Below are 65,521 nucleotides of genomic sequence, written 5' to 3' on the forward strand. Positions count from 1 at the left end.
TTTTCCTCCAAATCTCAACTAGGAGATTTTTTAAAAGGTATTGTCAGCAAGTAACAAAAAAGCTCTAGAAATCTAGTTTACAGTATAATGAATATAGACAATTTTGTATTGGCAATCATCAAAGTTCCTAAGGGACAATTTAATTAGAACGAATTACATAAGCGAAGAGGTATTACTTGTTGCTACAACTGCAATCATTTCAGAATACGTAATTTAGTAAAATGTTGCACGGCTTAATTTTACACGTTATACGTCAAAGGTATTAAAAAATTTTTTTAATCTTTATTTCTATTTTCTTTATTTTCTCAGATCAAAAAGTTTTCTACTCAGGCAGAGACACTCATACTACCTAAACATTTTTGTATGTATCAATAGCCTATAACATTACGTACATATTTTTCGTTCTCAGGGCATAAACACAACGGCAAGCCGAGTTCGCATTTCCTGCCCAAAGAATTAGGTTCCTTTTGAAACGGGTTGAATCGAAGGGGACGGAATCTGAAGCTTAGGTGGAGCAGCGGAAAGGGGTTGAGGCTCAAGAAACAGTGGAGGCTGCAGTAGTACTGCGTAGTAAGAGTGAACCAGCACTCGACAGACCATTTTCGCGTGTTGGCCACAAGACACCCACGACAGCATCAGAACAAGTGAAGTGCCTAGTACAGACATATTAACTCCAGAGTGTGGAAACAGCCGCACAGTAAACTTCCGGAAAGAAGCGGAAAGTGAACCGAGGGAAGAAGGCTTCAGACTTCCGCTTTTGCCTGCGCTTGCGCATGTTCGTTTCCGCCGTTAGGCCCGCCTCTCGGCTTAGAGGTGCGGACGGAGGGGCATGGAGAAGGTGGCGGCGCGGGAGCTGTTTCCCAAGACACAGAGGTAAGCTGACTGGGAGAAGTGATTGAAAAGAAACAAACAAACAAACCAGGAAGAGCCTAGGTTGCGCACGCAGCCTGGGACAAACAAGTCGGCACCTTCCTGGCACTATTACTGGCGTCCATGGGCTCAGGAAGGCGAGAATCAAAACTGCGAATGGAGACTTAATGGCTGAGGGTAGAAGGGCGAGACGGTTTTGTAACCAAAATATAAAAACCAAGATTTCATTACCTAGTACTAGAGAGACTTTCCTGCACTTGACGCAGTGGAAACGGGGCCTCCAGACCGTATTGCAGGTGTGACCAATGATGGTGTCTGTTTCGTTTTCTCAGCCACAAAAAATACAGAGCCTTCTTGAAGAAGGAAAAACGAAAGAAACGTCGCCGGGAACTGGCTAGACTGAGAGACTCAGGTAATGGACTCATCTTGTTTTCTTTGTATAAACTTGTTGCCCCTACTGCGGCCCAAAATTGAGGCCCCAGTGTCAAAAGAGAGGTGTGTATCTTATGACATGCAGGGTCTGGTTCTCTCGAAATTAAGTTATAACCATATTAGAGAAAATACTGACGTTTTAAATAAGACAGAGAAAGGTACGGTGAATCACTACTATTTGTAAATACTCGTAAAGAACTTGATGTCACAACTGTAAGAATTGTGAATTTCAGCAGCTACTGTGTTAACTACTTAGTCGATGTTTTCCCATATACTGGTTGAGTATATTAATTAGACATTGTTCAGATTTTTCTCAAACTGAAATAGAGTAAGGTACCTATATTGAGCCAAATGGTAACTGAAACTGTTGTTTTTCTTCAACTATTTACAAGCATAAAACTAGTCGTGGAATTTGACTGTAAACATACATACTTAAAACCAAATAAAATCACACAACCCATTCATGTTTACATAAATGTAATACTAGGGATTATATGGAACAAAGTCTTAAAAAAATACTTGTACAGATAGCTGTTCCTGGATTATGTGGTGTTTGTAGTGCTTTATTATTGTTGCCTTATAGTTCTTAAACACTTTTTTCCTGTTGGGAAAAATAGTGGAACCTTAATTTGTCCAGTGATAATACATATTTGGCTGAAAAATGGCAGAACCTAACATTTTCCCATAAACTTGTGTGTGTAATGCAGTAAACTTAGTACTGCTTAGCCAACATGCTTATAAATTCAGATGGATGCACTGCTATCACACAACAGTATCGGCTTTTAATGTTTGTCATCTACATTTTCCAGAACTTGCTTTTTAAGTTGTCCAAGACAGTTCTTGGACTGTAGAGACTGTGACCTCAAGTAAACAGGATTTTTGGACTTGAGAAATGGCCATAGAGGTTTTGTTTACCAATGATGTACCCAGGCAGTGATTCTGCTGCTGCTGCTGCTGCTAAGTCGCTTCAGTCATGTCCGACTCTGTGCGACCCCATAGATGGCAGCCCACCAGGCTCCCCTGTCCCTGGGATTCTCCAGGCAAGAACACTGGAGTGGGTTGCCATTTCCTTCTCCAGTGCTTGAAAGTGAAAAGTGAAAGTGAACTCTCTCAGTCCTGTCCGACTCTGTGCGACCCCATAGACAGCAGCCCACCAGGCTCCTCCGTCCATAAGCAATATGTGGCATATTTGGCATGGAAAAATCGTTGTAAACACACACAACAGGTGACTTCTTTATATTATTAATTAGAAATTAGTCCATTAGCGGCAGAAGAAAATGTCAGGAAAAGTAGGTAGGATAGGTTGGAGTTACTTACTCCTTTTCACACTCACAGCAAATCTTGGTAGGTAGTCATTTGAAATCTTCCTTTCCAAAAACAGATTTAGTATGTTTATAGGTAGGTCACTACTTTGCTTTTTATTATATAGCTAGTGCCATATCTAAAACTAAGCAGTTGTCTGTCAGTTAACAGCTTTGCTCCTAGTTCTGTATATTGTGATTCACAGTTCTTAATCTAGAGAGACTTAATGTATAGAATAAAAAATACTTCTGTTTATTCATTGTAGTACACATTGAATGAGCCAACATATTCCCTAAAATATAGAAAGTATTACTATAAGAGTGAATTGGCTAATGATTTGTAGAAATTTCTCTAACATTGATCTTGCAGTTGTAGGTAATCTTTTCAGCATCTAGTTTAATCTTGGATAGCATGAAATAAACTATCTTGTCACAAATTAAGGTAAAATGTAAAAACAAGCTACAAAACTGAAGTATGATTCTGTTTTTGTTTGAAAGAATTACATGTATAATACAATGAAATACTTGCTACTTTAATGTATGCTGGCAAATATTTGATTATACTTGTAGAGAAAATACCTCACTTGAATTGTTCATAATTATTTTTTTGGACTGTGTGAACTTGATTTTGAAGGGGTTAAAGGTTTAAATGAGTCAGCAGGTATTTTTGAGTATTAGCAGGTGCAAGCAATGTCTACTTAGTGGAAATACCTCTGTAAGTAATTCAGAATTATATCCTCTGCCAGATAAGTGATTTATCTGATAATTGTATCAGAAGTTACTACCATTTGTGGGCCTATTCTCTTTTAATTTAGAAATCTGAAATAGTAAAGTTTATTTGGTTAGAAAGGCAGTTTAATATAGAACTGGGTAAGCCTTTGAAATGACAACCCACTCCAGTGTTCTTGCCTGGAGAATCCCAGGGATGGAGGAGCCTGGTGGGCTGCCGTCTGTGGGGTTGCACAGAGTCGGACACGACTGAAGCAACTTAACATAACATAATACATATGTCACTGTTAAAAATCTTTTTTCTTTTGACTTTGAATGTTGGAAAGCCTCTGTTCCATTTCCTTAAGTGGCTTCAGTTTTCCCTGTGTGTTCCCTTCTCTTGTTGCATTTTTCTCTCAAATATAAATTTTAAATTGGAGAGAATATAGTTTTTATTATAAAAAAATTATATTCTCCTATTTTTAATTTGAAAAGTATTCCAGTATACAGAAAATTGGAAAGAAATAGTTAAGTAACCATCTATGAACTGAGTATCTAATGAACATTTCTGTCTCCTCTCTCTTTTCTCTCTCTATATGTATATTTCTATGTATATTGATATGTGAAAAAATGTATATATACTGGAGAAGGAAATGGCATCCCACTCCAGTACTCCTGGATGGAGGAGCCTGGTAGGCTACAGTCCATGGGGTCCCAAAGAGTCAGACATGACTGAGCGACTTCACTTTCATTTTCATGCATTGGAGAAGGAAGTGGCAACCCATTCCAGTATTCTTGCCTGGAGAATCCCAGGGATGGAGGAGCCTGGTGGGCTGCCATCTCTGGGGTCATACAGAGTCGGACACAACTGAAGCGACATAGCAGCATATATATATGTGTGTGTGTGTCTGTATATATAGATAGATAGATAGATAGATAGAAGCGTATATGTATATGTGTGTATATATAGACAGATAGATAGATACACATTCATGTATAGAAGTTTTTTTACCCTGATAATTGACATGTAAGTTGCAGATATATGGTGCTTCACACCTAAATAATTCAGTTTGCATCTCTAAAGTATACAGACATTTTTCTACAGAATATAACAACTTTGTACTTACATAAATGAAAGGAATTCAGTTTTATGATACACAAATAGCTGTGTATATTATCCAGGATTGAGCTTTGTGTATAACCAGATGTACCTGTTAAATATACATCGTGTATGTATATACTACAGCTTGTATTGATTTTTAAAAAATGAGATCTTGTGGAATGTTCTGAAATGCCTTGCCTTATGGGTTTGTTAGTCCCATGTTAGTCTGTTTATTGCAAAATACTAGAAAGAAGATATTGTATGTTCTTACTACACATATTAGGGGATATGTAGCATCAGGTATAATCATAAGGGATTTGATTTTGGTCATACCTGAATGGTATAGTGGTTTTCCTTACGTTCAGTCTGAATTTGGCAATAAGGAGTTCATGATCTGAGCCACAGTCAACTCCTGGTCTTGTTTTTGCTGACTGTATAGAGCTACTCCATCTTTGACTGCAAAGAATGTAATCAGTCTGATTTTGGTGTTGACCATCTGGTGATGTCCATGTGTAGAGTCTTCTCTTGTGTTGGAAGACGGTGTTCGCTATGACCAGTGCATTCTCTTGGCAAAACTCTTTTAGCCTTTGCCCTGCTTCATTCCGTATTCCAAGGCCAAATTTGCCTGTTATTCCAGGTGTTTCTTGACTTCCTACTTTTGCATTCCAGTCCCCTGAAATGAAAAGAACATCTTTTTTGGGTGTTAGTTCTAAAAGGTCTTGTAGTTAGTTCTTCATAGAACCGTTCAACTGCAGCTTCTTCAGCATTACTGGTTGGGGCATAGACTTGGATTACTGTGATATTGAATGGTTTGCCTTAGAAACAGAGATCATTCTGTCGTTTTTGAGATTGCATCCAAGTACTGCATTTCGGACTCTTGTTGACCATGATGGCTACTCCATTTCTTCTAAGGGATTCCTGCCCACAGTAGTAGATATAATGGTCATCTGAGCTAAATTCACCCATTCCAGTCCATTTTAGTTCGCTGGTTCCTAGAATGTCAACGTCCACTCCTGCTATCTCCTGTTTGACCACTTCGAGTTTGCCTTGATTCATGGACCTAACATTCCAGGTTCCTATGCAATATTGCTCTTTACAGCATCGGACCTTGCTTCTGTCACTAGTCACATCCACAACTGGGTATTGTTTTTGCTTTGGCTCCATCCCTTCATTCTTTCTGGAGTTACTTCTCCTCCGATCTCCAGTAGCATATTGGGCACCTACCAACCTGGGGAGTTCCTCTTTTAGTATCCTATCATTTTGCCTGTTCATACTATTCATGGGGTTCTCAAGGCAAGAATACCAAAGTGGTTTGCCATTCCGTTCTCCAGCGGGCCACATTCTGTCAGACCTCTCCACCATGACCCGCCCATCTTGGGTGGCCCCACGGCTATGGCTTAGTTTCATTGAGTTAGACAAGGCTGTGGTCCTAGTGTGATTAGATTGACTAGTATTCTGTGATTATGGTTTCAGTTTGTCTGCCCTCTGATGCCCTCTTGCAACACCTACCATCTTATTTGGGTTTCTCTTAACCTTGGACGTGGGAAATCTCTTCACAGCTGCTCCAGCAAATCACAGCTGCTGCTGCTTATCTTGGACGAGGGCTATCTCCTCACTGCCTCCCCTCCTGACCTTGAACGTGGAGTAACTCCTCTTGGCCCTCCTGTGCCCAGGCAGCCACTGCTCTTTGGACATGGGGTTGTTCCTTGACCACTGCCCCTGGCCTCGGGTATGGGGTAGCTCCTCCTGGCCGCCGCCCCTGACTTCAGACGTAGGGTAGCTCCTCCCTGCCACTCCTTCGCCGTCGCAGCCTGGCACTCAACAGCCGCCGCGCCTGACCTCAGATGCGAGGTAGCTCCTCTCGGCCGCCGCCCCTGACCTCAGAAGTGGGGTAGCTCCTCCTGGCCACCGCCCCTGACCTCAGCCACAGGGATAGCTCCTCTCCGCCACTCCTGTGCCATCGCAGCCTGGCACTCATGGCATCTGACCTTGGACGTGGGGTAGCTCCTCTTGGCCATGGCCCCTGACCTCGGACGCGGGGTATAGATTTAAGGGACTAGATCTGATAGATAGAGTGCCTGATGAACTGTGGAATGGGGTTCGTGACATTGTATAGGAGACAGGGATCAAGACAATCCCCATGGAAAAGAAATGCAAAAAAGCAAAATGGCTGTCTGGGGAGGCCTTACAAAGAACTGTGAAAAGAAGTGAAAAGCAAAGGAGAAAAAAGATCTAAGCATCTGAATGCAGTTCCAAAGAATAGCAAGAAGATATAAGAAAGCCTTCCTCAGCAATCAGTGCAAAGAAATAGAGAAAAACCACAGAATGGAAAAGACTAGAGATCTCTTCAAGAAAATTAGAGATACCAAGGGAACATTTCATGCAAAGACGGGCTCGATAAAGGACAGAAATGGTTTGGACCTTGTTGGGGGCCAGAGTGAGATACTCCGCCCGTGACAAAGGTCATGAGGAAGGAGGCTCGACATACGCAAAGGCGGGATCGAGCCTCAGGAGTCCCCCTGGAACTCCTCGAGCATCTACCCCCATAACCAGAGCCTGCCTGCTTTACTACTTTGTGCTCACCTACACCTCTGACTTTACGGGGCTGTCCCCACCACCTCTTTTGGAGAAGGAGTTAACCCAGAGCTCAGTTTATAATAATTCCTGGGCGTGATAAGAGTGTTTTAACCTACAAACTCCTCTGAAGGTTCTCTGGCCTGCCTGACAGGCTTGTCCGGCCACATGTGATCGCTCACAGCCTCCCAACCGTGAGAGGCACAAGATGCTTTAAACCTTCTAAAAACAGGTTCCTTAGAAAAGTTAGAAAACTATTAGTATAAGTATAATGGGCGAATTAGAAATTGTGTTGGTGAAGGGTTTTTCATTTGTTGAGCCAGTGTTTGTTGCTAAGTCTCCATATCCCCTGCCCTTACATTAATGAATATATAGAATTAACCTTTGATATTAATCACGTTAGACCTTAGACTAAGTAAATTCTTTCCTTAACTAAAACCCACTACACCCTCACCCTGTAGGAATGTAACTTTATTTGGGTGGCGTCTGTTTTGAGAATAATCAGCCCTGGAGAAATAAGTGTCCTGGTTGATTGACCGCTGTCACAAGGGAGAGGGTCGTAAATTGTCAGCAGGCCCCCTGGCCAGAAGATGATGTAACACCCCTAAGACCTCTGTATACCTTTGTATGAAGCACCTGACTTTGATAAAAGTCAGGACTGCTGACCCCGCGTGACTTTTGCATAACATCTCAGTGTATAAAAGTAGACCATGGGAAATAAAGAATTGGGATCAGTTTCTCAAAATACTGGTCTCCCCATGTCGCTCTCTCTCTCACTCTGGCTGAGTCTCCATCTGGAGCGCGGAACCCACCATGCTTACTAATTATGCCTGGGCTTCTAAGATCCGACCGGGGCGGCCTCAGTGTCTCCTCTCCTTCGGGAGAATGGAAGGACGCCTGTGGCCTACGTAAGTGGTGCAAGCTTCTTGTCTTGAAGTTTTATTGGTCTCCCGCGTAAACCAAGCCACTCAGCCTCTTTTCTCCACTGAATTTTCCTACTGAGCTATCCTCATCCTATTACTCTTTATATCTTTAATTAATATCTAATTGAAGCTATTGTATCCTGATCCTCGCCTATGCCGTCTCTCCTTCGAATACCCTGGATCAGCCGGGGCTGGTCCCCGGCAAGACCTAACAGAAGCAGAAGATATTAAGAGGTGGCAAGAATACACAGAAGACCTGTACAGAAAAGATCTTCACGTCCAAGATAATCACGATGGTGTGATCACTCACCTAGAGCCAGACATCCTGGAATGTGAAGTCAAGTGGGGCTTAGAAAGCATCACTACAAACAAAGCTAGTGGAGGTGATGGTATTCCAGTTGAGCTATTTCAAATCCTGAAAAATGATGCTGTAAAAATGCTGCACTCAATATGCCAACAAACTTGGAAAACTCAGCAGTGGCCACAGGACTGGAAAAGATCAGTTTTCATTCCAATCCCAAAGAAAGGCAATGCCAAAGAATGCTCAAACTACCGCACAATTGCGCTCATCTCACACGCTAGTAAAGTGATGCTCAAAATTCTCCAAGCCAGGCTTCAGCAATATGTGAACTGTGCACTTCCAGACGTTCACGCTGGTTTCAGAAAAGGCAGAGGAATGAGAGACCAAATTGCCAACATCCACTGGATCATTGAAAAAGCAAGAGAGTTCCAGAAAAACATCTATTTCTGCTTTATTAACTATGTCAAAGCCTTTGACTGTGTGGATCACAATAAACCGTGGAAAATTCTTCAAGGGATGGGAATACCAGACCACCTGACCTGCTTCTTGAGAAATCTGTATGCAGGTCAGGAAGCAACAGTTGGAACTGGACATGGAACAACAGACTGGTTCCAAATCAGGAAAGGAGTATATCAAGGCTGTATATTGTCACTGTGCTTATTTAACTTATATGCAGAGTACATATGCAGAAACGCTGGGCTGTAAGAAGCACAAGCTGGAATCAAGATTGCCGGGAGAAATATCAAGAACCTTAGATATGCAGATGACACCACCCTTATGGCAGAAAGTGAAGAGGAACTAATAGGCCTCCTGAGGAAAGTGAAAGAGGACAGTGAAAATAACAGTGATGTTAATAATGATTTCTCTGTTCATCCCACTTTCTCCTTTCCCCACTGTGTCCACAAGTCCATTCTCATTTCTCTATGTCAGCATCTCTCTTCCTTCCATGAAATAGGTTCATCAGTACCATTCCTAGATTTCACATATATGTGTTAGTAAACAATTATTTTTTCAGACTTACTTCACTCTGTGTAAGAGGCTCTAGGTTCATCTCCTCACTGGAACTGACTGAAATTCATTCTTCTTTATGTCTGAGTAACGTTCCATTGTACATATGGACCACATCTTATTTATTCATTCCTCTGCTGATGGACGTTTAGGTTGCTTCCATGTCCTGGCTGTTGTGGATAGTGCTGCAGTTAACATTGGGGTACTTTGTCTTTTAGAATTGTGGTTTTTCTCAGGATATATGCCTAGTAGTGATTTTGCTGGGTCATGTGGCAGTTTTACTCCTAGTTTTTTAAGGAATCTCCATACTGACTGTATCAGTTTACATTCCCACCAGCAGTGCAAGAGAGTTCCCCTTTCTCCATGTCTTCTCCAGCATTTATTTGTAGACTTTTTGATGATGGTCATTCTGACCAGTGTGCGGTGATACCTCATTGTAATTTTGATTTGCATTTTTCTGATAATTAGTGATATTGAACATTTTTTCATGTGTTTGTTCACCATCTCTATTTTCTTTGGAGAGATATCTGCTTAGGTCTTTTGACCACTTTGATTGAGCGTCTTGTTTTCCTGATATTGACTTACGTGAGCTGCTTATGTATTTTGGAGATTAATCTTTTGTCAGTTGATTCATTTTCGATTATTTTCTCTCATTCTCACAGTTTTCACATTGTTTATAGTATCCTCTGCTGTGCAAAACTTTAAGTTTGATTAGGTCCTGCTTAATTTTTTTTTTTTTATTTATTTATTTTTTTAATTTTATGATCCGAAAGTCTACAGGCAATAAATGCTGGAGAGGGTATGGAGAAAAGGGAACCCTCTTACACTGTTGGTGGGAATGCAAACTAGTACAGCCACTATGGAGAACAGTGTGGAGATTCCCTAAAAAACTGGAAATAGAACTGCCTTTTGATCCAGCAGTCCCACTGCTGGGCATACATACTGAGGAAACCAGAATTGAAAGAGACACATGTACCCCAGTGTTCATCGCAGCACTGTTTATAATAGCCAGGACATGGAAGCAACCTAGATGTCCATCAACAGATGAATGGATAAGAAAGCTGTGGTACATATACACAATGGAGTATTATTCAGCCATTAAAAAGAATACATTTGAATCAGTTCTAATGAGGTGGATGAAACTGGAGCCTACTTATTTTTGTTGTTGTTGTTTTTATTCCTTTACACTAGGAAGTGGGTCATAGAGGATCTTGCTATAAATTATGTCAGGGAGTCTGCTGCCTGTGTTTTCCTCTGAGCATTTTATGGTGTCTGGCCTTAAATTTAGATCTTTAATCCATTTTGAGTTTATTTTTGTGTATGCTATTAGAAAGTGTTCTAGTTTTACTCTTTAACATGTAGCTGTCCAGTTTCCTCAGTAACAGTTACTGAAACGGCTTTCTTTTCTCCATTGTATATTCTTGCTTTTTTTGTCAAAGATAAGGTGCTCATAGATGTGTGGGTTTACCTCTGAACTCTCTATCATGCTTCATTGGCCTGTATTTCTGTTTTTGTGCCAGTATCAGACTGTCTTGATAACTCTAGCTTTATAGTCTGTAGTCTGGTAAGTTGATTCCTCCAGCTTAATTCTTTCTCAAGACTGCTTTGGCTATTTGGGACCTTTTGTTTTTCCATACGGATTGTGAAATTTTTTTGTTCTGGTTCTATGAAAACTACCATTGGTAGCTTGATAGGTATTGTGTTGAATCTGTAGGTTGCCTTGGGTAGTAGAGTCATTTTCATAGTACTGATTCTTCCAATCCAAGAACATGGTATATCTGTTCTTCTGTTTATATTGTTTTTTATTTCTTTGATCAGTGTCTTACAGTTTTATGCATACGGGCTTTTTGGCTCTTTAGTAGATTTATTCCTAGGCATTGTATTCTTTTTGTTGCAATGTTGAATGGGATGATTTCCTTAATTTCTCTTTCCAGTTTTCATTGTTGGTGTATTGAAAGGCAAGGCATTTCTATGTGTTTTTTATCATGTGAATTTACTGTATTCATTGATTAGATCTAGTAATTTCCTGATGGCATCTTTAGGCTTTTCTATATATAGTATCATGTCACATGCAAACAGTGAAAATTTTACTTCTTTTCCAATCTAGATTCCTTTTATTTCTGTTTCTTCTGATTGCTGTGACTAAGACTATGTTGAATAATAGTGAGATTGGGCACCCTTGTCTTTTTCTTGATAGATTTTTATCTTGCTTCTTCATCTATAACTTATTTTTTGTTATTTCTTGTTTTTTAGATGGGAGGGACTGTGTTCAGTTTACTGAACAAACTGTTTTACTAGTTGTTTGGCCTGAGGTTTCCAGCAGTGGAGTTTGTAGACTGTTGGTTAGAGCTGGGTCTTGGTGTTGAGACGTGGACCTCTGGGAGAGCTCACTTCAATTAATATTCCTTAAGGTCTGAGGTTTTTTGTATTCCAGCATTTCAGACTCAGCGCTTACACCTCAGGGGCTTGAGCCAGGTCTAAAGCTTGTGAAGCCGGATCTTACAAGCCATGGGATGCAAAAAAGGAAAAAAAAAAAAAAGAAAAATGAAGAGATAGGGGAAAAAAGGCAGAACAACTATAATAAATGAATAAAAGATAACAACCCTTGAAGGGTAATACCAGACTCAATAGCAAAGAGAGAAAAAGAAAAAATATAAATTAAAAATAAAAATGAGTTAAAGTTGCTCAGTTGTGTCTGACTCTTTGTAACCCCATGAACTATACAGTCCATGGAATTCTCCAGGTCAGAACACTGGAGTGGGTATTCTCTGGGGGATCTTCCCAACCCAGGGATTGAACCCAGGTCTCCCACACTGAATGTGGATTCTTTACCAGCTGAGCCACCAAGGAAGCCCGGGAATATTGGAAAGGGCAGCCAATCCCTTCTCCAGGGATCTTTCCAACCCAGGGCTCAAACTGGGGTCTCCTGCATTGCAGGTGGTTTCTTTACCAGCTGAGCTATGAGGGAGCAGAATAATAATGAAGATTTAAAAATAATAGAATAATTTTAGAAAACTAACAAATAGTACAAAAAATAAGAATATGTATGAAAAAACTTCTGGAGGGAAAATGGAACTCCATTAGTAGTAAAAACTCTGAAAGAAACCCCAAACACCAAAAGGCTGAAAAAATTAGGCTGTGAAAGGTGGGGTTTAAGTGGGGAATGACCTAGGTGCTAAGGGTGTTTAGGTACGTGTGGGTTTCTGACCCAGGACGCAGGCCTTCAGAGAGGGCCCTCGGTGGGGGTGGGGGTGAGCCAGGCTCCACACAGCTAAGAGGGTCTCTGCAGTGCCTCTGGCTTTGGGGTATGAGGATAAGGCCAGGCCCCCAGGAAGCTCCCCTGGGCCCTGGGTGGAAGAACACCAGAAGGATTCCCTACTCCTCCACATCTGGAGGAACTCCTCCCTGGACGGCCCTGCTCTGTCTCTCCTCCCTCCTGCATCTGCAGGACCTGCATGGGCTGAGGGTGCCCTCGGAGGTGGCTCTGGAGGACAGAGGAGGGCAGGGGGAGTTGCTGGAGGGTAGAGGGGGGCCCTTGGATGGAGGAGAGAAGGTAGAGGGGGCTCCTGAATCCCCGAGAGCCAGGTCCAGAGGTCAGAGCCCATGGAGGCTTGAGGGAGCATGTATAGGATGTGGACCCTGGAGGGAGGAGGAAATGAGAGAGTATAGAAGAATCCTGGAGGTTAGGAGGGGGCTTTGGAATGGCAGAGGCCTCAACTTGGAGGGAGGAGCAGGGAATGGGGCTTAGATGGGTGCCTTGGAGGGTGGAGGGGCCCCCAAAGGTAGGAAGTGTTCCTTAAGGGTGGAGGGCTTGGCCTGGGCACCTTAGGATGATCCCCAGAGCCGAGTGGGGATAAGAAGGGGACAGTAGGCAGTGCCTTGTTCAGGTGCCTTCTAAAGCTCAGCTGGTCTCTTTCTCTCCCAGCAGGAGCCTTCCCTCCCTCTCACATCCACAGGATTCTCTCATAGGGATCCCTGAAGAGCTATGGTCCCCCAGAGGGAAGAAGACTCCATCGGAGGGAAAAGAGGCCCCAAAGAGCAGAGGCCAGGGGCCCTGGGGCCCAGAAAGCACCCCAGGATCAAGTGAAGGGGGTTACCTAGTGGATCTTTCTATCTCCTCATAGATCCCTCCCCTTCATGATGGAGCAAGTTCACTGCTGCTACCAGCACAAAAGCATCAAAACCACTCTCTTCCTCTACAACAGACCCTCAGTTGATGTCCCCAGGCCTTGAGCTTTCTCCACACTCTTTTGTCTGGTACCTGGTTTCCTCTGAGGCTCCACCCATCAGCCTGTCCTCAGGAGGTCCCCCACCAGCACCTGGTAGGCATCCTAGGCATGGCGAGACATGCACTCTGTACCTTCTCTCACTGTCATCTTGCATACACCTTTTATTCCTGATCTTAGAGAAAATGCTTTCACTTTTTCTCAGTTGAGAGTAATGTTTGCTGTGGGTTTGTTGTATATGGCCTGTTATTATGTTGGCATAGGTTCTTTCTACGGCTATTTTCTGGAGAGTTTCTATCATAAATGGAAGTAGGATTATGTCCGAAGTTTTTTCTGCATCTGTTGAGCTGTTCGTCTTTCTTAATTTATTTGTGTGATGTATCACAGTGATTGATTTGCATATATTGAAGGTTCTACATCCCTGGGATAAATCTCACTTGATTGTGGTGTATGATTCTTTGATTGTGTTGTTGGATTCTGTTTGCTAGAATTTTGTTGAGGATTTTTGCATCTATGTTAATCAGTGATATTCCTGTAATTTTCTTTTTTTCTGGCATCTTTTATAGTGTGGAGATGGTGGCCTCGTGTCCTTTAAAAAAGAGAAATGATTTGATGGGATTTGGTGGAATTGTTCGGAGAAGGCAATGGCAACCCACTCCAGTATTCTTGCCTAGAAAATGGATGGAGAAAATGAAAATGCTCCTCCTGCCATGGACGGAGGAGCCTGGTAGGCTGCACTCCATGGGCTCGCTAAAAGTCAAACACGACTGAGTGACTTCACTTTCACTTTTCACTTTCATGCATTGGAGGAGGAAATGGCAACCCACTCCAGTGTTCTTGCCTGGAGAATCCCAGGCATGGCGGGGCCTGGTGGGCTGCCGTCTATGGGGTCGCACAGAGTTGGACAGGACTGAAGTGACTTAGCATCAGCGGCAGGTGGGATTGTTATTCAAAAAGAAATCATAAGTTGAAATTTGAAAGTTCTCAGCCTGACCACATTAAAAGAAATAAAATGTGTTTGAGAGGGAACCTGAGAGTTTGGCTGGCATTGATAAGAAGATTGGTGTGAGTCACTATCTGAGCAGTAGCTTGAAACTGTTCATGAAGGCAGTTGAGACTGGTCAACCATCGTAGTCAAGGCCCTATTGTCCGGGACAGTTGAGAGAGCACAAAAGAGGTGATCTAATATTATGAGATTATTTTGCCTCCAGCATCTCAATTGAGATGCCTCCAGAATCCAAGAGCTATTCATCAAAAAATGGGAGATTAAGTCTACACTAAAACTGGAATTGTTTTATCAAACAGTGGAAGAATGAACCTGAGGGCATTTTGTTTATTATGGGAGTGGCCCTTTGATCACAAACCCAGTGTGTAAAGTGTGAAGGATATAACTGTATCAAAGAAGGCTGTTCAGCGAAGAGATCCATGGTGATGGGCACTCCTAAGCCCAAACCAGTACACACATACATGATTTCATCCCAGAAGATGTAAGGTAGCAAATCCAAGAGCTTTAATAAGAGCTGTACCAGGTAAAGTCATGGAGATAGGGTCACCAAGAGCCATGTGCCTTCACTGTGAGGAACATGGGCCTGAAAAATTTTCGGTTTGTTCCAGACTTGTTAAAGAAGTGAAGTAGCCCTCATAATCACCAAGAGAGTCTGAAATGCAGTACTTGCATGCAGTCTCGAAAATGACTGAATGATCTCTATTTCCAAGGCAAACCATTTGGTATCACAGTAACCCAATCTGTGCCCCACCCACTAGTGACAAAGAAGCTGAACGGTTCCATGATGACCTGCAAGACTTTACAGAACTAACACACAAAAAAGATGTCCTTTTCATCACAGGGGACTGGAATGCTTTTGTAGGAAGTCAAAAGATACCTGGAGTAACAGGCAAGTTTGGCCTTGGAGTACAAGATGAAGCAAGACAAAGGCCAATAGAGTTTTGCCAAGAGAAAGCACTGGTCATAGCGGACACCCTTTTCCAACAAAAAGAGATGACTGTACACATGTCCCCAGATGGTCAATATTGAAATCAGATTGATTATGTTCTTTGCAGCTGAAAGTGGAGAAACTTTATACAGTAAGCAAAAACAAGACCAGAAGCCAACTGTGACTCAGATCATGAATTCCTTATTGCAGAATTCAGATTTAAATTGAAAAAGTAGGGAAAACCACTAGACCATTCAGGTATTACCAAAATCAGATCCCGTACAATTATCCAGTGGAAGCAACAGATAGATTCAAGGGGTTAGATCTGATAGACAGAGTGCCTGAAGAACTATGGACAGAGATTCATGATATTGTAGAGGAGGCAGTGATCAAGACCATCCCCAAGAAAAAAGAAACGCAAAAGGCAAAATGATTGTCTGAAGAGGCCTTACAAATGGCTGAGAAAAGACAAGAAGCTAAAGGGAAAGGAGAAAAGGAAGGATATAACCATCTGAATGCAGAGTTCCAGAAAATAGCAGGGAGAGATAAGAAAGGCTTCCTCAGTGGTCAATACAAAGAAATAGAGAAAAACAATAGGATGGGAAAGACTAGAGATCTATTCAAGAAAATTAGAGATACCAAGGGAACATTTCATGCGGAGATGGGCACAATTAAGGGCACAACTGTTACAGACCCAGCAGAAGCAGAAGATACTAAGAAGAGGTGGCAACAATACACAGAAGAACTATACAGAAAAGATCTTCACAACCTAGATAATCACAATGGTGTGATCACTCACCTAGAGCCAGAAATCCTGGAATGTGAAGTCAAGGGGGCCTTAGGAAGCATCACTATGAACAGTTAGTGAAGGTGATAGAATTCCAGCTGAGCTGTTTCATGTCCTAAAAGATAATGCTGTTAAAGTGCTGTGCCCAATATGCCAGCAAATTTTGAAAACCTAGCAGTGGCCACAGGACTGGAAGAGGTCACTTCTTGTTCCAAAGAATGGAGAAAGGCAGTGCCAAAGAATGTTCAAATTACGACCCAATTGCACTCATCTCACATGCTACCAAAGTAATGCTTAAAATTCTCCAAGCCAGGCTTCAACAGTATGTGAATCAAGAATTTCCAGATGTTCAAACTGGATTTAGAAAAGGCAGAGGAACCAGAGATCAAATTGCCAATATCCATTAGATCATAGAAAAAGCAGGAGAGTTCCAGAAAAACATCTACTTCTGCTTTATTGACTACACCAAAACCTTTGACTCTTTAGATCACAACAGACTGCAAAAATTCTTAAAGATATGGGAACACCAGACCACCTTACCTGCCTCGTGAGAAATCTGTATGCAGAAATCTGCCTCCTGAGAAATCTAAACAGAACTGGACATGGAACAGTGGACTGGTTCGTAATTGGGAAAGGAGTGCATCAAGGCTGTATACTGTCACCCTGCTTATTTAACTTATATGCAGAATACATCATGAGAAACGCTGGGCTTTATGAAGCACAAACTGAAGTCAAGATTGACAGGAGAAATATCAACAACCTCAGATACGCATGTGATACCACACGTATGGCAGAAAGTGAAGAGGAACTAAACAGCCTCTTAATGAAAGTGAAAGAGGATAGTGAAAAAGTTAGCTTAAAACTCAACATTCAGAAAACGAAGATCATGGCATCTGGTCCCATCAGTTCATGGCAGATAGGGAAAGATAGGAAACAGTGAGCGACTTTATTTTTTTGGGCTCCAAGATCACTGCAGATGGTGAGCGCAGTTATGAGATTAAAAGATGCTTACTCCTTGGAAGAAAAGCTATGACCAACCTAGACAGCATATGAAAAAGCAGAGACATTACTTTCCTGACAATAGTCTGTCTTTTTCCAATAGTCATGTATGGATGCGAGAGTTGGACCATAAAGAAAACTGAGCACTGATGAAGTAATGCTTTTGAACTTTGGTGTTGGAGAAGACTCTTGAGAGTTCCTTGGACTGCAAGGAGATCGAACCAATCAGTCCTAAAGGAAATCAGTCCTTTTTTATTTTTTTAAATTTTATTTTTAAACTTTACAAATTGTATTAGTTTTACCAAATATCAAAATGAATCCGCCACAGGTATACATGTGTTCCCCATCCTGAACCCTCCTCCCTTCTCCCTCCCCATTCCATCCCTCTGGGTGGTCTCAGTGCACTAGCCCCAAGCATCCAGTATCATGCATCGAACCTGGACTGGCAACTCATTTCATATGTGATATTATACATGTTTCAATGCCATTCTCCCAAATCTTCCCACCCTCTCCCTCTGCAACAGAGTCCATAAGACTGTTCTATACATCAGTGTCTCTTTTGCTGTCTCGTACACAGGGTTATTGTTAGCATCTTTCTAAATTCCATGTATATGCGTTAGGATACTGTATTGGTGTTTTTCTTTCTGGCTTAATTCACTGTGTATAATAGGCTCCAGTTTCATCCACCTCATTAGAACTGATTCAAATGTATTCCTGAATATTCATTGGAAAGACTGATGCTGAAGCTGAAGCTCCAATACTTTGGCCACCTGATGTGAACTGACTCATTGGAAAAGACCCTGATGCTGGGCAACATTAAAGGCAGGAGGATAAGTGGACGACAAAGGATGAGATAGTTGGATAGCACCACCATCTCAGTATAGTTGAGTTTGAGCAGAGTCTGGGAGATGATGGTAAACAGGGAATCCTTTTGTGGTATAATCCATGGGATTGCAGAGTTGGACATGACTAAGCGACTGAACTGAACTGCACTGAACTGAACTGTTACCTCTAACTTCCCTTTTGTAACTGGAATGTGGATCTTGTACCTGTCCCACCATTGTATTTCAGAAGTACATGACTTGTTTGGTATCATAGATTTATAACTGGAGAGGACTATGCATTAAATATCTTGTACCTTGTGACTTAGCCATAACTAACTTAGATATGTCAACTGAAGAAAGCATACGACCTAAAAGTTTGCAGTTAAGTTTTATCGGAGGACCTTACTGAGGATTGTAACCTAGAATACAGTATCTTAGATCTCTTTGAGGAAAGTGAGTTAAGGAAGAATACAGGATATGTAGAGTTTTCTCTGGGAAGAATGAAAAATACAGTTAAAATTCGAAACATTTTTAATTACTGAAGCTCTTCCTTGGTAGCTCAGCTGGTAAAGAATTTGTCTGCAATACAGGAGACCCCAGTTATATCCCTGGGTTGGGAAGATCCACTAGAGAAGGGATAGGCTACCCACTCCAGTGTTCTTGGGCTTCCCTGATGGCTCAGCTGGTAAAAAATCCTCCTTCAATGCGAGATACCTGGGTTTGATCCTTGTGTCTGGGAGATCCACTGGAGAAGGGTTAGGCCACCCACTCCAGTATTCTTGGGCTTCCTTGATGGTTTAGCTGGTAAAGAATCCGCCTTCAATGCAGGATACCTGGGTTTGATCCTTGGGTTGGGAAGATTCCCCTGAAGAAGGGAATGGCTACCCAATCCAGTATTCTGGCCTGGAGAATTCCATGGACTGGTAGTCCATGTGTAGTCCACAGGGTCACAAAGAAGCAGATGTCTAAATTACAAAAATTTATGAAAGATGTCTAAAGTTAATCATTTTAAGTGCTTTTCTGTGTTTGGGAATATGCAAGAATTTGGGCCATCAACTGGGGAAAAGAAAAACAGTAGGACAGCAGTTTATTTGGGGCAAATAAGTTACTGTACTCTGGGGGACACCCTCTTAGAAGATCCCATATACCTTAAAGGGTATATGACTTTAGTGAGGGGACATCCATTTTGATAGAAGTTTACAACTAGTCATGAGGAGCAGTTACTCATTAGATATTGTTGCAGAAACCAGTAATCAAGAAACCCAAGCACCACGCATGGAGAGTTGAAGAACTCAGGTTTATTATGCTGGTGGACCCAGAGAGGTTAACAACATAAGCTCTGAGCCCTGAACAAAGGTGTTACAGAATTTTTATAGACAGACTATGGTGGGCAATACTAGCTGTTAATAGGCTGGTTTAAACTAAGGGGTTTTGAGTGCACAGGAACAGCAGTCAAGATGATGAGGGGGTTGTCTGACCTGGATAGGCATGATTAAGCAGCTTGGCAGGGGCTGGACGGTTGCAAAGAACAGGACAAGGCTGAGTGAGATAAGCTCCAGTTTGCAATATTCCCTATGAAGTCCCCATTTTCTGCGACTGTGTGACCTACATGATCCAGACTTCGCAAGGAGCAAGCTGAGTTATAGAGGGAGAATGAGCAGGATGTTATGTAAAATTTTCACTTTGTCTCTTCAGTATGACAAGATGCAAGAAATTGGGCTCAGGAGAAACTGTTCAGGTTGTGCTGTTGCTTTAGCAGAATCTTTTCACTGAAGAGCCTCCTTTGATACAGTTAAATCCTTCTGGCCTAACACATTGGGTTTGTGATGAAAGGGCAGCTTCCATAATTTATAAAATGCTCTCAGGATCATTCTTCCACTGTTTGGATATTTCTTGGCTTCATTCTCAACTTAATCTATAGATTAGTTCTAAGATTCTCTTGAGATAATGGATACATAATAGTCTCCTTAAAAGATTAGGCCAGATCCTTTGTGTTCTCTCCATTAGACAGTGAAAAGTGAAAATGTTAGACTCAGTCATGTCTCACTCTTCGTTACCGCATGGACTGTGGCCTTCCAGGCTCTGCTGTCTGTGGAATTCTCCAGGCAAGGATATTGGAGTGGGTTTCCATTTCCTTCTTCCGTGGAACTTCCTGAGCCAGAGATGGAACTTGTGTCTCCTGCATTGCAGGCAGATTCTTTACTGTCTGAACTACCAGGGAATCCCCAGATTCTGGTCTTTAGATATGAGAAGATAGAAGAATTGGGCTCATAAAATCTTCTCCTGAAAACACCTAGCCATCTGAAGACTTGTTCGCTCACCCTTGCCCCCACAACATTTGTTTTGTTCAGTCAGTAAGTTGTGTCTCACTGTTTGTGACTCCATGGACTGCCATATACTAGGCTTCACTGTCCTTTGCTGTCTCCCAGGTTTTGCTGAAACTCAAATCCATAAAGTTGTTTCCATCTAACCATTTCATCCTTTTCCACCCCTTTCTCCTTTTACCTTCAATCTTTCCCAGCATCAGGGTCTTCCGGTGAGTCAGCTCTTTCCCATCTGGTGGCCAAAATATTGGAGATTGATCTTCAGCACCAGTTCTTCCAATGGATATTCTCAGTTGATTTTCTTTAGGACTGACGGGTTTCACCTCCTTATAGTGAAAAGTACTCTCAATAGTCTAATCCAACTCTGCAGTTCAAAAGCATCAGTTCCTTATTGCTCAGCTTCTTTGTAGTCCCTCTCTCACATCCTTACATGACTACTAGAAAAATCATACCTGTTATTTCTGCTTTGCATCCTAAAGTCTTTTCCATGGGAGTTGAAAGTCAGTCATTGCAGTGGGTAGTGATACAATCCTTGTAGAAGCAGGTGGCCAGTGACATTCTTCGGTTGTCAACTAAAATATTGTTGACTTCTTTCATTGCATGAACTTTGCATAAGTGACAGCTTTTAGTTAGCAGGGCTAATTGAAATTATCCCTTAGATACGGACCTTAATTATCCAGGGTACACAGTAGATTGACCATGGGGCCAGCTGCACTAGCCACTGATTAGATGGTGAGCAACATTCATTGTTTACTGGAATGGCATGCAACATTCTTAAATTTGCAGATACTTACATGAGACACTTGACTTAAGACTTTTTAGTTGCTGTGTGAGAGAGACATGAATGAGCAAGCAGAAGAGGGGAGCCACAGATGAAATGCTATGGTCTAGATATTTATGTCTCTGTCTAAATTCATATATAACACAGAGGTGTTGCTTGTTAGATTGTGCCAATATAACAGTAGATTTTTCCCCTTTAAATTAAATACTTGTCCCTGGGATGAAATAGGATGGTATTAGTTCAGTTCAGTCTCTCAGTCATGTCCGACTCTTTGCGACCCCATGAATCACAGCACGCCAGGCCTCCCTGTCCATCACCAATTCCTGGAGTTTACTCAGACTTATGTCCATCGGGTCATTGATGCCATCCAGCCATCTCATCCTCTGTCGTCCCCTTCTCCTTCTGCCCCCAATCCCTCCCAGCATCAGAGTCTTTTCCAATGAGTCAACTCTTCTCATGAGGTGGCCAAAGTATTGGAGTTTCAGCTTTAGCATCAGTCCTTCCAGTGAACATACAGGACTGATCTGCTTTAGGATAGACTGGTTGGATCTCTTTGCAGTCCAAGGGACTCTCAAGAGTCTTCTCCAACACTGTACTTCAAAAGCATCCATTCTTTGGCACTCAACTTTCTTCACAGTCCAACTCTCACATCCATACATGACCAATGGAAAAACCATAGCCTTGACTAGACAGAACTTTGTTGGCAAAGTAATGTCTCTGCTTTTCATTATGCTGTCTGGGTTGGTCATAACTTTCCTTCCAAGGAGTAAGCGTCTTTTAATTTCATGGTATTAGGATAATATAAACATCCTGTGTCTAATAACCTCTTCCAATGCTTTTAGTTGTTTATCTAAATACATTTTTGTAGTGAGTGTTTAAAAAATGGTTTTGTATATTTTAGTTGTCTGTCTTTTGTGAATGTCTGTGTTCCATCCCATTCTCCCAACACCTTTTTGAGTATTCTGAACCATGGATTTAAAAAAATATATACAGTGTGTTAACCACTATTTACATTAATTTTCTGACTCTTCCGTTGTCCAGAATTTTGCTCTCTAAAGCCTTTATTATTAGGAGGTTTAGACAGACTGGTGTGTGCCATTATTGTAAACATTAAAAATGTTCATGTTTAAAGATTTTCCTGCATCATGACCGTATTATTATTTGTATTCAGTTTAATAAACATTTAAATTACTTCAGGACTGTCACAAAAAGAAGAGGAGAATCCTGCTGTTATTGAAAAACAGTTAAAAGAAGAGAAGCTGTTGGAGTTAGAGAGGTCAGCACTGTTTTAAAAACTCGAAGTGTATTCAGTTTTTATACTTGAAATGATAAAGACTTTATTAATACAGATTTTTCTTTATAAAAATATGTACATCTCTGATAGGATGATATACATTTATGGAGTAAAGGTGTGTGGGAGGGAATTCTGTATTTTCCCCTTAATTTTGCTATAAATTTAAGACTTCTGCACGAATAAAGTCTGGAGTTCTAGTTTTCAGAGAAGAGAAGATATGCCACATAATTTTTTCAAAAATGTAAATATAAGGGCAAGCCAAGAGAAATCATTTTAAAGGTGAGAACTTGCCTTTGTTTCAATTGTCAGTGTGACATAGGTTGTGAAGTCTAATTCAGAGTCCTACAGGTGATTCTTTGCATTTATTTGTATATAGGATTTAATCTTTTTGTTCGATTTTCCTCATCTGTTAAATGAAAGAATTATTATATAATTTGTTTCTGTAAATGTTTTTAATGTGTTTATTGCTTATTTACATACTTACTTTCTCCCAGTGGGGTTTTCTTATTTAGTGATAAATTAATGATAATCATGTCTTTCTGTTTAATGTATATGGTATCTTTAAATAATATATGCTATTTTTAAAACCTGTATAACATTTTTTACTTTTAAAAATTATTTTTTATTGAAGGTTAATTGCTTTATTGCTGTTTTCTGTCAAACTTCAACATGAATCAGCCATAAGTATACATATGAAACTCCCTCTCATGACACCTGTATAAAAAATTTTTGACCAAAGTATTTTTCACTGCTTTTGTTGATTCATTTTCTATGCAAAAGAACAACTAATTCAAACAAGAAGTGAAACAGCATCAATAAATACCTCATACTCATAGAGAGCCTTTGTTACAAAAAGTTGAATGCAAATGTCTGAGTACAAAGATAGTACACATATAGTTCCACGTATCTTTACATAAATTTTTGCTTGTTATGTAATACATATCTTTCGATATCAATCAGAAGTCTAATCCACCCGTTTTAAAACCAACATGCTGTTCATTGTATAGATATAGCATACTTTACCTGTGTATTGTTCTCCACTGATGTACATTAAGATCATAGTACCTTAAAAAGAAAATAAGATTACCCTTTTATTGTTATACAGACCTTTAAGTTAGCAATCTTTGCTTATATAATTTTCATAATTTCTCTATTATTTCCTAGGAAAGTGCCTAGAAATGCCTGTGATCAAAGAATATGTATACATAAACAGAGAAAAAGGGCCTCTGGGTTTGTAGTTTCTCCAGCATTGAAAAAACATGCCCATTTTTACCATATGTTTAGCTCAGTTCAGTTCAGTTAAATCTCTCAGTCGTGTCCAGCTCTTTGCGACTCCATGGACTGCAGCACACCAGGCCTCCCTGTCCATCACCAACTCCTGGAGCTTGCTCAAACTCATGTCCCTTGAGTCTGTGATGCCATCCAACCATCTTATCCTCTGTTGTCACCTTTTCCTCCTGCCTTCAATCTTTCCCAGCATCAGGGTCTTTTCCACTGAGTCAGTTCTTCATATCAGGTGACCAAAGTTTTGGAGTTTCACCTTCAACATCAGTGCTTCCAATGAACACCCAGAACTGATCTGCTTTAGTATGGACTGGTTGTATCTCCTTGCAGTCCAAGGACCTCGCAAGAGTCTTCTCCAACACCACAGTTCAAAAACATCAATTCTTCGGCGCTCAGCTTTCTTTATAGTCCAACTCACATCCATACATGACCACTGGAAAAACCATAGCCTTGATTAGACAGACCTTTGTCGGCAAAGTAGTGTCTCTGCTTTGAATATGCTATCTAGATTGGTCATAACTTTTCTTCCAAGAAGTAAGTGTCTTTTAATTTCATGGCGGCAGTCACCATCTGCAGTGATTTTGGAGCCCCAAAAAATAAAAGTCTGATACTGTTTCCACTGTTTTCCCATCTGTATCCCATGAAATGATGGGACTGGATGCCATGATCTTAGTTTTCTGAATGTTGAACTTTAAGCCAACTTTTTCACTCTTCTCTTTCACTTTCATCAAGAGGCTCTTTAATTCTTCACGTCCTCCCATAAGGGTGGTGTCATCTGCATATCTGAGATTATTGATATTTCTTCCAGTAATCTTGATTCCAGCTTGTGCTTCATCTAGCCCAGTGTTTCTCATGATGTATCCTGCATATAAGTTAAATAAGCAGGGTGACAATATGCAGCCTTGACATACTGCTTTTCCTATTTGGAACCAACCTGTTGTTCCATGTCCAGTTCTAACTGTTGCTTCCTGACCTGCATATCAGTTTCTTAAGAGGCAGGTCAGGTGGTATTTCCATCTCCTTCAGAATTTTCCACAGTTTATTGTGATCCACAAAGGTTTTGGTATAGTCAATAAAGCAGAAACGGATGTTTTTCTGGAAGTCTCTTGCTTTTTCGATGATTTACCGGATGTTGGCAATTTCATCTCTGGTTCTTCTGCCTTTTCTAAAATCAGATTGAACATCTGCAAGTTCACAGTTCACGTATTGCTGAAGCCTGGCTTGGAGAATTTTGAGATTCACAATAAAAATAGAAAATTTTTTTATTTATATTTTTTTTGGTAGGAAAAATGATTACTAACCAAGAATGTTAATCTTCTATCCTATATGTATGACATATACTTTACTCATTTATCATTGATCTCAGTTTGTTTCACAACATTACTTACAATTTGATTTTCATGCTATTTTCATAATTTGATATCCAGTATCTGGCATTGGTGTCTGACTTATTTTTTTTCTTTTAGTCGTTTAGGATCCTAGGGACAAAAACTCAAGAGACTCTTAACTGTTTCAAGTTTACCCATAAGTTGATGGGTTCTGCAGTCCTGCAGTTGCCACTCTACAAATGCATAGAAGTTGAAGGATTATACTTTCTCAATGTGAAACTCTAAGTCTTAGTTTGTATCTTATCATTTGCTTTATGGCACTTGCTCTAGGTTTTATATAAAATTAATCTTTCATTACATTTTAATCATCCCCAAATGTTTTATTTGCTATAATATATGCAGTGTAAATGTGTGTGTATTTGTAGAATGCCAGTTCTTTTGATAACTTAATTATATCAATAGGCAAAACTTACATGATGAATGGTTATTAAGGGAGCAGAAGGCACAAGAGGAATTCAGAATAAAGAAAGAAAAGGAAGAGACAGCTGGGAAACAGGAGGAAGAACAAGAGGTATGCTTTGCTTTTAGTCAAATTAATCAGCTAGCTAAACAGTTAAAATAACTTCTAATTAAAGATTTTTTCACATTAAGAAATACATGTCGAACAAGAATAACAGCAGAAAAACCTTTAAAAAGCTGGATTCTTTGTTTGACCAATATATACTTAATTTTTAAAGTTTACTTTTCCTGTGTTGTGAAGGTTTTGAAAATTAAATCTTTTTTTTCTCTTTAAAGACAAACTTAATGGAAAAATGGGAAGAACATCAGAGAAGAGAGAGAGAAGAGGAGGAGCAGAAACAACAGGGGAAAAGAGAAGAAGAGGTAATTCCTGTGATGAGAGGATAATTACATGGAAGATCCCCTGGTATTCTTGCCTGGAGAATCCCATGGACAGAGGAGCCTGGCAAGCTATAGTTTGTAGGGCTGCAAAGAATTGGACACAACTAAAGCAATTTAACATAAATATGATGGATTTGAAGCTGTAAGCCATTTGAGGGCTTGGAGTTTTTGGTTTTTATTTATTTATTTTTTGTTTACTTATTTTTTGCTGCATTGGGTCTTCATTGCTGAGCTTATGCTCTCTCTAGTTGTGGAGGGTCTGTTCCATTGTCTTCTCTAATTGCAGAGCCCCATCTGTAGGTCACAAGGCCTCAGTAGCTGTGGCAGTGGTCAGTCTCTGTAGCACACAGGTTTCAGCAGTTGCAATGTGAGGCCTGGGCTCATAGTTACAGCTTGCAGGCTTAGTTTCCCTGTGGCATGTGGGATCTTTCTGGACCAGGGATGGATGTTCCCTGCATTGGGAAGCAAATTCCTAAGAACTGCACCACCAGGGAAGTTCTTATTTGCTGTTTAAGTGTCTTACATATATATATATTTTTTGTACAGACACACACTAGAGAGTTTCCTTAAAATGTTTTTCTTTATGTTCATGTAATAGCAGTTAAGACTGTGTAATGTTTTTCTTCAGCTTTACCCAGTGTGAAACACAGTTTATAATGGGCATAAACTTTTTGTTTAGAAGAGAAATAGTAAAAGTTTCAGTGTCTGCAGCCCATTACGTGTGTTACAAAGCAGCCATGGCAGAATGTAAACATATAGCTGTGACTGTGCTGTAATGAAATTTTACATAGAAGCAGACAGCCTTTGTATCTCTCTAGTGAATGATGTGATTCTCAGGTTCTGTCACGTGTGTTGACTCATTTTAAAGACATTTTATATATGTCATGTTTATTTTGTTCCTTATGTCCTGCCACCAAGAAGTATTTAATTTTCAGAAAGCAGTTATTGAATATTTAAGAGTTAGTAGATTTTTTGTTACTATTATTAAATCTTGACTTGATTAATGTGTAGCTCAAACAATTGACTTGATATATTTGACTTCCTGTCCTTAATGCTATATTTCAAAAATTCACAGCCCGTCTTTGCTTGAATGAATTAATTAGATTTTTTTTTTTCTGTTGTATTTCTAATCCTGAAACATAAAATTGAGTTTTAACCACCATGTAGTGGGAAAAATGGATTTGCTTGTGTCTTGGTCATAATGGGATAGAAATAGTCTTCACAACCTTTGTTTTTTGTATCTCAGGCCATTAATCCCAGTGCAAATTTTAGCTACTTTGAGTACTACTCTTTGGAGCGGATATGAGCTGTAACACACTGGATTTTCAGGGAACAAGATGTTTGGAGCTTTTTAATTTGTTTATGGAGAAGAATCCATTCTCATTTTAACTGTAGAGCATTTTTCACTTGAGCTGTCCAGGATTCAATGGATTTTTTTCTTTTTTTAAGGAAGTATAGAAGACATTAAGCAGAAAGCATATAGTATAGTTATCCTTGATACTTGGCAGATCATCTTTAGATTTTTGTAATACCCAGTATAGTAAGGTACAAAAATAGGTGCCAGTACATGGCAAAATCGCGTCTTGCTTTTTGGAAATTTGTAGGGTTTTTCCAAAGTATTTTGAACTGTGGAATCTGTAGATACAGAGGACAAACTATAGATTTTAAGAAGATTTAAGAAATACATTCTGCTGCATGCTGGACAGTTGTCTTGTTGACAGTCGTCTCGTTGATGGTGACAGGAAAGTGAAAGGAAAAGGATAAAGTGAGAGGAAAAGCAAAGTGAAAAAGATAAAGTCCCTGCTCTTAATGTTACTTTGCTAGATAGGGGAGCTATATTATAAGTTACTGAGAAAGAGAATTTGCAGTGAGGTTAAGTCCTGCAAAGAAATAAAACAAGATGATGCGATGGAGTGTTGGGAATAATGGTATAATTAGATAAATCATCAAGGAAAATTTCTCTGAGAAGCTATTGTTTTCAGCTGTTTCTTGGGTGCAAAGATCTCAGGGGGAAAGGTTTCGGGCTGAGAGAAGGACTCGAGTGTGGAGCTGAATAGAGGTGATGGTCTTTAAATCCCAGAGACCAAAGGACAGAGTGGCAGAGGAAGGCAGCAGGTCAGAGGGCTAGACAGGGTCAGATCATTTAAAGCCTCCTGGATTGGAAGGAGTTTGGACTTTATGTTAGTATAATGGAAATTAATTGTCTTAATCTTTAATAAATCATTCATCATTTTTATTTAAAGTATTGGGGGTAGGGAACAGTGACCAAAAAGAGTAGAGTTAAGGCTGCTGTTCAAGTAGGATATGATGTATTTGTGATTTGTATGAGGCTCTTCCTTGTAGCTCAGTGACAAAGAACCAAGGTGCCAATGTGGGAGACCCAGGCATTGATCCTTGGGCGGGAAGATCCCCTGGAGGAGGATATGGCAACCCACTCTAGTATTCTTGCCTGGGAAATCACATGGACAGGAGGAATCTGGCATGCTACAGTCCATGGGGTCCCACGGAGTCTGGTATGATTGAGCACACATGTCCGGTATGAGGATTGTGCTTTACAAAGATAAGTACACAGATCTGGGATATCTCTTGGTTAACTGAGGGGAGTTGTGTGGAAGGCAAAGGGAGAGTCCAAGTGATCCTCTCAGGAGTTTAGTTTTAATGAGTAAGCAAAGAAAATGGCAACATCAGTTACCGAGTTAGGATATTTAGAGGGTCAACAATGAGGAAACAAAAGTTCTGTCGATGAAGTGAAGAAGCGAAGTCTTGCTCAGTCATGTCTGACTCTTTGTGATCCCATGGACTGTACCCTGCCAGGCTGCTCTGTCCATGGGATTCTCCAGGCAAGAATACTGGAGTTGGTTGCCATTTCCTTCTCCAGGAGATCTTCCCAACCCAGGGATTGAACCTGCATCTCCCACATTTCAGGCAGATGCTTTACCCTCTGAGCCACCTGGGAAGCACAAATGAAAGTGAGAGTCATTCGGTCATGTCTGACTCTGTGCAACCCCATGGACTATACAGTCCATGGAATTCTCCAGGCCAGAATACTGGAGTGGGTAGCCTTTCCCTTCTCCAGCGAATCTTCTTAACCCAGGGATCAAACCCAAGTCTCTCACATTGCAGGTGGATTCTTTACCAGCTGAGCCACAATTTCCTGTCAAGCATACAGGACTCTTAAATGCCATCTAGATTTATCAAGTCTTTTGTGTAATTATTTTGCATAATTCCTTTATGTAATTAGAGAAGTCAGTGGCACCCCACTCCAGTACTCTTGCCTAGAAAATCCCATGGACAGAGGATCCTGGTAGGCTGCAGTCCATGGGGTCGCTAAGAGTCGGATACGACTGAGCGACTTCACTTTCATGCATTGGAGAAGGAAATGGCAACCCACTCCAGTGTTCTTGCCTGGAGAATCCCAGGGACGGGGGAGACTGGTGGGATGCTGTCTCTGGGGTCGCACAGAGTCGGACACGACTGAAGCAATGCAGCAGTGTGATTAAAACATATTCAAATGTCAGTTGCTGAGAACTGTATTAAAGTTTTGGAGAACTTACTTTCCCTTATTAAAAAGTTTGAAGTCTTTCATACATCTGCAGTGCCACTTTTCATGTAATAATTTTTGGCTTTTATCAAATGTTATGATATAGTGTTTAGCATTGTATTTTATAATACTCATTGATACCTCATGTTAAAAACTAGTATGTGGTATGTATGAGTAAACATACTATTGTTTCTGAAATTATAGGGGTATTTTAAAGTACTTCTATCATGTTTTATTCCTTTTTCTATTTATATAAAATTTTTCACCTATATTCTTTTGAAAGCTTTTCAGAAGATCTGTGCTGTAGAAGACAAATAAGAACCTGAAGCCTTGCATTAGGGTTTTTAAAATCTTAATTTGAGGTTCTAACCACAAAAAATAGTTGTGACTTACTGGATTTTCAGATTTTTATTCATCCTATGTTTGCATTTGTAGGAACCTGTGCAGAAGATGCTGAAACAGGCTGAAAATGAGGTATTTTTTTAAACTTTCATTAAAATTTTGAGACCAATGAACACTTCTTTAAAAACAATACTGCCAGTAATGTTAATTTTGTGGTAAAGTTTCTTAGATCCTGTCTGAATGTGGGACTCACATCTGAGACTTTGTGATTTATACAACAGCAACAACAAAAAAGAACTGATGTACAAAAGCAAAAATCACCCCCATGGACTAGACTTGTTTATGGTCCTTAAAGTATGTGTAGCCAGCCTCATACATTTTTACACCCAGATGGATGCTTTAATTTGAATCAGAGTAAATCAAAGGGGTGGTTCCCTTATCAAGTCCTTAGACCCTTTTTGGAATGGGTGGACAGAAGGGAAACCTAGGTGACAGCTCCTGGTAGTTAGGGCAGTGCCTGATGATGGACAGTGCCAAAAGGCCATGAGAGACACAGCCCCTGTCTCATGACAGTTGTTTGTAGAGTGTCAGTTGTGTGGTACAACTTAAATATATATTCTTACAGAAATCTTTTTATTTTAAAAAAATATTTTAGATACACTTTAAATCTTTAATTCTGATGGATTTTTAAAACCACAAATAAAGTCATGGTTATTTTCAACAGTTGGAAAGTGGTACCATATGGCATAACCCAGAACCACCCATGGAAATAAGAATAATGGAGAAAGATCGAGCTAATTGTCCATTCTACAGTAAAACAGGAGCTTGCAGATTTGGAGATAGGTAAATAAATTTGTTTTATTGTGTCAGAATTAAAGAGAGTCAAAACATTGAAGTTCTTGAGTTCTCTTTTGGGAGAGACACATCTTTAGTTTAAATTATAAATCATAGAGCATCTATTTTTTTCTTGGTACTTTTCCAGTTCACTGTATGCTGTTTGTTAGAGTTAACCTACTTCTCAGATGCTGCTTCCTTTACCTTCTTCCCATCCCTTAAAAAGATCTTGTTTTTTGTTTTCTACCCTGTGCTTCCATTTGTCCATATGGACATATAAAGGGCAAAATAGAACATTTGCACTCTTTCAGGGAACCGTAGAACCCTGGCTTTGTTTTTCTAGTGGAAATCACTTCTACAAAGTGAGCTTTTAAAATCTGCTTTGCTTTAAATGAGGGTGCAGGACAAAATCAGAGAAAATAGACATAAAGTAGACTCATTAACAACTCTTATTATACTCAGCCTCAGGAATAGAACTCTGGGTTCAAAAACTAGCTTCAGTGATTGTCATTTTGGGGAAATTAAGCTTTCTGTGCCTTAGTTTCCTTATCTATAAAAGAGAGATTGAAAATAGTATTACTCCTATAAGAGGGCTGTAAGGCTGATATGAGTGAATACATGGAAAGCACAAAGAAGAGCACAGGCACAGGTCAAGCAGTAAGTGTCTGGTTATATTTTCATTATGATCAATGTTCCCATTGTTCTCTGAGCCATTCTTGTTCCATATTTCTTTGTGATCAGTGTTTCTGAGTCAAAGCATGTGGAAATCTAAGTGTTGATATCTTCACCCATTTAACAAATATTTGAACATTTGTATTCCATGCCCTAGTGATTTTTATGATTTAACTCATGTATCAATGAACAGCCGAAAGTAGATACAGTAATTCACCCCTGTCTATAGGGAATGTGTTTTAAGCACCCTCCATGCCTGAGTCACCAAACTCACTGTATACCATTGTTTCCTACACATACATACCTATAACAAAGATAATTTTTAAAATAGGCACAGTAAGAGTATTATTACTAACTTAATAACTATACTTATTAATGTTAGTAATACTAATAATTGGGCTTCTCTGCTGGGAAGCTAATAATACTAAAATAGTAGAGTAGTAGTAATAACAATAATAATATGAAACAGGTGTAACCTGATGAGAAGAAGTGAGGTGAATGTCTTACGCTTCAGTTAGCCTTCTTATGATGTTGTCATAAGGAAAATCATCTGCTTTGGTGATGCTTAAACTGTGATGGTGGTTTGATGTTGATATTGACAGCAGATTGGTGTCATTGAATGGAGTTCCTGACAGGATAGCGCAAGATAACATAGTATGTCATCACATTGCTCAGAACAGCACACAGTGTAAAACTTACAAATTGTTATTTCCAGAATTTTCCACTTACTGTATTAAGACCCTGGTTGACCAAGAGTTATTGAAACAGCAGGTAAGGGGAGATTAATAGAATAATACATATATTTGTAGTAAATAATTCAGTAAATTAACTATTGCAGTTTATATACTGAGGAGTATAATTATTATAATATGTGTTGTAATATGTAGTATATTGAGGAGAGGATTCCCTGGTGGCTCAGATGGTAAAGGTCTGCCTGCAATGCAGAAAACCCAAGTTTGATCCCTGGGTCAGGAAGATCCCCTGGAGAAGGAAATGGCAACCCACTCTAGTACTGTTGCCTGGAAAATTCTATGGATGGAGGAGACTGGGGGGCTACAGTCCAAGGGGTTACAAAGAGTCAGATATGGCTGAGTGACTTCACTTTCATGAGGAGAAGATCTTATCATGATCTTTGTTGTTTTTAGTTTAGTCACCAAGTTGTATCTGGTTTGTGAGCCCATGAACCATAGCCCATCAGGCTCCTCTGTCCATGGGATTCTTTTTTTTTTCTTCACTTTAAGCAAAGTCTTTTTTTTTTTTTTTAAGCAAAGTCTTTATTTTCAAGAAAAAGTACATTCTCATTTCCTGTTCTTGGCATAAGTTTTAATTACTTCCAGTGGAACCAAAGCCTCCTGAACCCCTTTCAGTGTCATCTAAAACTTGAACTTCCTCTATTTCTGGGTAAGATATCCGTTCATGAATGAGCTGTGCAATTTGATCACCCTTTTTGACTTCAAACTTCTCTTTGCCAAGATTAAACAGGACAACACCAACATTTCCTCTATAATCTTCATCTATTACACCAGCTCCTACATCTTTGAAGTGTTTTGCTGCCAAGCCAGAACGAGGAGCCACTCTTCCATAGCACCCAGAAGGAACGGCTATCTGAATGTCAGTTTTCACAAGCACTTTCTCCATCGGTGGTACTGTGTAATCATAGGCACTGTACAGGTCATAGCCCACGGCACGCGTGGACCCCTTGGTGGGGGCTGTGGCGTGCTCCGAGAGCCGGGCAAAGTGGAGACGCATATTGCCAGCCTCCGTGGCCTGTGCCCACTTCCTGGGGGAGACGACTTGTGCCTCTTGAGAGCAGGGCATGGCAGTGTAGAACTTGGGCGCAAGAGGGAGCAAGGGGAACAAGAGAGTGGTCCTTGGGATTCTTAAGCAAGAAGACTGAAGTGGTTTGCCATGCCCTACTGCAGGGGATCTTCTAGACCCAGGGTTTGAAACCTCATCTGCTGCATTGGCAGTTCTTTACCACTAGTGCCATCTCATAACATTCTGTTAATCCCCAAAACAGAAATGAATAGACAAATCCATGAAACTCTGATTCTTTTATATATTTATTCATAATATTATCCTTGATGTGAGTTTTTTCCTTCAAAAAACATTTTTCTTTATTTTTTCACCTAAACTTGTCTTCAGCTTTTTACGTTTCTAAAAATAATAATCCTGAATGGTGAATTACATCAGGATCATCTGAAAAGCTTTTTTTTTTTTTTTTCTTTGGCTGCAATGGGTCTTTTATTCATTGCTGCTCACAGGCTTTCTGTAGTTACTATGAGCAGGGGCTACTCTTGGTTGTGTCACATAGACTTAATTGCCACACGGCATTGAAAAACTTTAAAAGCATGTTCTTCAGGCTCGTCTCAAATTATGTGTAAGTCTTGGATATTTTAAAATGTCTGGGATTGAGAACCATTCATATAGAATATTTAACTGCTTTTATATTCTATAGTTGGGATTATATTTGCTCATAGTATTTATGAAGGTATTCATAAAGACTGGTAAGCAGTGAAAGAGTCCCTTTGAGGAATCCAACTAAGATGAGGGATTTTACTCCTCTTTGTAACCGTTAGAATCCAACTATAGGTTTAATCTCATAAAAAACAGTAATTCATTCATTTAATATACTAACCCTCAAAAAAATATTTACTGGATTATTTTTGAAAGACAAGTGAGACACATTTGTATGGGAAGGTGAACCAAAGTTTAAGTTCCCTTTCAAGTTGTTAGCTGCCTCACCCCTTGTTTTTATTCTATCACTAATATTTCCTTGGTTGTTTAAAGTTATTCTTGAGGGCTTCTCTGGTGGTTCAGTGGTTAATAATCTGCCTTGTGGTGCAGGGGACAGCACTTTGACCCCTGGTCTAGGAAGATTCCACATGCTGCAGGGAAACTAAACATGGGCACTCTGAAGCCCATGCTCTACAACGAAAGAATCTAGCAGTCAGAAGCTGGTGCATCACAACTAGTGGCTCCAGTAGTAACTAGAGAAAAGCTCATGTAGCAAAAGAAACACAATGCAGCCAGAAATACATAAGTTTTTAAAATTAAAATTATCCTTGTGACTCCAGTGATGGTTCACTTGTTAGGACAGTGTGCTTTTCCCTGCCAAGGACCCAAGTTCAGTTCCTGATCAGGGCTCTCAGATCCCATAAACTTTGAGGTGCAGCAAAAAAGAAAAAGATTATCCTCTTATTGAGATGTGAGAAAAGGAGAGATTCAGAAAGGCACACATGAGAGTTGTTCCACAGAGATATCCACAGTGGTCAGATTAGTTTGTGCTGTACCTAGTCACTCAGTTATGTCCAACTCATTGTGACTACGTGGACTGAATATAGTCTGCCAGGCCACTCTGTCCATAGGATTTTCTAAGCAAGAATACCAGAGTGGATTGCCATGCCCTTTTGCATAGCAAAAGAGGGAGTCTTCCCAACTCAGGAATTGAACCCAGGTCTCCCTCACTGCAGGTGGATTCTTTAACATCTGAGCCACTGGGGAAGGCTTGGTGAAAGTGAATTTAAAAGGCTAACTCTGTCATTAGAAACTGATTATTTGTATCAGTTTTTAATACTCGCACCGGCGTATGAAGTTCACGTTCAGTTCAGTCGCTGAGTTGTGTCCGACTCTTTGTGACCCCATGAATCACAGCACTCCAGGCCTCCCTGTCCATCACCAACTCCCAGAGTTCACTCAAACTCAGTCCATCGAGTCAGTGATACCATCCAACCATCTCATCCTCTGTTGTCCCCTTCTCCTCCTGCCCCCAATCCCTCCCAGCATCAGTCTTTTCCAGTGAGTCAGCTCTTCACATGAGGTAGCCAAAGTACTGGAGTTTCAGCTTTAGCATCATTCCTTCCAAAGAACACTCACGACTGATCCTCTTTACAATGGACTGGTTCGATCTCCTTGCAGTCCAAGGGACTCTCAAGAGTCTTCTCCAATACCACAGTTCAAAAGCATCAAGTCTTCGGCGCTCAGCCTTCTTCACAGTCCAACTCTCACATCCATACATGACCACTGGAAAAACCATAGCCTTGACTAAATGGACCTCTGTTGGCAAAGTTATGTCTCTGCTTTTCAATATGCTGTCTAGGTTGGTCATAACTTTCCTTCCAAGGAGTAAGTGTCTTTTAATTTCATGGCTGCAGTCACCATCTGCAGTGATTTTGGAGCCCAAAAAAATAAAGTCTGACACTGTTTTCCCATCTGTTTCCCATGAAGTGATGGGACCAGATGCCATGATCTTAGTTTTCTGAATGTTGAGCTTTAAGCCAACTTTTTCATTCTCCTCTTTCACCTTCATCCAGAGGCTTTTTAATTCCTCTTCACTTTCTGCTATAAGGGTGGTGTCATCTGCATATCTGAGGTTATTGATATTTCTCCCGGCAATCTTGATTCCAGCTTGTGCTTTTTCCAGCTCGCGTTTCTCATGATATACTCTGCATATAAGTTAAATAAGCAGGGTGACAATATACAGCCTTGACGTATTCCTTTTCCTATTTGGAACCAGTCTGTTGTTCCATGTCCAGTTCTAACTGTTGCTTCCTGACCTGCATGTAGGTTTCTCAAGAGGCAGGTCAGGTGGTCTGGTATTCCTATCTTTTTCAGAATTTTCCAGTTTATTGTGAAGTTCGCGTTAAAAATGTCCAAACGGTGTGTGTGTATGTGAGAGTGAGTTAGGAATTTTCATTTGTGAGATCATCAGAGATGCCAATAACCTAAGCATTTCTTTGGTTGCTTGTTTTTATAAATAAGTAAGTTTGAATCTTTCTGGAATTAGCATTTGTTGAAGTCACAGCTTTGACAGTTCTCTCCACCAACTTTCCAAAGAAAGATAACTACTAGTGAAGAGTATGCCATATCTGTCCTGACTGTTTTTTTTTATACCTTACCTATGATGCTAAAGCTGAAACTCCAGTACTTTGGCCACCTTGTGCAAAAAGTTGACTCATTGGAAAAGACTCTGATGCTGGGAGGGATTGGGGACAGGAGGAGAAGGGGACGACAGAGGATGAGATGGCTGGATGGCATCACTGACTCGATGGACGTGAGTCTGAGGGAACTCCGGGAGTTGGTGATGGACAGGGAGGCCTGGTGTGCTGCGATTCATGGGGCCGCAAAGAGTTGGACACGACTGAGCGACTGAACTGAACTTACAAAAGTGAATTTAAAAAGCTACACACTAAGTTAAATAAAGCGAAAATGGGAAGCAAGGTGTAAAGAAGGAAACAAATTGTTATGAATATGCAATAGATTTGACTCTGGATTTTAATGCCTTCCAGTTCTTTTAAAGTGCTTTTGGTACTCACAGAGGGTTGCCTTCTTTTAGCTAACTTCATTTTTTAATATACTCAAGCTTGTATGGATGCTTCCTGGTTCAGTGGAAATTTTCCCTAAACCTAGTGACTTGACTTGGTTGCAAGATTCATAGATGTGTATTTGACACCCATGGAACTGGACCTGAGTTACAGCCTATGAACAGAATTTTAAATTTGTTAATTAAGGTCTTTGTTTACTGCTATATTTATTTAAACCAATAATATTTCAGTTTAGAGTTAACAATTTCAGCTGCGGTGAATCCTTTGAATTCTGTTAGTAGCTACTTGGGACTATATCAGACTGCAGGCTGAATAGGAGGTCATTTGGAGAGTAACATTCGACATTTCAGAGGTATGCATAATAAGTATGGGCATTCTGTATGCATTGTATTGGTAGGTACATAAATGTATAATCTCTATATACTTTTTCATCTTACAAAACTAAATCCATGAAGCAACTTGCTGTTCTCTCTCCTTGAACTGCTGGCATCTACAGCTGACCAGTTTTTAATTAAAATACATTACTTTTTAATTAGTTGGAACCTCATCTCACACGCTAGTAAAGTAATGCTCAAAATTCTCCAAGCCAGGCTTCAGCAATATGTGAACCGTGAACTTGTAGATGTTCAAGCTGGTTTTAGAAAAGGCAGAGGAACCAGAAATCAAATTGCCAACATCTGCTGGATCATTGAAAAAGCAAGAGAGTTCCAGAAAAACATCTATTTCTGCTTTATTGACTGTGCCAAAGCCTTTGACTGTGTAGATCACAATAAATCGTGGAAAATTCTGAAAGAGATGGGAATATCAGACCAACTGACCTACCTCTTGAGAAATCTATATGCAGGTCAGGAAGCAACAGTTAGAATTGGACATGAAACAACAAACTGGTTCCAAATAGGAAAAGGAATATGTCAAGGCTGTATATTGTCACCCTGCTTATTTAACTTATATGCAGAGTATATCATGAGAAATGCGGGCTGGAAAAAGCACAAGCTGGAATCAAGATTGCCAGGAGAAATATCAATAACCTCAGATATGCAGATGACACCACCCTTACAGCAGAAAGTGAAGAGGAATTAAAAAGCCTCTGGATGAAGGTGAAAGAGGAGAATGAAAAAGTTGGCTTAAAGCTCAACATTCAGAAAACTAAGACCATGGCATCTGGTCACATCACTTCATGGGAAATAGATGGGAAAACAGTGTCAGACTTTTTTTGGGCTCCAAAGTCACTGCAGGTATTGATTGCAGCCATGAAATTAAAAGACGCTTACTCCTTGGAAGGAAAGTTATGACCAACCTAGATAGCATATTCAAAAGCAGAGACATTACTTTGCCAACAAAGGTCTGTCTAGTCAAGGCTATGGTTTTTCCAGTGGTCATGTTTGGATGTGAGAGTTGGACTGTGAAGAAAGCTAAGCTCCGAAGAATTGATGCTTTGAACTGTGGTGTTGGAGAAGACTCTTGAGAGTCCCTTGGATAGCAAGAAGACCCAACCAGTCCATTCTAAAGGAGATCAGCCCTGGGTGTTTGGGAGGAATGATGCTAAAGCTGAAACTCCAGTACTTTGGCCACCTCATGCTAAGAGTTGACTCATTGGAAAAGACTCTGATGCTGGGAGGGATTGGGGGCAGGAGGAGAAGGGGACGATGCAGGAAGTGATGGCTGATTGGCATCACTGACTTGATGGACGTGAGTTTGAGTGAACTCTGGGAGTTGGTGATGGACAGGGAGGCCTGGCGTGCTGCGATTCATGGGGTCGCAAAGAGTCGGACACGCCTGAGTGACTGAACTGAGTGAGCTAAAAGTTTTCCTCATTTTTATCTTAGGACATGAAACCAGATTATATAATAAAGGTAATTTTTTATGGATTATTGAAGTATAGTTGAGTGCATTCTGCCTTTATCTAGTGTTAATTGCAGAAAGTATCCTTGTATGTGTGTGTGTATGTATGTATATGTATATATTATGCCATATAACAAACACATACTAGACTTATAAGGTAGGTCAGATCTCCTTGATCATTTCTCAACTGAGCTTCCCTGGGTGTGAGGTCATTTCTTTACAAAGTGAGGGAAATAGAGATATGGTTGTCCTAGTGCATTAGAAGGATCAGATGAAAAAATAAACCCATTAAAACTATGAAGCTTTTTGCATACAATAAGATTGAAATATATAATTGTGGGGAAACTAACAAGATGGTGCAAGTCAAGCATACTTAGCCACACTTCACTCCTTTTCATCCCATGTACTGTAAGCAGTGGCTTTGCACAATCATGTAACAGCTGAACTCATTTGTAGCACTGTGCATGGACATCAGGAAGCTTTTGTAACAGTTGACGTCACTTGTAGCACTGTGCATTTTCAGAGAGAGATAGTCCCTTGGTCACAGGTTAGTTTGTGCAATATGCCTCTATTAGGTTCACCATGAAAGGCCTTGTTCCTGCTGCATCAGGGCTACATTGGAAGAACATCATGGTTATGTTTTATGAGGTTATGTTATGGCTACATTATGTCTGCTATGTCAACCAGGAGAGAGGTTCTGTTATGGCTGCTTGAGTCTTTTTCCACCCTCTCAGTCACATTTTGCCTGTGCTGGGTCGAGCCGATAGTATAAACAGCAAGACTGGTGGCATCATGAACATTATCAACAATATACAGCCCTTAACTGGAAATTTGTTTTTGGTTATGCAGCATGGAGTGTCTTAGGTCCCCAGCCAGGGATCAGAACTGCTCCACTCAGAATCCTCATCACAGGACCACTAGGATATTCCCTGGAAATATTAAATTACACTATTCTGTGGAAATATTAAATTACACTATTATGTAAGCATTGGTTTAATGGAAGATTGTATAAAACTGTCACCTTTCTCCTGAGCGTCTCATATGATACACTTGTGTCACACAGTGACCTTTCATGCAAGCGGACCATCTTTTTCTGTATGCTTTAACATAACAGGCTTTCTGAACTTGAGTAAAAAGCAAAGGAATGGCATTTAAACTAGGAAATAATTCCCACCTTTATATTTCAGTGACATTCCCTTTATTGGTCAGCCTTTAATAGTTTTGTTGTGTTGAAATTTAAATTTTGAGTGACGTTTGTTGTCTTACAGTTTACTTCAAACAGCTAAGTTGCTTGAGCCTTTAACTCATATTTTAAATTAAGTTTCTCTTTGTGTAATTTCTCACCACCGGACTACTAAACTTTTTCCTTCATGTGCAGGTGTTCACGTAAACACAATTTCCCAACATCAAGTCCCACACTGCTTATTAAAAGCATGTTTACAACGTTTGGGATGGAGCAGTGTGGAAGGGATGACTACGACCCTGACGCAAACTTAGAGTACAGTGAAGAAGAAATCTACCAGCAGTTCCTGGACTTTTATGATGACGTGCTCCCTGAGTTTAAGAACATGGGGAAAGTGATCCAGTTTAAGGTGGGCATGAGCAATGTGTCTAGAGGAGGAACTGCTCTGCCTCCCTCTGAAGTACTGGCTGGAATGGGAAAGCAAGAGCATATGCTGTTTACATAGGTGGGATGTGTGCCATGCTGTAGGTCCTGTGTCATGTTGCAAGGAAATGTTAATTCCTTCTCTCTCCCTCTCCACCGAGCTTTGTTGCCAATAAAGTAGGGGTACTACATGCAATTGTAAATAAGCACTGGCATGGTGCTAGGTTCTAAGCTTTTGATGAAAAGAGGTCTTTTCATCCATTCAGTACCATTATGGATCAACTTTTCCAGCTTTGAGTTCTCTGCATAAGATCTTCTATAGATGGCTGTCTTAAGAGTTTGCTTATGGACTACATATAGTAGGGAATTCACCTCCATACTTGTAACACAGCTTTCTGGTTGTTGTATTATAGTGATGGTTCCAGCTTGCAATTTCTGCCCAAAGTATACATTATAGTATTTTTTTTTGGAACTACCAAAGACCATAAGATGACTTTTTCAGGGACAGGAAAAGGTGTGCTTGTCTTCATTACTGTGTCCAGGCAGGCTTTTCTTTAATTGTGGTGAGCAGGGACTACTCTTCCAGTTGCAGAGTGTGGGCTTCTCATTGCAGTGGCTTCTCTTTTTGAGCATGGGCCCCATAGTTGCAGCTTGTGCCCCAAGGTATGTGGGATCTTCCTGGATTAGGGATCAGGAGCTTCCTGGATCAGTGCCGTACACTGGCAAGTAGATGCTTATCCACCGAGCCACCAGGGAGGTCCAGCCCTTCACTTTTCTTTTGTTGTTGAGTTACTCAGTCGTATCCGACTCCTTGCCACCACGTGGACTACAGCTTTCCAGGCTTCCCTGTCCATCACCATCTCCTGAAGCTTGCTCATACTGATGTCCATTAAGTCAGTGATGCCATCCTCTGTCATCCCCTTTTCCTGCCTTCAGTCTTTCTCAGCACCACAGTCTTTTCAAATGAGTCAGCTCTTCTCATCAGGTGGCTGAAGTAGTAGAGCTTCAGCTTCAGTATCAGTCCTTCCAATGATCATTCAGAGTTATTTCCTTTCGGGTGGACTGGTTGGATCTCCTTGCACTCCAAGTGACTCTCAAGAGTCTTCTCCAACACCACAGTTTAAAAGCATCAATTTTTTAGTGTTCAGCCTTCTTTATGGTCCAACTCTTACCTCCATACATGAATACTGGAAAAACCTAGCTTTCCAAAGAACTACACAGACCTTTGGAACCCACATCTGCATTACAGGCAGGTTCTTTACCACTGAGTCACCACAGAAGCCCTGACTACGCACATACTTCTTTTGCAATTAATAGATAAAACAGGTTTTTGTAGAAATTGAAGGTAAGTAGAAGTTCTGTATTGAGCAGATCTGCTGGCATTTTTTTGCAGCTGCATTTTTGTAATTCTTGCAGAATTTCAAACTTTTTCATTCATTGTATTTCTTATGATTTCCTTGATCAATGACCTTTGATGTTACTAATCCAAAAAGATTTTGACTTGCTGAAGGTGCAGATGATAGCATTTTTTTTAGCAATGAAGTATTTTAAGGTATGTGCATTTGTTTTTTGTTTTTTTTAGATATAATGCTTTGCAGTCACTCTTAATAAACTTCAGTATAGTGTAAACATTATTACATGCTTTGAGAAACGAAAAAATTTGGGTAACACATTTTATTGTGGTATTTTACTGCAGTTGTCTAGAAGCAAACCAAAATAGCTCTTGAGATAGGTGTATATTATTTGCCAAGCTTATACTCATCAGGCTAGTAATTCATAAATGGAAAGCAATTAGTTTAGTTTGAAAGATTTTTAAACATTTGTTATGGAAATTTAAAAAATATTTTTGGTATAACTGGTTTAATTATCTTTATGTTTTCTTGATCAGTGTTTTAAGGCCTTTCACTCTTCCTGTAGGAGTACTAGTATATACAGGGTAGTTCATTACTGATGTTGATCCCCCCCCCACCCCCCGCCCCCCAGCTCTTTTGGGGAGGGGTGTGCTCTAATAAACTCTAACAGATTGGTTAAGTTTGAAAATTATTTTGGGGAAAAAATCTAAACTTTACTATGAATGTTTGAACATTTTTCTGCTGTTATGTAAATATATATGCATCTGTGTCTGGAATTCCAAGATGTGAGCAAGAGGGAAAAGAATAGAAATGGCTTCAACATTTCAACAAAGTAAAACTAACATTCTATGTAGTTCACAATGTTAGTCAAAATGAAAATTTGAATTTTATGGCTTATGTTATAACTGATTTACCTTTCCTATAGTCTCATGCATATGGAAACGTTTTATATTTATTCAATACTGAATCTGATCTACAGAGATGTAATAGTGGAGGCCTGCAGTGCTGCTGTATGATGGAGATGCCTTTGGGACATCCTGGTGGTTGGGTTGTTAAGACTTTGAGTTTCCACTGCAGGAGGCAGAAGTTTGATCCCTGTTTGGGGGACGTTTCACATGTTTGGATGGTGCAGCAAAAGAAAATATTAATTTTTAAGAAAGCTTTAATAAAACTGAGAGTATTATCTCAGTTTGGGAATCTTTTGTTGGTAAGCGCATTGCATAATACTAATGTATTTGTGTATTTGATAGCTGTTAGACAAAGTGTATTTGATAGCTGAATTTTTTTCCCCTGAGTTATTTTCTATAATAGACTTCATTGCTCCTTAGGTCAGTTGCAACCTGGAACCTCATCTGAGGGGCAATGTATATGTTCAGTATCAATCGTAAGTATTCTGAACATAAATATATACATATTTCCTGGTACATCTGTTTTGTTTATGTTGACTTCTGCGATTATCCCACTGACTGTATCTCTTTATATACATTTAAAATGTACATATCAATAGCTGATACAGGAAATGTATTACATTCTTTCTATATTTATATGGTTTTAAAAGATTTTCAGTAGCTATATTATTATTTATTAATTTAGTAATTAAAATACAAAACTTGGAAACAAAGATAATAGAATGGAGAATTTAGAGTATAAATTGAAATTAAAGCCAATACAGTTCTTATGTATATTTTACCAGCTAAGAAATAATTAATGTATCACTGTTTTGTCTTGATATTTGCTTCAGCCATTATGTATCTCACTGATTACATGAACCACTGTAGAGCAATAGAAATTCTAGCTGAAAAAGAACATTTTCTAACAATGAAAACACTTTGCATTTTTTATAATCAGCTCTATCGGATTAAGACCTGGTTTGCATCCTTCAGAACATTTTGGGGGGATAGTAAAAAGGATTCCTAGTAAATATTGAGTTTTAGAAGCTCTAATAAAGACTCTGTCAGTAGTAACTTTAGGCGGTCCTGTGGTAAATTGACAAAAGGGTTTTTTAATAGATGATGCAGTTATGTGTATATATTAGAACATTAAGGTTCATCTGTTAATTTGTGGTTTAAAGGGAAGAAGAATGCCAGGCAGCCCTTTCTCTGTTTAATGGACGATGGTATGCAGGACGACAGCTTCAGTGTGAATTCTGCCCAGTGACCCAATGGAATATGGCAATTTGTGGTAAAGTACAACATGATGATTTTTTTCCCCCTTGATTGTTCCAGTTACATAAAAGGAGATTCTTAGCAGGAAAAAAAGAACAAGCTTTAAAGAGAATTTTTTAAAAACTGAATCAGAGTTTCCACATTTTTTATCTTCCCACACATGAGAATTATATAAAGGACATAATATTTTAGATCTGTAATAGGCCATGTGGGTCATGTTACACCATGAAAAATTAGTTTACAGTGCATTGGTGGCAGAGTTAGGTTATCTAATCTTTGATTCTGCATTTTGTGTACAACGATAAGAATCTCATTTTACTTATTACAGTTGTAGAGGTGTTTTCTGTTCTTTGGCTCTTCTCACTTCAGTGGTTTTTTTCTCTCCATCTTTTATCCTTAATGAATCTTCTGTTGTTTTCTGTTACGTCATCCTGTCATATTTTCTGCCTTCCATGAAACACAGTTTTGTAAATTAGAGATTGGTAATAGCTGTGTGGAGTATGTTAAGGGCCCAGTCAGACTAATTTATGGATACTTGAGAATAATTCCTCGGATATGTGGACTTTGCTGAGACTATCTAGCAATTCTTTGGCCTTCTTATTGTTAAATTTCTTCCTGTCAGATGGGCTTAGCCCAAATGTAAGTACCTCAGGATGAAAAAAAATGCTATTAATGCCTTTGGGGAACACTTATCTTTCCCATTAATCTTCTTTGTTTGCTTTGTATTCACTCCTTAAAATCTCTTACTTAAAAAGTAACTTAAAAATTCTGAATCACAAAAGCGGTTTGTCAGCTTGCTCTTCATTGATGCTGCTAGTTTTAAAGCATATTAGAGTAGATAGAGTAGGAGTAGCTTTTAGAAGGAAAACTAAAAGACCAAATTCACCATAAGTTTTAAGACTTGTACCATGAAAGGGTAAAAATTATTTTCTCTCTAAAGTTCAGTTCAGTTCATAGATACCCTATTTGACTTCCCCTGAAACAAGAAGCTATTCTGCTTTTCTAAAAAATACAGCAGTGTAGAGGAAAACAAAAAACTTAACAAAATGTACCCTTTTAAAGTGCACAGTTCATAAATAAAGTGCACAGTTCAGTGTTTTTATCATGTTCACAACTTTGTGATGATCACCTCTAATTCTGGAACATTTTCTTCACTTTCAGAGAAATCTGACATCTGTTAACAGCCACTCGCCATTCTCTGCTTCCCCGTATCTTCTCTATAGATTTGCCTATTCTGGACATTTTACATGAATGGAATCATATGACATTGATCTTTTGTATCTTAACTTCTTTGGCTTAGCACATTTGCCAGATATATCCATATTGTATCAATAGAGTGTATGAGAACTCCATCCTTTTTGCATATGAATTATACTGCCTGCAATGGTTTATTGTTGATTTGTTGTTCTTGTTCAGTCACCAACTTGTGTCTTCACTCTTTACTACCCCATGGACTGCAGCATGCCAGGCTTCCATGTCCTTCACCACCTCCCACAGTTTGCTCAAACTCATGTCTGTTGAGTCAGTAATGGCAATCCCATCCAACCATCTCATCCTCTGTCGTCCCCTTCTCCTCCTTCCTTCAGTCTTTCCCAGCATCAGGTCTTTTCAGTGGGTTGGTTCTACACATCAGGTGGCCAGAGTCTTAGAGCTTCGACTTCAACATTAGTCCTTCTAGTGAATATTCAGGATTGATTTTCTTTAAAATGAACTGGTTTGATCTCTTCCTTTTCAAGGGACTGTCAAGAGTTTTCTCCATTACTGCAGTTCAGAAGTAATAATGTTGATAACATTTTATTTATTTGTTAGTTGATCGACTCTTAGGTTGTTTCCACCTTTTGGATATTATATATAATGCTACTGTGAAAGTTCACCCACAGATTTTTATGTATGTTTCTCTTGTGCATATGATTCATAGCATAATTGCAAGATCATATGGTAATTCTTATGTAGAAGGAAATGGCAACCCACTCCAATACTCTTGCCTGGAAAATCCCATGTATGGAGGAGCCTGGTAGGCTGCAGTCCATGAGGTCGCTGAGAGTTGGGCACAACTGAGCGACTTAACTTCCACTTTCATGGTAATTCTAGTTTTAACATTTTGAAAAACTGTTTAACAGTTTTCTAAAGCAGCTGAATTATTTTATTACACCAGCAGAATATGATTACTGATTTTCCATATACCCATAATACAGTTAATTTTCTTTATATTTTACCCATCCTGTCAAGTGTGAGATACTGTCTCATTGTAATGGCCAGTAATGTTGAACATCTTTTTATGAACTTGTCATATTTATAATCATCTGAAGGAATGAGAAGTCAGTTGTGTGTTTTTTACTGGGTTACTTGTTGTTTTCTTATTGAGTTGTAAGTGTTCTTTAGATAATGTAGATAGAGGCCCTATGTATGCTGTGGAAATAAATTTTATAGTAACTTTTTTGCTGGTGTACTTTGAGACACAGTTCTTAATTTTGATGAAATTTACTTTATCTATTTTAAAAGAATTTTATAGTTTAAGTCTAGGGTCTATCTTAAGTTAGCTTTTGTATATAGTGTCCAGGAGGATGGTATCTGTTTCACTTTTTACTGTTTTACGTATTTGAGGAATTTATTGCTATTTTACTAAGCCCCAGTGGGATTATTAAAATAGATTTAGTTTGACAAGAATGTTTTGTATTAAGAGGCCTTTGTAAATTTGAAACTAGTATGCTAATATTTATCATCTTATTTTAAAATAAAAGGAAAATATGTGTTCTTGTACCCACAGAGAGTGCTGCCATTTCACTAGTAATTTTCTTACTACTACCACTCTGCTCTCAAATCACACTGCCACCTAGACTCCAAGGCATGTGTTCTTTACCATTAACTTGGGATCTTCACTGTCACTATGTGGGATGGTGAAACCCTAGAAAAGTATGGGCACAATTTGTTTGGTTGTGTCATCCAGTGAGGAAATGGGATGTTCTTACTAAGTTGTGAACCTTTACCATTTGTAATGCTAGTTTGTTAGAACATTTGAATGTTTTTGAAATCTGTGAGTCTGAACTGTGAAATCAGTTTGGACAAGCTATTTTAAATACGTGGGAGAAAACAGGCTTATCACACTGGTACACACCTTGTGAAAAGGATGAAGTGCCAGCAGTAAATGCTGTTTCCTCACTGTGCCCTTGCAGGTTTATTTGAAATACAGCAGTGTCCCAGAGGGAAATACTGCAACTTTCTTCACGTGTTCAGAAATCCAAACAATGAATTTTGCGAAGGAAATGAAGACATCTACTTACCTCCAATTTGGACTGGCTCCACCTTTGGGAAGAGCTCAGTGAGGAGGGTGAGGCTGGACCACCATGACGACTACTATAACCTGCAAAGGAGGAGGAGGAGCCCTGTGTGGGCCCACTCCTACAAGAGGAAAGAGGAGGCTGACAGGAAGAGGAGGAGTAGTCATGAGGGCGAGAAATCTCAAAAACACGGGTCTAGAAGCCGGGGAAGGCACAGTTCTCAAAGCAGCGGAAGAAAAAGGGACCACAGCAGCAGGAACAGCAGCCAGAGCTCCTCCATGAGCCGTGGTGGGAGGAAGTTGGGGAGCAGAGACTGAACTTTTCAGAGCCGCAAATCCAAATAAACTTCCTTTATCACTTTAACTAACTTTGTCACTGTGTTCTTCAGTGATTGTATACCTTATTATGTTGTTCAGTTGCTCAGTCATGTCTGACTCTGTGACCCCCTGGATTGCAGCATGCCAGGCTTCCCTGTCTGTCCTTCACTGTCTCCCAGAGCTTACTCAAACTCATGTCCATTAAATCGGTGATGCCACCCATCCATCTCATAATCTGTCATCGCCTTTCCTCCTGCCTTCTATCTTTCCCAGGATCCAGGTCTTTTTCAGTGAGTCAGTTGTTCGCATCAGTTGGCCAAAGTATTGCAGTTTCAGCTTCAGTATCAGTCCTTCCAATGAATGTTCAGGACAGATTTCCTTTAATATTGACTGGTTTGATCTGTTTGCTGTCCAACGGACTCCCAAGAGTCTTCTCCAGCACTGCATTTTGAAAACATCAATTCTTTCGTGCTCAGCCTTCTGTTTTTAATTAAAAAATTTTTTTTGCTCAACCTTCTTAATGGCCCAGCTCTTTCATCCATACACGACTACTGGGAAAACCATAGCTTTGATTATACAGATCTTTGTTGGCAAAGTGATGTCTCCTTTTTAATACACTGTCTAGGTTTGTCCTAGCTTTCCTTCCTAGGAACAAATGCTTTAGTGCTTTAGTGAACTCTATTCTTCTTTCATTCTGCATCCTTTCCAGTGGAGATTTCTTTTCCAACCCATATACAGCCCACAACAGGGAGCCTGCAGGGGCTTATTCCCCTCCCCTCCACTGTCTTCTGTAATTTCTTTTTCGTTGATCTGTGGTGAACAAGTAAGTAGCTATGAAAGTGTTAGGGGAGGCACACTGACTGAAACTGCCCACTCTGATCAGGCCCTTTAGTAACCATTTGCGTGAGTTGTTTTATGACAGGAGATCCTGATAAGGCATATGGAACTAATAAGCCACCACCAACCGGAAGAGTTTGGGAAAGGTCAAAAGGAGACACCAGTTATCCATCCACTTCCCAGAATCCCTCTCGCTAGCATCCATCTTCGCTGAGCAATGTGTGCGCCACTAGGAAAGCCTGAATTACAGTGATTGGCCAAAGACCACTGGGAAACTGATCCCATCACCATAAAACCCAAGACTTTGAGCTATGTGGCAGAGCTATTCTCTTGGGTTCCCTTACCCTACTGCTGTCCACCCGGGTGTTCTTTCCCAATAAAATACCTTGTTTTGTCAGCAGATGTGTCTCCTCAGACAATTTCCGAGTGTTAGACAAGAGCCCAGTTTTGGGCCCTGGAAGGGGTCCCCTTTCCTACAACAGAAGCAGTTTATCTCTGTCCAAGGTTATGTTCTACTGTGTTCCAAAGGTGCCATAGTCCACTGCACTCTAGTAGTTGCCACCCAAGCTGATGGGGCATCTCCTTTCCTTTCTTTCCTCTTCTCCCTTCAGCTGGGGATCAGGCCAGTTAAAGTTGTGTGAGCACAGCTCAGGCAGTTAAAAAGCCATTAGGGCACCTGCCTCTTGAGGAATCCTGTGAAAGGATAAGCAGACCACACTCCCAGAGCATTCACACACAGCAAAACAGTTTCCTGTTATGTGAGGCACATATTGATTCAAACAAAACACTGAACCCACTCTTCTGTGGCCTCTGCCTTTGAAGCAGATTCCTCGACTTGTCTTCTCTGCTACTTTTCATCTTTCTTCTCTACGATTGATTTACAAGAGCCTAGGAGTTCCTTTTGAGCCATCCTAAAGAGAGCCTTCTTTATTCAGGGAGTTGTCAAAAGATGAGTCACTGGTTGTCCACAGGAATCTTTTTTTCTGCTTTCCCCTGCATAGGCCTCATGGTGCCTTAGTCATAGGCTGTCTTAATTACAGTACATACCCTCAAATATAGGTGTTTATATAGGGTAGTGAGTGGCCTTGAGGGAGTGTACTTGGAAGGAACTGTTGGAGGAATGGAGACCCCTTCCAGGGCCCGAAACTGGGCTCTTGTCTAACACTCAGAAATGAATTGTCCGAGGAGACACATGTGCTGACAAAACAAGAGATTTAATGGGAAAGGGCACCCAGGTGGAGAGCAGTAGGGTAAGAGAACCCTAGAGAACCTAAGAGAACAGCTCTGCCATGTGGCTCGCAGTCTCGGGTTTTATGGTGACGGGATTAGTTTCCGGGTGGTCTTTGGCCAATCATTCTAATTCAGAGTCTTTCCTGGTGGTGGCACGCATCGCTCAGCCAAGATGGATGCTAGCGATAGGGATTCTGGGAAGTGGACGGATAACTGGTGTATCCTTTTGACCTTTCCCGAACTCTTCTGGTTGGTTGTGGCTTATTATGTTTATATCCCTTATCAGGATCTCCTGTCATAAAACAACTCATGCAAGTGGTTACTATGGTGCCTGGCCAGGGTGGGCGATTTCAATCAGTGTGCTTCCCCTAACAACTCCGCGCTGAGAGACTTCATGCTCAAGATACTTCTTGGGAATTGGGGCAGAGGTCTCTTTCTTCTGTAACTTCTTCCTGCTGTGCATGGGTGTACGCCTGCCTAGCAGAGCACAAGTCTCTCTACCTGATCTAAGTTGGGGTGTTCCACATCTGAAACCAGCTTCCACCCTTGTAGTAACAGCAGTTTATTTTGAAACTGTTGGCTCCTCTCAGAGATGAAATAGACAAGGGCCAAACAGGAGACCTAACAGGATGGTCATCTCTGGTCCCTGGAAACAGAAGGCACTTGGGGTGAGGGCTGCAGGGTTTGTGACTTTATTTATTTATTTTTGATTGGTTGATGGTGGAGCAACATAGCTATGCTCCAGGAATCTTGTGTTCAGTCTGAAGTTAGCATCCTCCACATGGGTGGGGGCTCCAGTGCTGTAGAACTCAAAGACAATGTTATGGATATTTCTTTGATTAGGAACTAGGGCCCTGTCTCAAGGCTGTACCACCATTTGTTTCTCCTGTGTTTCTGTATCCCCTCCCTTCCCTGATTAGCAATTGTTTGAATCCATCCTTTAGAACCCAGGGAAGGTGAATGAAACCTATATCCTACAGATAAATGTAGAACACATAATAGATCTGTACTCCAGAGCCCCACAGAGTCCTGCTCAGTTTTAATTTAGGGAACTGGGCAACTATGACTGTAATAACTTCCTGTCAAAATGGGGCATAGGACTTCCTCAGCTTGGAGAATAGACACTGAATTGGAAATATTCCTGATCTGAGCCGTGTATGATTAAAATCTCAATCCTTTGTTCTGCCATTTGTTGTAACAGACCCAATTAGAAGTAGGTGGAGGAGGGATAACTGGAATTTTAATAGACAAAATAAATCCCTTTTTAGAAGCATAGGCCTGAAACCCAGTCTGGACCTGGCACTTCAGGGAGACTTCTGGCCAGGTAGCCAGTTGCCTAGTTTTGTAAAGTAAGGTTGCAGTTACTAGCTTCCAGCAGACATTGTTTTGAGATTGGTGGCATCTAAGCCTGACATGGCTCAGAAAGCTCAAGTGTTTAGCAATACAACGTCTAATCTGAAATTACACCCATAATATCACCTATTTTCCAGGATGTCTGAACCATAGCTACTCTATTTTGACTTTTAATTGCAAAGTTTTCCTTAATAGCCAAAGCAGATGTCATCAATAATGACGTCAGTGTTTTTCTAGGTATGAGAAGATGCAAGAATTGGAACTCATAAAATCTCCTGAAAAGATCTAACTATCTGAAGGCCTCTTCTGCCAGTTCCAGATTACAGTTTGCCTCATTCCTCATTTTCACCCTGAATTCCTTTCAGGGGCATTGAAAGTCAGCAGTTGCAGTGGCCATGATTTAATCTCTGTAGCTGTAGATGGCAAGTGCCAGTCTTCAGTTGGCAGAGCCCCTTTTTGCTCATAAACTTGCCCAGGATTTTGAGGGGAGCATTTCATGACCATTTTATCCCATGGTGCTGAGAATGTCCATTCTCAGCTTTGGCAAAGATTTTGTTGACAAGCCAATGTGCTGTTACTGGACTAAACCATAAAACAGTATCCAAAATTCTCTGTACCACCTGTTTTACTAGCCTCCTGGTCCAGGAAAATATTCCCTCTTGTTGCTTCTTCCCATATCTACAAGAGTTACACTGTTACCATCATCGATCTCATATGGGACTATATATTATTCTATTAGAGGCCTCAGACACATTTGGCAGTGTAAGAAACAGCAATTTTGTAAAATAGGTGAAATACAAATAACATAGTCAGCAGTATTAGGAAAGTCACAAGTAAGACTTAGGAGCTTCCATTAGATGTAGCCCAGTATATCTCAAGTCATCTGACTTAGTCTACTCTAGAGTCTTTTTTTTCCAGGGAAATTATATATTGGCAACACCGTCTATAAGGCACATAGCCCAGTTTTCTAGTGTTACTAGACTGAATCCTTAGTATGATTTAATTGTTTCCAACACAGAGGAGACTTTAAACCTAAATTACCATAGCCTGGTGTTATCTATATAAGTCCATCCCATAATTGTGGGAGATTTTTTTTCTTCCTTTGCTGAAACTTTTCTTATTGCTGTGATTGAGCTTGAGTAATAGATAAAAGCTCAAATTTATGGCCAGAGTCAGAGCAGGCATTATTAATTCGCCCGGTGAGGGGATCCCATCACAGTAATATCACAGTGACCTGAATATGACTATAATTTTTTTTTTAAGTAAATTTTTTCAGGGCCAACCAGTTAGAGTCTTGTAGTAGAGAAATTTACCAAGGTAACCCAGAACTAGACACAGGTAATTGGCCACAAACCCAACAACTGGATTGCTTTCTAAAACTAACATAGGATCAGGCCTATGATAGAAAAGCATTTGATTTATATGCAAAGGTCTAAGAAGTCAAGAAAACATTATAAATGATCATACGAATCAGGTCCAGCATCTTAGACAAGCTGTCTACCTCTGATGTCGTCATCTTCTCATCCTGGTGTAGTGTAGTTTCTCCTCCTTGAGCATCATTTTAAGGTGAGATCAGGTCAGCTGTCTTCTCTATAGACCAATTCAGTGTAGGGGCCTTTGGAAGTGGGAATTAATCTAAGAGTTAACTTCCCTTCAGTTTCTTTGTGCATGAGCTAGTTAAGAGTACCTGATGCAAAGGGACTTCCATCCAGGTTGGAGACAGTCCCTTAAATGATGTCTTTTCCCAGTCCTGGTTGCAGGTCATCAGGCATCTGATCTTCATCCAAAGATAGATTACTGAGATAAGCTTCAGAAACAAACTTAGGGTATTCTTTAGGAATTCAATTAAATTTTACATTATTATCACATTACAGCAAAGAACTATCTAAGAAATGAGTCATTACTTCCGTTAGACCTCCATTAACACACTGGGATTTAACATTTATTAAAACATTTTTCTCCCTACAATTACCCTCATTTTTATCAAATATAACCAAATTAAGGCTAGCTTGTTTGAAAAATAGGTCTGTTCTCAGGAATTTTGGTCTGATTTCAGTTCAGTCCAGTTCAATCACTCAGTCGTGTTCGACTCTTTGTGACCCCATGAATGACAGCACGCCAGGCCTCCTTGTCCATCACCAACTCGGAGTTCATTCAGACTCCCATTCATCAAGTCGATGATGCCATCCAGCCATCTCATCCTCTGTCATCTCCTTTTCCTCCTGCCCCCAGTCCCTCCCAGCATCAGAGTCTTTTCCAATGAGTCAACTCTTTTGCGTGAGGTGGCCAAAGTACTGGAGTTTCTCCAGTGAGTCAACTCTTTTGCGTGAGGTGGCCAAAGTACTGGAGTTTCAGCTTTAGCATCATTCCTTCCAAAGAACACTCACGACTGATCCTCTTTACAATGGACTGGTTGGATCTCCTTGCCATCCAAGGGACTCTTAAGAGTCTTCTCCAACACCACAGTTCAAAAGCATCAATTCTTTGGCACTCAGCTTTCTTCATAGTCCAACTCTCACATCCATACATGACCACTGGAAAAACCATAGCCTTTTCTAAATGGACCTTTATTGGCAAAGTAATGTCTCTGCTTTTGAATATGCTATCTAGGTTGGTCATAACTTTCCTTCCAAGGAGTAAGCGTCTTTTAATTTCATGGCTGCAGTCACCATCTGCAATGATTTTGGAGCCCAAAAAAATAAAGTCTGACACTGTTTCCACTGTTGCCCCATCTATTTCCCATGAAGTGATGGGACCAGAGGCCATAATCTTCATTTTGTGAATGTTGAGCTTTAAGCCAACTTTTTCATTCTCCTCTTTCACTTTCCTCAAGAGGCTTTTTAGTTCCTCTTCTGCTATAAGGGTGATATCATCTGCATATCTGAGGTTATTGATACTTCCCCAGCAATCTTGATTCCAGCTTGTGCTTCTTCCAGCCCAGTGTTTCTCATGATGTACTCTGAAGATATGTCAAATAAGCAGGGTGACAGTATACAGCCCTGACATACTCCTTTTCCTATTTGGAACCAGTCTGTCGTTCCTTGTCCAGTTCTAACTGTTGCTTCCTGACCTGCATATAGGTTTCTCAAGAGGCAGGTTAGGTGGTCTGGTATTCCCATCTCTTTGAATTTTCCACAGTTTATTGTGATCCACACAGTCAAATGGCATTGGCATAGTCAATAAAGCAGAAGTAGATGTTTTTCTGGAACTCTCTTGCTTTTTTCAGTGATTCAGCAGATGTTGGCAATTTGATCTCTTGTTCCTCTGCCTTTTCTAAAACCAGCTTGAACGTCTGGAAGTGCACAGTTCACATATTGCTGAAGCCTGGCTTGGAGAATTTTGAGCATCACTTTACTAGCCTGTGAGACGAGTGCAATTGTGCAGTAGTTTCAGCATTCTTTGGCATTGCCTTTCTTTGGGATTGGAATGAAAACTGACCTTTTCCAGTCCTGTGGCCACTACTGAGTTTTCCAAATTTGCTGGCATATTGGGTGCGGCACTTTCACAGCATCATCTTTCAGGATTTGAAATAGCTTAATTGGAATTCCATCACCTCCACTAGCTTTGTTCGTTATGATGCTTTCTAAGGCCCACTTGACTTCACATTCCAGGATGTCTGGCTCTAGGTCAGTGATCACACCATTGTGATTATCTTGGACGTTAAGATCTTTTTTGTACAGTTCTTCCGTGTATTCTTTCCACCTCTTCTTAATATCTTCTGCTTCTGTTAGGTCCATACCATTTCTGTCCTTTAACAAGCCTATCTTTGCATGAAGTGTTCCCTTGGTATCTCTAATTTTCTTGAAGAGATCTCTAGTCTTTCCCATTCTGTTGTTTTCCTCTATGTCTTTGCATTGAGAGCTGAACAAGGGTTTCTTATCTCTTCTTGCTATTCTTGGGAACTCTGCTTTCAGAAGCTTATATCTTTCCTTTTTCCTTTGCTTTTCACTTCTCTTCTTTTCACAGCACTTTGTAAGACCTCCCCAGACAGCCATTTTGCTTTTCTGCATATTTTTTCCATTGGGATGGTCTGGATCGCTGTCTCCTGTACAATGTCAGGAACCTCTGTCCATAGTTCATCAGGCACTCTATCTATCAGATCTAGTCCCTTAAATCTATTTCTCACTTCCACTGAATAATCATAAGGGATTTGATTTAGGTCATACCTGAATGGTCTAGTGGTTTTCCCTACATTATTCAATTTAAGTCTGAATTTGGCAATAAAGAGTTCATGATCTGAGCCACAGTCAGCTCCCAGTCTTGTTTTTGCTGACTGTATAAAGCTTCTCCATCTTTGGCTGCAAAGAATATAGTCAATCTGATTTCGGTGTTGACCATCTGGTGATATCCATGTGTAGAGTCTTTTCTTGTGTTGTTGGAAGAGGGTGTTTGCTATGACCAGTGCGTTCTCTTGACAAAACTCTTTAAGCCTTTGCCCTGCTTCATTCCGTATTCCAAGGCCAAATTTGCCTGTTATTCCAGGTGTTTCTTGACTTTACTTTTGCATTCCAGTCCCCTATAATGAAAAGGATTTTTTTTTTTTTTTTGGATGTTCTAAAAGTTCTTGGAGGCTTTCATAGAACCGTTCAACTTCAGCTTCTTCAGCGTTACTGGTTGGGGCATAGACTTGGATTACTGTGATATTGAATGGTTTGCCTTGGAAACGAACTGAGATCATTCTGTTGTTTTTGAGATTGCATCCAAGTACTGCATTTTGGAATGTTTTGTTGACCATGATGTTTACTCCATTTCTTCTAAGGGATTCCTGCCCAGAGTAGTAGATATAATGGTCATCTGAATTAAATTCACCCATTCCAGTCCATTTTAGTTTGCTGATTCCTAGAATGTCGATGTTCACTCTTGCCATCTCCTGTTTGACCACTTCCAATTTGCCTTGATTCATGGACCTAACATGATGATTTATATAACCATAATTGATCATAGACTTTTTATTTTGCTGAAACATTTGTAGAATCTCAGACTGAACTTTTAAAATAAAACAGGGCTGGGAAACTCACACCAAAGGCTTATCACTGATTTTGCCTAACAAATCTAGGTGAATTCTTCCCTTTTTAAGGTCTCAAAAATTCCTTGAGATTTTTGTACCTATTAGTGAGATAACCTTCCTAGCTCATTTGATAAACTTACCAGAAACCTAAGAGTTTTGAATTTCTGGAGGAGTCAGATAGAAAGTATAATTGTTTTGTTTATAACATATAATTTTACCAAATTATTTTCATAATTAGTTTGAGAGGAACGTTTTCCCTACTCCTGGAAAACGCAAGATTCAAATCTGTAATTTTTCAGATAGAAACCATAACAGTTGTAAGCATATTCGCTGGTTCATTCAGTCCTTTGTTAACTTTTATGAAGTCATCAGGTTTTTCATTAGAATACCAGGACATATCAAAATGTTAAGAACTCCATATAATTTCTAGCATATTTGTATTAGTAATTTTACCATACATTATAACATGAGCGGGTTTATTACTCATCTGCTAATCTTTTTCATGTAATTTAACCAACAAAAAGCCTCTTGGTGAAAGTGGAGAGTTAAAAAGTTGGCTTAAAGCTCAACATTCAGAAAACGAAGATCATGGCATCCGGTCCCATCACTTCATGGGAAATAGATGGGGAAACAGTGGAAACAGTGTCAGACTTTATTTTTGGGGGCTCCAAAATCACTGCAGATGGTGACTGCAGCCATGAAATTAAAAGACGTTTACTCCTTGGAAGGAAAGTTATGACCAACCTAGATAGCATATTGTAAAGCAGAGACATTACTTTGCCAATAAAGATCCATCTAGTCAAGGCTATGGTTTTTCCTGTGGTCATGTATGGATGTGAGAGTTGGACTGTGAAGAAGGCTGAGCGCCGAAGAATTGATGCTTTTGAACTGTGGTGTTGGAGAAGACTCTTGAGAGTCCCTTGGATGGCAAGGAGATCCAAGCAGTCCATTCTGAAGGAGATCAGCCCTGGGATTTCTTTGGAAGGAATGATGCTAAAGCTGAAACTCCAGTACTTTGGCCACCTCATGCGAAGAGTTGACTCATTGGAAAAGACTCTGATGCTGGGAGGGATTGAGGGCAGGAGGAAAAGGGGATGACACAGGATGAGATGGCTGGATGGCATCACTGACTCAATGGACATGAGTCTCAGTGAACTCTGGGAGTTGGTGATGGACAGGGAGGCCTAGCATGCTGCGATTCATGGGGTTGCAAAGAGTTGGAGACGACTGAGTGACTGAACTGAACTGAACCAACCAAATAAACACAGCTTAATATCTCTCTTTGGGGTGTTTCAGTGGCCCTCTGAAGCACCCCAAAGTTAGCTAGAGGTCAAAAGTACGTCAGACGAATTCTCTTTAGGAAGTTTTATCGAAAAGATCAATTAAAAGGGTTTAGAACATTTGGTCAGATTTTGTCAATGTTGATGGGTGTATCATTTAGCTTTTTGATACGTCACAATAGGCCTAAATTCCAAGGCTCAAGGTCTAGTGAAAGTCATTTTGGACTTAGTTGACTCTAACCAGTTTTCTTATGGCTGTGTCACTTCTAACCAAATCCATTTATCTAACTAATTGAAATCCAATTTTAGAAAATCCTGATCATGCATAATTTTTTTTAGTATTTTTTCATACTTTTTTTTTTTTTTTTTTACTGAAAACACACTTCCTACTTTCCTTTAGCAACCAAGAACTAACTTCTATATTAACATTTTATAGATTGGTTAGCATAAATACCAGTGATAATTTCTAAAACCCTTTCTTAGAATATTTTCAGTTCAGTTCAGTTCAGTCGCTCAGTCGTGTCCGACTCTTGTGGTACAACAAGACCTTTGTTGGCAAAGTAATGTCTTCAGGCCCATTGTCAGATGGGAGGAAGGAAGGCTTTCCAAACCTGGGGAGGATTTTAGTTTAGAATAAGGCAAGCCACAGTAGGGGCTCATTTGTTAGGAAAGCTTCAATCCATCCAGAAAATGTATCTGTGAAGACTAAGAGAAATTTAACCCTTTTTATGGGTGGCATGTGGGTGAAATCTACCTGCCAGTCTCTTGTTCAGGAAGATGTCCGCGAATTTAGTGGGTGTGAAAGGACGGGGGTGAATGTTAGGATTTGTCCGCTGACAAATGGTACAAGTTTGGGTCAGATTATTTAAATAAGTCGCATCTTCAGCTCAATAAAGTTGTGAAGGAAAGTCTTAAGTACTTTTGTAGAGGACTGGAAAAGGGAAAGTACATATGAAAGTAATGTGTGGATATTAGGCTCATCAATCTGAGCTATAGTAAAGACAGGACTAACAGAGGCAGCCTGCCGCTTTGCTTTGTGATCTGCTATATTGTTACAAAAGGAGATAGGACTATGTCTCTGATGTCTCTGGCAGTGTATTACAGCACCTTGTTGTGGGAGCTGAGCTGCATGGAGGAGTTCAGAAATAAAAGAAGCACTGAGAATAGGTATGCCCTTCTGATATATATATATATATATTATAGGAATATATAATATTATATATATATATGGATACATATATAACTAGTATATAGTTATAGACATACTTGGAGTCAGCTTAAATGTTTATCTTTCGGTCTTTGGCTAGGGTCAAAGCTTTGTAAGTCTGTTATGAGGATGTGTGAGCTGGGAGTGTGAGTCACTTGATGAGGTGAGGGGGGATAACTTTGTCAGGCTGTCCCTGGACTATAGCGTATCCAGCCCTAAATAGGGCTTGCTTCTGGGCACTGCCATCTATGAACCACGATGGGACTTTGGGGTCAGAAAGAGGTTGATCAGTTATATGTTCAAAGGGATTAAGTGTTGTATCTAAGGTCTGAACACAGTCATGAGACAGGTGTTCTGCTTCTGGATCTGGTGTAGGGAGTAAGCTAGCAGGATTAAGAAGTTTACAAGGCATAAAAGAAAGGGATGGGATGAGGAGGACTTGTAGTTGACAGGGCAGAGAATGGAAAGCCAAATGACAGAGTAAATCTTGGAAGGAATGAGGCAAGCATACATTTAGAGGAGAATTTTGGGTTAGTTTTTGGGCTTCAGGTATTAAGAGTGTGGTTGCAGCTAAGGCCTGGGCTTCAGGTATTAAGAGTGTGGTTGCAGCTAAGGCCTGGGGACAAGGTGGCCATCTGAGTGTGACGAGATTGAGTTGTTAAGATCAGTAAGCTAGAGGGCCCCATATTCCACGTGTGCCTCTTGGCACAGAATCCCTAAGGCATGTCCTTGTTGAGAATGTACAAAAAGGAAAAAAGGCTTGGCATAATCAGGTAAGTAAAGAGAAGGGGCCTTGCAGTAAATGTTTGATAAGTGTCTGAATTGGGGTGTGGAGAGAGGTGGGGCCAATAAGCGTTCATCTAAGTTTTTTTGAGTAGCTTGGTTTTGCGTGGAGGGCAAAATTTGGGACCTATGTTCAGAAGAAGTTTAAATAGGCCCTCTTGGTTTGGGGTCTGGGTGTCTATGTCAAGACTCAAATTCTCTGAGCTGGGATGATTTTGGATGTGGGAATGAGAAGTAATCTCATGTAACTGACAGTGGTGGAAGCAATTTGTGCTTTGGAGAGTGAGACTCTGTAACCCCAGTTGCCTAGGGCATTTCATACTCTTGCAGTGTGGAGTACACAGTTATGGCTAGAGGAACTACATAACAGTAAATCATGTACATATTGGAGTAAGGTAGTAGAACCTAGGTCTAAAGTTTGTAGGTCTCTTTGAAGGGCTTGACCAAAAAAAAATGAGGGCTATCTCTAAACCCTTGTGGTAAAACAGTCCAAGTTAATTGTTGAGATTGATATGTGTCTGGATCCATCCAGGTGAAGGCAAATAGGGGCTGTGAGGAGTGGTGTAGAGTTATAGTAAAGAAAGCATTTTTGAGTTCTAATAGAGTATGTCAGGGGGAATATGTGAGAGAAGGGTGTAGGAATTAGTGACCACAGGTGTACAGGTATTATGGCCTCATTGATCTTGCAAAGATCTTGGACTAGACACCAGGACTGGGGTCCCTTTTTGAGTGCCAATATAGGGGTATTATAATAAGAACAGATAGGCCGCAAAAGGCCAGGTTTGAGCAGTCTGGAGATTATTGGTTTAAGTCCTTGTCAGGATTCTGTGGTCAGGGTATATTGAGTTTGGGTTATTACTTGAGAGGGATTCTTAAGATAGACCTGTACGGGGGAATGGTGTCTGGCTACTGATGGGGTTTGGTGTCCCAGAACTGAGGATCAGGGGAAGGTCAGGGGACAGGTTTTGGGGGTGAGGGCTGGCCAGGGGTTCAGGTGCCATTTGGGTGCAAAGAATTGATATGGAATCTAAGAATGTGAGGTGTATAGAAGTTTGTAGCTTAGCCAGAAGATCACATCCCATCAATGCCACTGGGCATTGAGGAACTACAATAAAAGAATGTGTTAGTGTTGTTTTGCCAAAGGAACAAAGGAGAGGAGGGGTTATTTTGGGATGCCTGAGACTCCTTTGATGGCCACTTCTGAAGGTTGGAGAGGGCCCTTAAAGGAGGTTAAAAGTGAAAAGGCAGCTACAGTGTCTATTAGGAACAAGAATTTGTGTCCGGCCACCATGCCAATTACCCAAAGCTCTGAATCTGTATGGGGCAGACTTGGGGTCTGGAGCTTAGGCTCTGTCACTGGAATAACTCAGGCACAATTGGATCATCTTTTACCTCATTCAGTGAACCGTGGTCTGGGGTACCAGGGCCTCCCTGAATCTGGTTCCTGGCCCATTGTTGTTGGGCCTGGGGTGAGCCCTGAGATTTGGTGGGTAGTGTCTGAGGATAGTCCATTTTCCAGTGGCCCCATTGTTTGCAGGTGGGGCAGGGTTTGGTGGGTGGCCAGGGGTTTGGGCAGGACTTAGCCCAGTGTCTCCTTTGGTTACATCTGAAGCAGGGGCCTGGAGGGTTAGCTCCCATATGGGTGGGCTGAGGTTGATCGGCCAAAGGGGTTGAATTTTTTCTTTGGATAGCTGCAGCGAATAAAGCATATTTGGCCTTTTTCCTTTTCTTTTTCTTTTTTCACTTCTTCAGCCCTATTGTTGAAAACTTTAAAGGCTATTTCTAGGAGATCTTGCTGAGGGGTTTTGGGGCCCTTGTCTAACTGGCGTAGTTTTTGGCAAATATCAGGGGCTGACTAGCTTATGAACTGGACATGTAGGTACAGAACTCTGGTGGGGAATGGAAATATCTAGCATAGTTTATTTTTGGACTGCCTCAGTAAGCCATGAAAGAAAAAGGGCAGGATTTTCATCTTTGTCTGAGTCACTTCCCTAATCTTATTGTAGTTAACATGAATATGAGAGCTTTATAGCATTCCTTCTAGTAAACAGGTGATCATCTGATGCAGGTACAGGATGTCGGCATCTCCTGCTTGATATGTCCACCATGGCTCACATCATCAGCCTCCAGATTAATCCTATCTTGGTTATGGAGCTGATCAGCATGAGTCTGGGCTGCCTGCCAAATTCACTCCTTTTCATCAGGGGTTAAAGTGGCATTTAGGGTGTAATAAAGATCATTTCAGGTTAAATGATATGCTTGTGTAAGGTGGAGGAATTCTTTTCTGTATCTAGTAGGATTTTCAGAAAAGGATTCCAATTTTTCTTCAGTTTGGTTAATATCAGAAATTGAGAAAGGCACATCAACCCATGTAGGGCCCTCCGGATCCACTACCTCTCTGAGCGGAAACATGTCTTTGCTTCAGGTCCTAGCTGATGGGGGTTGGGGGGTGGGTTGGGGTGGAAATCTCTTTTGCGGTTTCAGGGTCATCATTTCCTGTTTTGGAGGAGGAAGGGCTAGAGAATGGGGTCTCGTCTCCAGAAGCTTTCTCTCTGGGGTGGTAGGGAGGAGGCTCATCTGCTGTGCCAAAATTGGAGGCTGAGGGCTTAGGGGGCTTTTAGGGATTTTAGATTTGGATTCTTTTGTAATGGAGGGGGAGAGAGAGAGATTTGATAGGTAGAACAGCCCTTGCAGAGAGAAGGACAGTTTCTAAGGTCCCAGAAGGCTTGAATCTAGGGACCTCCTACCATTTGCCGTTCCATTTGAGGTAATTAGTGAGATCTGATAAAATATTGAAATCAAAAGTGCTAAACTCAGGCCAGTGATTTTGGTTATCCAGTTGGTACTGAGGCCAAATTTTAGCTCAAAGTGTCTCCAGTTTATTAATCTTGAGATCAGTCAAGAGTAGAGGTTTGAGATTTTGTTTTATGCAGGCCAGGGGAGAGTCCTGTGAAACAGATTGGCTTGACCCCATAGCAAATGGCTAGTGACTGGTTGAGAGCAAAGGTTGTCACCTAACCTTTTGACTGGGCAAAGAGAGAGAGAGAGACTCTGAAGGAGGGAGGGACGTCCCCCAAGTACCTCCCCGGAGGGCCTTTTGGCCAGGGGGTTCCCTGGGAACCCAGAAAGGACAATAGTCTATGGCACCCTAGAGTACCATCTGAGTTTACTTGGGCTACTGGGTCAGGTGAGAATTCATGGTGGATGGAAGGAGGTCGAATGGCAAAAAGACTCTGTCCTGGAGTTGGTCGGTCTTGCAGAAAAGAAAGTGTAAAGAGAACAGGAAGAGAGAGATAGAGAGACCAATATTTCTCAGGGTACATGGAAAACCAATAAAGCCCTTACACAGGACTTGTACCACTCACGAAGGTGCAGCACGTCCTCTTGAGGAGGTATTAAAAGCCCAAGTGGGTAAGTGAGCTCGGCAGGCTTCCACGCTCTGAAGAGCTGGCCGTGGAGAAAAAGGAACCTCAACCTCCTGGGTTTCAGCACCAAAAAATGTAGGGTAAGGGAGTTAGAGAAGCCGAGATTCGGAAGAACGAGACCACTGAAGGAGTCTTTGGGGCCTAGAAAAGAAAACAGTTTCAAAGGCCCTTGCTGAATCTTCTAACTTAGGAGAAAACAAAACAGAACTTTAGGTCCCTCCCTGATGCTCCAGGCCGGTTGCATCTATTTGGGACTTACCACCCCCTGTCCAGAAACCTTCCACCCCCTACACCTGCCCAGAAGATTTATCACCCCCTGCCCAACTACAAATGCCATCTCAACTAAAGAATACCCAAAACATCCCTCCTGATTAACGTTTTCCTTATCACTTCCAAAAACCTCCCTATAAATATGGAGACTCCCTGATCTGTCTCTGTCGGGAGCTGTGTTAGGCATTACTGACAAAATGGAGGCACGGCCCCAGCCCCCTTGCCTCATTCTGCAGGCATAGACCCGGGATGACCAAGTTAGCTCTTGTGATTCTGACTTGTTTCTTCCTTTCTTCAGTTGAGTTGGCTGGAAAGAATGTTAAGGTGCTTATTGTTTTTGAGAGAAGCGTGAGAAAGCACAAAGCCTTCTGCAGTTGTGCCCAGAAAATAATCTATAAAGTAACCATTGACATTTGTTCGAGGATTTTTACAAAGAATGTCCCAGGATGAGCATGTAGGCCGCAGCTTGAGGCATGGGAAGGATTGTTGTCTGAGACCTGTTTGTGAGGGATATATTTATAGCAAAGGAATTTTGCTGAGCTTAGGATTTAGGAATAATTAAGAATAGCTAGAAGCCTTTTTAGGAGATACTGAGCTCATGTGAAGAGTTGATTCATTGGAAAAGACTCTGATGCTGTTAGGGATTGGGGGCAGGAGGAGAAGGGGACGACAGAGGATGAGATGGCTGGATGGCATCACTGATTCAATGGATGTGAGTCTGAGTGAACTCCGAGGGTTGGTGATGGACAGGGAGGCCTGGTGTGCTGCAATTCATGGGGCTGCAAAGAGTCAGACATGACTGAGTGACTGAACTGACTGACTGAGCTTAAGATATTAGGGGCAAGCAGGATTTAGAAAGATAAGAAATAAACTGAGGAATGTGGTATGCAGCCCAGACATAAGCATGAGTTACAATGTAATCACAAGTAAACACTATTCTGAGAGAATGACTAAAGCAGGAACTCTGAAGGGCAATGAGACAATGATCTGGGTGAGGGGGAACTGAAAATGTCAAACCTCTGACCTGCTGCTTTTGAAAAAGTATAAAAGAGAACCTGATGCTTGAAATAAACATGTAGTCCCAGTCAGAGGCTACATCATTTCCCGCCGACACTGCTCATCCCTTCACATTGATCCCCTGGCTGCTGGAGCTGGACTCTGGCACCTCTCCATGCTCAGCCTGGTCATTAGGCCGACTGTCGCCCCTCCTTGCCTGAATAAAGGTAACCTACTCTGTGGTTACTTTCCTCTTTCTGCCTTGGCCTGAACTATACCTTACATTGTTGGTGCTGAGACCTGGGAAGGGGCGAGGCACTCGTCTCACTCTCTCTCACTCTCCCTCTCCTTGTTTTCCCTTTTCCTGGAGTCTGGGAGCACCAACATCCTCCAAGCTCACTTTTCTGCCAGGGCTCAAGTTCCCCCTGGGATGCCCAGTGCCTTCGTGAGCGGTGCAAGCCTTGTGGTAAGCCTTTATTGATGCTTTTTGTACCACCAGGCCTCGGCTCTACCCCTTTTCCCTCTCTCTGTCTCTGACAACCTCCGGAACAGGGAACTCTTGCCATTCGACTGCTCTACATGCAACACTCCACTCAAGCCGGCCCCTAGATTAAGGCAAGATCCGGATGGTGTTCTAGAGGCACCCTAGAACTCAGTCCTCTCTGGGTCCCAGGGAACCCTGGCCCAGGGCCACTCTGTAGGCGACACTGGGGGATGCTCTACCTCAACACAGAGCTCTCTTCTCATAACTCCTATTGTGACCATGGGTGACGACTCGAGCTCTCAATAGGAGCCTCTGCTTGCCTTTGAATTACAGAGTCTGGCCAATCTGTCCCAAAAGATTCCCCTCTCTCAAAAATCTCAAACTACTCTCACTGAACTCAAAGCTAACCATTTAAAACAACTCTACACACAGATTTGGCCTCAATACCAATTAGACAATCAAGACCACTGGCCTGAAGTCAGCACATTTGACTTTAACATTCTTCAAAATCTCACAGACTTCCTTAAATGGAATAGCAAGTGGTCGGAAGTCCCCTATGCCCAAGCTTTTTGCCCTTCGGAGCAGGCCCTCTCTATACAAGGCCTGCTCCACCCACGAGGTCCTTCTATGCACCTTGCCTCCCAAGCAAAAGGGCTCTTTCTCAACTAACCACAGACTGTGACCTTCTGCACCCCCAGAGTTCGACCCAGTAGATGAGCCCCCTCCCTACCCGCCACCCCACCAACCCTCTCCCCCTTCATCCAACTCACCTACTGGCCCAGAAACCTCTCCTGACTTCCCCCTCAACCCCGCTACCCCATCTCCCTGACTCTCCCTCCCCCCGCCCAACACGTTTCCCTGAGAGAGGTGGCAGGACCACAGGGCCCAACCAGAGTCCATGTGCCACGTTGATTGTCAGATATGAGCAAGATAGAGGAAAAGTTAGGATCATTTTCTGAAAATCCTACCAGATACAGAAAAGAATTCATGAGACTCTCCCAGGCCTATAACCTCATGTAGAGTGATGTATATTATGTCCTAAATGCCACTCTCACCCCTGACAGAAAAGACTGTATCTGGCAAGCAGCAAAAGCCTATGCTGATCATATACATAACCAAGACCGGGATAGCCCAGTTGCTGATAAGGCGGTGCCTCAGTTAGATCCCCACTGGACTTAACCAGGCCAGTGACACAGATATCAGGAGACTCAATCATATGATTACCTGCCTTCTAGAAGGAATGCAGAAAAATACTCATATCCATGTCAATTATGATAAAGTCAGAGAAAACACCCAATGGGCAGACAAAAATCCAGCCTTATTCTTGGCACGCCTCACAGAGGCAGTCCAGAGGTATACCAACCTAGATATCACCACCCCTGCTGGGTTACTCTACCTTCATGTTCAGTTCATCAGCAAGTCCGCCCCTGACATGAGACACAAGCTTCGACAACTAGAAAAGGGCCCTGAGACCC

The 65,521-nt window shown here is 40.9% G+C and overlaps 1 protein-coding gene and 1 pseudogene across 1 annotated transcript; one reads left to right on the forward strand and one right to left on the reverse strand.

Annotated features, from left to right (window-relative positions):
• Nucleotides 1-772: 772 nt before the first annotated feature.
• LOC138986360 (U2 small nuclear ribonucleoprotein auxiliary factor 35 kDa subunit-related protein 2-like) lies at nucleotides 773-47,627 on the forward strand. Its single transcript, XM_070365724.1, has 11 exons — nucleotides 773-873; nucleotides 1,203-1,282; nucleotides 22,292-22,370; nucleotides 25,463-25,571; nucleotides 25,796-25,882; nucleotides 29,877-29,915; nucleotides 30,508-30,626; nucleotides 39,834-40,047; nucleotides 42,742-42,797; nucleotides 43,485-43,594; nucleotides 46,752-47,627. The coding sequence occupies exons 1-11, from the start codon at nucleotides 830-832 to the stop codon at nucleotides 47,171-47,173; spliced, it is 1,359 nt and encodes a 452-aa protein (XP_070221825.1). The 5' UTR covers nucleotides 773-829; the 3' UTR covers nucleotides 47,174-47,627.
• LOC138986361 (deoxyuridine 5'-triphosphate nucleotidohydrolase pseudogene) lies at nucleotides 32,545-33,391 on the reverse strand (annotated as a pseudogene).
• Nucleotides 47,628-65,521: the final 17,894 nt, after the last annotated feature.

This window comes from Bos mutus, chromosome X (genome assembly GCF_027580195.1).
Source record: "Bos mutus isolate GX-2022 chromosome X, NWIPB_WYAK_1.1, whole genome shotgun sequence".
Lineage (NCBI taxonomy): Eukaryota > Metazoa > Chordata > Mammalia > Artiodactyla > Bovidae > Bos > Bos mutus.

Excerpts from the sequence above, each read along its gene's own strand:
- LOC138986360 (XM_070365724.1), top strand. The coding sequence starts at position 830 with ATGGAGAAGGTGGCGGCGCGGGAGCTGTTTCCCAAGACACAGAG. Across the intron at positions 874-1,202 it reads CTGTTTCCCAAGACACAGAG|CCACAAAAAATACAGAGCCT; the intron begins GTAAGCTGACTG and ends TCGTTTTCTCAG. Across the intron at positions 1,283-22,291 it reads GGCTAGACTGAGAGACTCAG|GACTGTCACAAAAAGAAGAG; the intron begins GTAATGGACTCA and ends AAATTACTTCAG.